The sequence below is a fragment of the Carcharhinus amblyrhynchos genome, chromosome 32 (assembly GCF_965287045.1).
Source record: "Carcharhinus amblyrhynchos chromosome 32, sCarAmb.v2.hapA, whole genome shotgun sequence".
NCBI classification, from domain to species: domain Eukaryota; kingdom Metazoa; phylum Chordata; class Chondrichthyes; order Carcharhiniformes; family Carcharhinidae; genus Carcharhinus; species Carcharhinus amblyrhynchos.
Genome location: NC_137355.1, coordinates 19,441,704 through 19,502,651, shown reverse-complemented (window position 1 = coordinate 19,502,651; position 60,948 = coordinate 19,441,704). Strand labels below are relative to the sequence as shown.

Sequence of the window (60,948 nt, the reverse complement as noted above, 5' to 3'; positions counted from 1 at the left end):
CTTCCATTAACACTGCAACAAAGTTACTGTGAAATTCCCCTAGTCACTGCAGTATGGCACCAGTTCAGGTCAATGCACCTAACCAACACGGTTTTTGGACTCTAGGAGGAAACTGGAGCACCCGGAGGAAACCCACACAGACACGGGGAGAACGTGCAGACTCCACACAGACAGTGACCCAAGCCGGGAATCGAACCCGGGCCTCTGGCAGCAGTGCTAACCACTGTGCCACCATACCATCCATTTGGCATGTATTAAATGAACTGAATCTTACTCACAGAATCATCGAATCCTGACAGTACAGAAAAAGGCCATTCGGCCCATCGAGTTTGCACCGACCATAATCCCACCCAGGCCAGATTTCCACAATATTCTAGTCCCCCGGGGCAACTTGGCATGGCCAACCAACCTAACCAGCACGTCTTTCAGACTGTGGGAGAAAACCGGAGCATCTGGAGGAAACCCACACAGACACAGGGAGAACGTGCAGACTCCACACAGACAGTGACCTGAGCCAGGAATCGAACATGCGTCCCTGTCGCAGTGAGGCAACAGTGCTAAGGCCTATGCCACCATGCTCCCCAAACATCAGGCTATGGGGATAGAGCCTGGGTAGGATTGTGGTCGGTGCAGACATGATGGGCTGAATAGCCTCATTCTGCACTGTAGGGATTCTATGATTCTATGAAAGAATAAAATCTTTATAACTGGGAATCGAATGGAATTGTTCGCAGTTGGTCATGACTCGATAATACATTTTCCGACAACAATATTGCTTTCTATTTTTTTTTAATTTTTTTATGTTAAGAGGACAGAAACTATTATATTGAATATTAAATTTATCTAATATTATTTTAGTGCTCAAGATTTGGTTTGGAGAGAGATTTTTCTGACTTCTGAACGAACTTGCATTGAAGTTTGCTCCGGCAGCAGGCGGAACTTTCCAGAGCTTCAGAAGGCTTTGCCACCTCATTCCAGATTCCTAATTTTGTTTCTAACAGGAAGGCGCTTTTATTCACGGAGTATTCTTTGACGTTCCCATCGTCTGTGGTCGAAGTCCCTCCGCAGACAAACACCAGGTCTCTGATCAGGCACATGGCGTGGCAAACCTCCAGTTTGGTGAAGTTGGGCAGCAAGGGGATCCGCTTGGATGTCTTGGTAGCCTTGAAGTTCTGCAAGTTCACCTCGATGGTGTGCTTGTGGCTTTGCACGCTGAGCACTCTGTCCCCTTGGAAGGAAACGACCGGCCTGTGTTTGAACTCAATGGGGAAAGTCAAACTTTGCTTCACCTCCCCCGTCACGGTGTCGAAACAGTCCACCACCCCCACCCTGGAAATGCGGTCGTTGATCATGCACCGCCCGGTGGCGATGTAGATGTACCTGTCCCCTTTGCTCACCACCTCCGCGCAGTCCATGGGAACGCTCATCCTTCCCGCCGAGGTCCACTTCTCCTTCTTCTCGTCGTACCTGTAAATGGTGGAGATGTACTTCCTGGGCGCCACGCTCCCCCCCACCGTGTACACTATCCCGTTGCAGGCTATCATGGAATGGAAGACCAGCCCCAGCGGGAGGTCCGGCAGCTTGCTCCAGGTGTTCTTGTCCAGGTCGTACCTCCACGCCGCCTTCAGGCTGGCGTTCTGCTCATTGGTGCCCCCTGTCACGTACAGGTACTTGCGCGTGCAGATGGCACCCAGAGCCGCAGCCCGATACGGCATGTAGGCAACTTTGATCCATTTGTCTTCGTCCACGACGTAGGCGTAGATTGAGTTGCGGAAGGAGCCGTCGGAGCTCTGACCCCCGAGGACAAGAACAACGTCCAGCAGAGCCCCTTTCCGCTGGAAGTAAGCGAGGCTGGTTAGATTTTCCTGCTTGCGATGGCTCAACACGTCTACGATAGCGCACACACAGGTGGTGTTGCTCTTGATTAGCGGCTCTGAGCTGCTGATCTCTGACAGAACCTCGTCAGACACTCCATTCAGATAAACGTAAGAGAACAGTTTGGGGAAGTAGCCCTTCCTGTCTTCTAAATTGTGGTTAGTCCACCTCAGTATGGTCTGCAGGACCTGATTTTCACTGGCTGCATGAAGGTCTTCATCTTTGACGAGCTTCAGTAAAATGTGGTATGGACAATCCACAAATTCCTTTGTCTCACTCAGGAGGAAGAAGCAGTCTTTAAGGTAAGAGTACACAGTGGCAGCCAGATCCGGTAAGTCATAGGTCTCTGCTAACATGAGGGTGTACATGTAGTTTTGTCTGTCGAGCACAAGCTCCAAGTACTCTACACAATGGGATTTGAGTCTCTTTATCATGAAGTACTTGGCGCCCTTCAACAAATCCTCCACATTTTTGTCGGCGATGATAACCTTGCCGGTGTAAAAGTATTCCAACAGCTGTTCCACTGACACCGGGCTCATGTAATCAATGTCAATAGTGACAGAGAGCTCATCCGAGGGCTGGATATTGCAGCTATGGATCAGATCCTTGACGTAGGGACTGACGGCCGTTAGGATGTTCTGGTGGGCGGAGAATGAATGGGAGCCCACGTTGATCACCACGTCACAGCATTCCTTCTTCTGCCGCTGGGTATTCAGGGATTGCAATATGTAGGTGCTGTGCTTGTGGTCGTCAAATTCCAGCTTCATTCTCGGAGAGGCCCAAACCAGGTTCTGAGGCTTCCCTGGAGGAACCTCTCAAAATGGGGCTTTGTTGTAACCAGGAAGTGACTTCACAAGAAGAAGAGTTCTGACCTCACAATACACGACTGACTTCTTACAGTCCTTATTATAGAACCTGGGTGTCCTTGTGCATGAATCACAAAAGGTTGGTTTGTAGGTGCAGCAGGTAATTAAGAAGGCAAATGGAATTTTGTAATTTGCTTTGACAAAGGGTCATCTGGACCCGAAACGTCAGCTCTTTTCCCTCCTTATAGATGCTTCCAGACCTGCTGAGATTTTCCAGCGTTTTCTCTTTTAGGGTCTGAATTTTGCCCTTCGTTGCTAGAGGGATGGAGTTTAAAAACAGCGAGGTTATGTTGCAGCTGTATAAGGTGCTGGTGAGGCCACACCTGGAGGACTGTGTACAGTTTTGGTCTCCTTACTTGAGAAAAGATATACTGGCACTGGACCGGGTACAGAGGAGATTCACTAGATTGATTCTGGAGTTGAGAGGGTTGGCTTATGAGGAGAGGCTGACTAAAGTGGGACTATACTCATTGGAATTCAGAAGAATGAGGGGGGAGATCTCATAGAAACATATAAGATTATGAAGGGAATAGGTACGATAGAAACAGGGAGGTTGTTTCCACTGGCAGGTGAAACTAAAACTAGGGGGAATGACCTCAATATAAGGGGAAGCAGATTTAGGACTGAGTTGAGGAGGAATGCAAGAGGAATTCAGGGAGAATGCAAGATTTAGTGAGAGGGAAGAACTGAGGGAGATCAATATTAGTAGAGAAATAGAAAATTGATGGGATTGAAAGCGGATAAATCCCCAGGCCCTGATAATCTACATCCCAGAGTACTTAAGGAAGTGGCTCTAGAAATAATGGATGCATTGGTGGTCACCTCCCAGGATTCTATAGACTCTAGAACAATCCCTACAGATTGGAGGGTAGCAAATGTCACGCCAATGTTCAAAAATGGAGGTAGAGAGAAAACAGGGAGTTATAGACCAGTAAGCTTAACATCGGTAGTAGGGAAAATTCTCAAATCCATTATCAAGGACTTTACGTGGAGCATTTAGAAAGCAGTGGCAGGATCAGACAGAGTCAGCATGGATTTATGAAGGGGAAATCATGTTTGACAAATCTGTTGGAATTCTTTGAAGATGTGACTAGTAGATTGACAAGGGGAAGCCAGTCGATGTGATGTATTTGGACTTTCAGTAAGCACTTGACAAAGTCCCGCACAAGAGATTATCGTGCAAGATTAAAGCACATGGGATTGAGATGGATAGAAAACTGGTTGGCAGAGAGGAAACAAAGAGTAGGAATTAATGGGTGCTTTTCAAATTGGCCGGCAGTAACTAGTGCTGGGACCCCAGCTATTCACAATATATATTAATGATTTGGATGAGGGAATAAAATGTAACATCTTAAAGTTTGCAAATGATACCAAGTTGGGTGGGAGGGTCATCCTCCTGTGACGAGGATGCAGAGATCCTTCAGCATGATCTGGACAGGTTGGGTGAGTGGGCTAATCAATGGCAGATGCAGTATAATGTGGGTAAATGTGAGGTTATTCACTTTGGAAGTAAAAACAAGGTGGCAGATTACTACCTGAATGGCTATAAATTGGGAGAGGGGAGTGTGCAGCGGGACCTGGGTGTCCTTGTGTACCAGTCACTGAAGGAAGTGTGCAGGTGTAGAAGGCAGTAAAGGCAGCAAATGGTATTTTGGCCTTCATCTTGAGAGATTTTGAGTACAGGAGCAGGGATGTGTTGTTGCAATTATCCAGGGCCTTGGTGAGGCCACACCTAGAGTATTGTGTACAATTTTGGTCTCCTTTTCTGAGGAAGGATGTTCTTGCTCTCGAGGGAGTGCAGTGAAGGTTTATCAGGCTGATTCCGGGGATGGCGGGACTGATGTATAAGGAGAGATTGACTAGGTTAAGATTGTTTTCACTGGAATCCATAAAAATGAGGGGGGATCTCATAGAGACTTACACAATTCCAACAGGATTAGACAGCATAGATGCAGAGAGGATGTTCCCGATGGTGGGGGATCCAGAACCAGGAGTCACAGTCTGAGGATTCAGGATTGACCGTTCAGGATGGAGATGAGGAGACATTTCTTCACCCAGAGAGTGGTAAGCCTGTGGAATTCATTCCCACAGGAGGTAGTTGATGCCAAAACATTGAATGTATTCAAGAGGTGGCTGGATATAGCACTTGGGGTGAATGGGATCAAAGGTTACTGGGAGAAAGCAGGATTAGGCTATTGAGTTGGACGATCAGCCATGATTGTGATGAATGGTGGAGCAGGCTCGAAGGGCCAGATGGCCTCCTCCTGCTCCTACCTTCTATGTTTCTATACTTCTATGAACTTCTGCACCCAAATGGTTGTGAATCTGTGGAATTCCCTGCTCAGTGAAGCAGCTGAGGCTACCTCATTGAATGGTTTTAAGGCAAGGATAGATAAATTTTTGAACAGAAAAGGAATTAAGGGTTATGGTGAGCGGGCGGGTAAGTGGAACTGAGTCCATGACAAGATCTGCCATGATCTTATTGAATGGCGGAGCAGGCTCGAGGGGCCAGATTACCTCGTTCTGCTCCTAGTTCTTATGTTCTTTTGTGATCTTGGTGATAGACACAGCGGACGACTGAGTAAATTCATAATCTGTGTCTGGATTGTCATCTCTGCTGTTGTATTCTCACTGGAAGGGGGAAGTGGTGGTGTTTCTCTCTTCCTGAATGGCCATTCCATTTCTCTGCAGTAATGTTCATTTCATTGGCTTCCCATCATGTCACAATGTTTTCAGGTTCACTGAATGTGTTTCAAACAGAAACTTAGGACCAAGTTGCTGGTGTCTTATACTCATGTGGTTGAGGTCTGGAATGCGCTGTCCGAGGCTGTGGGGGAGGCAGGTTCAACCGAGGCATTCAAGAGGGAATTAAATGATTATTCAAAAAGAATTATTCCGCAGGGTCACGGAGAGAAGGCAAGAGAATGGCATTGGGTGTGAGACACTCTTATGGAGGGCTGAAAGACCTTCTTCTACACTGTGACAATTCTGTGATTCTGTGTCTTGTTGGGCTGCCGTCGAACGTCAACATCTCGCAGCTTTCAAGATGGGCAACTCAACAATTTTTGCTTTCACTTTTTGCAATGCATTCTAGGAATCTCATTGAAGAACAAAGTCACTAATGTGGCAAATCTCAAAGGCAAAATCTCCCAAGTATGTTGGCAGAGATATCACTTTTTACAGAGGTACCATAGAAAGCACTCTTTCTGGATGTATCACAGCTTGGTATGGTTCCAGGCTCTAATCAAGACTGCAAGAAGCTACAAAGGCTTGTGAATGTAGCCCAGTGCATTACTCAAACCAGCTTCCCATCCATTGAATCTGTCTACATTCCTGCTGCCTCAGCAAAGCAGCTAGCATAATCAAAGACTCCACGCATCTTGGACATACTGTCTTCCGCCTTCTTCCGTCGGGAATAAGATACCAAAGTCTGAGAACATGTGCCAACCGTCTCAAGAACAGTTTCTTCCCTGCTGCCATCAGACTTTTGAATGGAACTACCTCGCATTAAGTTGATCTTTCTCTATACTCTAGCTATGACTATAACATCTCCTTTCCTTCTCCCCTATGTACTCTATGAACAATATGCTTTGTTTCTACATAGCGCACAAGAAACAATACTTTTCATTGTATCCCAATACATGCAACAATAATAAAACAAATCAAGCAGAGGTGACTTCACTGGCCTGGGCACATTCACAGGATGGAGGATGGATTTTCTATGTACAAGGGAACCAGAGCCAGATGACCAGAAGGACAGACAAAGCTCTGCTCCAAAGATGCTTGGAATGTGTCCTGGAGCATCTATTCTCCAACCCAGGATGCACCAGCTTCAACAGAGGAAAATGGTGAAATCGCCTGTGGGCTGCCACGGTGCCTAGTGGCTACAACGGTTTGGCAAGGGACGCCAACACTGAAACAACAGCTCATATGAGACCTGACAACCATCTACCTGCCCCTCACTGATTGGGCTCTTCAGCCCAACAGTTAAAGTGAACTACCTGTAGATACCCCATCTCCATTGCTGTATGTCAGTCATCTGACATCTAATTAACCTGTATAGTGTATAAAATACTCAGGATATCAAATACTAAAAGGGATTGTTTAAAGTAAATGTAGACCAAACATTTTCCCTTGTGGGGCAATCTCGACCGTGAGGTCACAGGTATAGGGTGAGAGGCGGTAGATTTAAAGCTGAGATGAGGAGGGACTACTTCTCGCAGAGGGGGGTGAATTTGTGGAACTCGCTGCCCCACAGCGCGGTGGAGTCTGAATCATTGAATGGTTCCAAGAAGGAGATAGATATATTTCTGATAAAAAAGGGATGGGTTAAAGGGATTTGGGGAACAGGTGGGGAGGTGGATTTGAGGGAGAGATCAGCAATGATTTGTTTAAACATAGAAACTAAGAGCAGGAATCAGCCATTTGGCCCCTTCAAGCCTGTTCGGCCATTCATTATGATCATTGAATTCAATATCCTGATTCCGTCTTCCTCCCATATCCCTTGATCCTATTACCCTCAAGAGCTAGATCTAATTTCTTCTTGAAATCAGACAATGTTTGGCCTCAGTTACTTTCTGTGGGGGTGAATTCCACACATTCACCACCCTCTGGGTGAAGAAATTTCTTCTCACCTCAGTTCCAAAAGGTTTACCTCTTATCGTCAAACTATGACCCCTAGTTCTGGACTCCCCCACCATCGGGAACCTTCTTTCTGAATCTACCCTGTCTGAGTGGCGGAGCAGGCTCGAAGGGCTGAATTGCCTACTTCTGCTCCTAATTCCTGTGTACATGGAAGATGTCCAACACTTACACTCAGTGAGAACCCGGGGGTAAGGAATTGGCTGTTGCTGCAAGGTTCCAACACAGCAGATAAATTCCCAAGGACAAATAGAAAGTCTCACCATCTCTGCTGAAGAATGGTAAAGAAAAAGAACTGGGAACATTCATTAGCAGCTTACAATGTCCCTTTCGCAAGGCAAGGTCTATCCCTAGTTGCCTTGAACGGCATATCCTGCAAGGACATTAAGTGGATTGCATTTTCCCTTCATGAGGAGGCCAAAAAATTCCCCCCTGGAGGTTGGGTAGATGATTAATCAAATTTGAGCGGCATGGTGACACGGTGGTTAGCACTGCTGCCTCACAGCACCAGGGACCCAGATTCAGTTCCGGCCTCACTGTCTGTGTGGAATCTATATGTTCTCCCTGCATCTGCGTGGATTTCCTCCGGGCGTTCTGAATTCCTCCCACCATCCAAAGATGTGTATGTTAGGTTGATTGGCCATGTTAAGTTGATGCTAGTGTCAGGAGGATTAGTGGGGTAAATGTGTGCGGTTATTGCAATGGGGCCTGGGTGGGATTGTGGTTGGTTAAGACTCAATGGGCTGAATGGCCTGGTATGGTATGGAATGGTACTGTAGGGATTTTATGATTCTAACATGTCAGCGGCAGTTAACCACATTGCTGTGGGTCTGGAGTCACATGTAGGCCAGACTGGGTAAGGATTTCCTTCCCTAAAGGACATTAGTGAACCAGATGGGTTTTCCCCGAAAATCGACAGTCAGTAGATCCTTTATTCCAAATTTTTTTTAAAATCAAATTCAAATTCCACCATCTGCCGTGGCGGGATTCGAACCCCAGGTCCTCCAGAACATTAGATGAGTTTCCGGATTAATAGTCTAACGATAATACCACTAGGCCATCATCGCCTCCTCTCTTCCATTTAGAAGAATGAGAATTAATCTCATTAAAAAAACAATAAAATCCTTTGAGGATTCGACAGGCTGTGTGCAGAGAGAAAATTAAAAAAAAACAGAAAACACTGGAAATACTGAGTGGATCTGGCAGCATCTGTGCAGAGAGAAACAGAGTTAATGTTTCAGGCCTACGTCCTTTCATTTTAAAGTTCATAAGATATAGGAGCAGAATTAGGCCATTCAGCCCATTGAGTCCGCTCTGCCATTCGATCATGGCTGATATAATCCCTATCCCCATTTTCCTGCCTTCCCCCCATAGCCCTTCAACCCCATTACCAATTAAAAATCTGTCTAACTCCTCCTTAAATTTACTCACTGTCCCGGCATCCACCGCACTTTGGGGCAGCGAATTCCACAGATTCAGAAGTAGTTTCTCCTCAACTCTGTTTTAAATTTGCTACACCTTATCCTAAGACTGTGACCTCTCGTCCCACAAGAGGAAGCATCCACTCCACGTCTCTGAATAGGTGCACTGACCCCCTGACCAGACGCCAGAGTGTGGTGACTAGAGGATTTTCACAGTAACTTCATTGCAGTGTTAATGTAAGCCTTACTTATGACTAATAAATAAACTGTATTTTTACTTTATTTTTTACTTTAGCTATACCTTTTGTAGACCGCAATTTGATCTCTCCTCATTCTTCTAAATTCCAGACACTAAAGGGCTAAACTGTTCAATCTTTCTTCATACAGCAAACCCCTCATCTCATTTGAACACTAGAATTGGATGTGAGCCAGTGAGGGGGGGAGAGAATGGTGAGAGGAACAGAAGAGAAAGACTGTGAAAGGGTGACGGGCTGAAGAGATTTTACGGTATAGAAGGGAGTGAGAATAGGACGGCAACGGAAGCAAAGGATATGCTGGGCCATTTTCCCCTGGATGGAGAGTCTGTACGATGAAGCAGGGCACACAGTCTCAGGGTTGGACATTGAAGGCTGGGATGAGAAACATCTTCAATCAGAGGGTTGTGAACCTTTGGCATTTTCTACCCCAGACAATTCTCAGCCAATGATTATATTCAAAAGTGAGACACACAAACTCTTGGACACTGAGGGAATCAAGTGAGCAGGGAGGAAAGTGAGGCTGGGACTTTACACTGGTGGGATTTCCCCACTCCTGTCGAAGCCAGTGGACCTTTGAATGGTTCGCTGTATTTTCCTTTCATGACGGAGCCAAAAAACTCCTCCCTGGAGGTCAGATTAACCAAGATTCATGTAGCCTGGTGGCACAGTGGTCAGCATTGCTGCCTCACAGCACCAGCCTCCCGGGTTTGATTCTAGCCTTGGGTCACTGTTTATGTGGAGTCTGCACGTTCTCCCCGTGTCAGGGGGACTAGCTAGGGTAAATGCATGGGGATACGGGGATAGGGCCTGGGTGGGATTGTGGTTGGCACAGACTCGATGGGCCGAATGTTCTCCTTCTGCACTGTAGTATTCTATGATTCTACGGTCTTTGATCTCTCACCCTCTCTCTTGTCCGGTCTGCTACCTGTCGGTGATTATTTCTTCCGTTCTTTTCTCTGTCTCTCCTTTCTTCCCGTTCTGTGTGTCTGTTATTCATTATGTATGTCTCTCACGTAGGTCTTTTTTACCGTTAGACTCAATCTTGTGCAGTTTGTATTGAAGTCTCAGGGCATTCATCTAATTTGAAATCTGAGGTGGATAATAGAGTTGAAGTGAGGTAAGGTTGCTAAGGTTACCGCACCTCTGTTTGTTTTTCTAGAGGGAGATTACCAGGGCAAATAAGCCCAGTATAACCAGCTTGTAGGTAGATCATCAGACCAAAATGTAGAGGAGCAGAATTAGACCGTTCGGCCCATCACGTCATGACATTTACCTCACTAACCTCTCTAACCTACACATCCTGGAAAACAAAGGGGCAACTTAGCCTGGCCAGTGCACCTGACCTACACATCTTTGGACTGTGGGAGGAAACCGGAGCACTCGGAGGAAACCCACACAGACACGGGGAGAATGTGCGGACTCCACACAGACAGAGAGGCTTGTATCAGCAGAGGAAGACACAATGAGAGGAATCAGTTGAGCTGGGCGGAAGGGGAGATTCCATTTCACAAAGAAAGTTTGCGACACAGTTTTTATTTTATTTTTACCTGCGGAGGGGGTGGAAGTAACTGCGCTCCATCTTTAGGCGATTAGCTATGGTATTCTGCTCTTGCCACTTTCAGCGTTGGACATTTACATTTCATTTTAAGAGCCCCTTCTGGTGCTATATAAATGCATCATTAACGCGGGTCTTGGCTGTATGTGCTTGCGGGGTCTTAGCAAGAAGCAGGCCGGGGAAAGTGTGGACAGAATCAGGAATTTTCTATGTTGACCCCATGTCCATTTTAGCCACTGGGGCCAGTGATTTGGTGAATGACCAGATAAATCCGGCCAACAAGTTTTATGTGAAGAGCCAGGAAGACCCAGGCAGTCTGCAAGTTACCATGCTGCAGAATCTCAGCTACAAACCAAGACAGTAACACTAAAGCCTTTTTAAACTTGGGGGCTCCTGTATCTTTGAAAATCTCTTATCCTTAGAGTCATGCAATCATCCAGTACACCCCATCATCCCACTGAATGCACACTGACAAAACTACACCAAATCTCCACTCACCTGCACTTGGCCCGTAGCCTTGACTGTTTTGACATTTCAAGTGCTCACCCCCATGTTTTTTCAAAGATTGTACATTTCCCTGCCCCCACAACCACCACCACCAACCTAAACCACACCCCACCCCACCCCCAACCCCGACCCGCCCAGGCAATGAGTCACAGACTCCCATCATCCTCTGGGTAAAATGTTTTCAACAAATCCCCTCCTAGCCCTCATAAAATTACTTCCCCTCTTAGAAACTAGAAGCAGGAGGAGGCCATTCAGCCCCTCGAGCCTGCCCCACTATTCTTTTTGATCATCGAATTCAATATCCTGATCCCGCCCTCCCTCCCTTATCACTTGATCCCTTTAGCCCCAGGAGCTATTATGGAAACCCTACAGTACAGAGGGAGGCTGTTCGACCTATTGAACCTGCACTGCACACATTTACCTTACTAATCCCTCTAACCTACACATCCTGGGACACGAAGGGGCCATGACCAGTCGATCTAACCCAACACATTTTTGGAGTTGGGAGGAAACCGGAGCACCTAGAAGAAACCCACGCAGATGCGGGGAGAATGTGCAGACTCCACAAAGACAGTAACCCAAGCTGGGAATCGAACCCAGGCTCCTGGAGCAATAAGGCAGCAGTGCTAACCACTGTGCCACCATGCCGCCCCACATATCTAATTCCTATATCTAATTTCTTCTTGAAATCACACAACATTTTGGCCTCAACTACTTTCTGTGGGAATGAATGCTACACATTCACCACCCTCTGGGTGAAGAAATTTCTCCTCACCTCAGTTCTAAAGGGTTTACCCCTTATCCTCAAACTATGACCCCTAGTTCTAGACTCCCTCACTATCGGGAACATTCTTCTGAAGCTAGCCTGTCTAACCCTGTTAGAATTTTATAAGTTTCTATGAGATCCCATCTCACTCTTCTAAACTCCAGTGAATATAATCCCTCGTTATTGACTCTTCAACTGAGGGGAACAGCTGCTTCCTATCCACCCTGTCCGTGCCCCTCATAATCTTGTACATCTCAATCAGGTCGCCCCCTCAGCCTTCTCTGCTCCAATGAAAACAACCCAAGCCTATCCAGCCCCTCTTCACAGCTCAGATGTTCCATCCCAGGCAGAATCCTGGTGAATCTCCTCTGCACCCCCTTCAGTGCAATCACATCCTTTCTATCGTGAGGTGACCAGAACTGCACACAGTGCTCCAGCTGTGGCCTAACTGGAGCATTTTATACATCTCCAACATAATCTACCTGCTGATAAAAACAAAGTGTCCCATATGCCTTCTGAAATACCCTATTCTCCTGTCCTTCCACCTTCAGGGATTTGTGGACAAGTACCCCAAAATCCCCCTGTTGCTCTGAGCTCCCTGGTTTCCTGCCATCCAAAGTGTATCTCCTTGCTCTTAGAGTCATAGAGGTTTACAGCATGGAAACAGGCCCTTCGGCCCAACTTGTCCATGCTGCACTTCTTTTAAAATGGCTGAGCTAGTCCCAGTTGCCTCCATTTGGCCCGTATCCCTCTATACCCATCTTACCGTGTAACTGTCTCAATGTTTTTTAGAAGTCAAAATTGTACCCACCTCTCCTAATACCTCTGACAGTTTGTTCCAGGCACTCACCACCCTCTGTGTGAAAAAAAATGCCCCTCTGGATCCTTTTGTATCCCCCCCCTCACCTTAAACCTCTGCCCTCTAGTTTTAGACTCCCCTACCTTTTGGAAAAAATGTTGACCATCTAACTGATCTATGCCTCTCATTATTTTATAGATCACCCATCAGCCTCCTACACTCCGGAGAGAAAAGTCCCAGTCTATCCAGCCTCTCCTTATAACTCAAACCATCAAGTCCCGGCAGCATCCTAGTAAATCTTCTTTGCACTCTTTCTAGTTTAATAATATCCTTTCTATAATAGAGTGACCAGAACTGCACACAGTATTCCAAGTGTGACCTTACATAGGTCTTGTACAACTTCAACAAAGCTCCTGTATTCAATGTTCTGACCATTGAAACCAAGCATGCCAAATGCCTTCTTCACCATTCTGTCCACCTGGGATTCCACTTCCAAGGAGCTACAAACCTAGATCTCTTTGTTCTATAACTCTCCCCAGTGCCCTTCTCACTGTAGGTTGGGCACTGGGGAGAGCTATAGAACAAAGAGATCCAGGGGTACAGGTTTTCAGGGTTAAATTCCATGTGCCACTGATCTGCCCATTTGACTAATCCATCTATATCTTCCTGCAACCTGAGACTTTCTTCCTCACTATTACCTACACTGGCAATCTTCATGTCATCGGCAAACATACTTATCATCCTTCCCCTCAACATTCTCAGCCTGATTCTTAAACCCAAGAATACCTGTAAAGAAATTTGAGCTCCTGGTACTGTCACTTACTGAGCATTCATCTTTCCGAGGGAATCCAGCAACAATTCTGATGTCTGCCTTCAACTATTTGAATCTTCTAAACTACAATAGGGAAGAGGAAACGGCTTCGCATGTTTAATGGACCCACAATGTTTATTCTCCTACAATAAACCAAACATGTGAACTATGGAACCAAAAGAGAAAATACTGGAAAATCTCAGCAGGTCTGGCAGCATCTTTAAGGAGAGAAAAGAGCTGACGTTTCGAGTCCAGATGACTGTTTGTCAAAGCTGAAAGGCGCAGAAAGTGGGAGATATTTGTACTGCGGGCTGAGGGAATGAAAGATGAGCCATATCCACAGAAACAAGGGGAACGATTGCTAATGGCAGCCCACAGAGAGAGTAGAGGGTGTGAATGGCCAAACGGCAGAGAAGCTGATATCAGAGGATAAAGTGTGACAGATGAAGATGTGGGGGGAACGGGGAGAAGATGGGTGGGAGAGAGATAAAATTGAGATAAACAGGGAAAGGGGGGCTATGAATTATTCTTTTGTTTACAACTTGTAAAAGTACACTATCCTCTTTAACTGTATCTCTTCTCAAGCATGTGGTGAGTGTGTGTGTGTGTGTGTGTGTGTCTGTCTGTCTGTCTGTGTGTCTGTGTGTGTGTGTCTGTGTGTGTGTCTGTGTGTCTGGCTCTGTCAGCTCCCTGTTGCTGAGCTGGAAGCACTGCTGCCTCACAGTCCCAGGGACCCGGGCTCAATTCCCAGCTTGGGTCACTGTCTGTGTGGAGTCTGCATGTTCTCCCTGTGTCTGCGTGGGTTCCCTCCGGGTGCTCTGGTTTCCTCCCACAGTCCGAAAGACGTGCTGGTTAATTCCCCATTTCATCATTAGGCACTTTTATTGTGACAGTAGTGAACTGGCGGGCTGGTTGCCCATGAAAGGCATCGTAGTCAAAACTGAGCCTACTTTTTCTCAATGCCCATAGAATCATAGAATCCCTACAGTCAAGAAGGAGGCCATTCAGCCCATTACAGCTGCACTGACAGCAATCCTATCCCCGTAACCCTACATATTTATCCTGTTAATCCTCTGACACTAAGAGGCAATTTACCGTGACCAATTCACCCAACCTGCACATCTTTGGACGCTAAGGGTCAGTTTAGCATAGCCAATCCCACCTAACCTACACATCTTTGGAGCGTGAGAGGAAACTGGCGCGTCCGGAGGAAACCCAAGCAGACACGGAGAGAATGTGCAAACCTCACACAGACAGTGACCTGAGGTTGGAATTGAACCCTATTCCCTGGCGCTGTGAGGCAACAGTGCTAAGCACTGTGCCGCCGTGTCGCCCATAAGCAAGTTACAGCAAAGTTTACTGAATAGCAATTTAAGTGGAGAGAGTAATTTATAATTGGAAACGCACACAACAGGAAATAAGACTTTGTAAGTAGCGTGTGTGCGTAGATATAAAAATTTCAATATATATTTAAATGATGCAGATTAGTATGTGGATCCTGAAATAGTCTCAATATGAAGTGCAGAAGCCAGAAGATATATATCAACCGTGTGGGAAAGGAGCCAAATAACTTTCTAATACCTGAACAAATATCAGCAACGATCTAACGTCCTCCTCCAATAATACTTTGATATACATATCGACAGAAGAGAAAGATCTTCAGGGAGTTGAATGATGTCAATGCTCTGTGAATTATCTCGAAAGGAATGCCAGTATGGGCAGTTTGTTGTCAGCAGGGTATTGCAGAAATCCCATCATTTTTCACTGGCTCCTGATCCTGGTTCTAAGCAACATAGGACACGAAACACCACAGCACAAACAGGCCCTTCGGCCCACAAGTTGCGCCGATCATATCCCTACCTCCCAGGCCTATCTATAACTCTCAATCCCATTAAATCCCATGTACTCATCCAGAAGTCTTGTAAAAGACCCCAACGAGTTCGCCTCTACCACCACTGACGGCAGCCGATTCCACTCACTCACCACCCTCTGAGTGAAAAACTTACCCCTGACATCTCCTCTGTACCTGCTCCCCAGCACCTTAAACCTGTGTCCTCTCGTAGCGACCATTTCAGCTCCGGGAAATAGCCTCCGAGAATCCACCCTATCTATACCTCTCAACATCTTATAAACCTCTATCAGGTCACCTCTCATCCTTCGTCTCTCCAGGGAGAAAAGGCCGAGCTCCCTCAACCTATCCTCATAAGGCATGCCACCCAATCCAGGCAACATCCTTGTAAATCTCCTCTGCACCATCTCAATAGCTTCCACATCCTTTGGTGGATATTATATTTGGTGGCACAGTGGTTAGCACTGTTACCTCACAGCGCCAGGGACCCGGGTTCAATTCCAGCCTCGGGTCACTGTCTGTGGGGAGTTTGCACATTCTCCCCATGTCCGCGTGGGTTCATAAGATATAACGTGGAGATGCCGGTGTTGGACTGGGGTGGGCACAGTGGGAAGTCTCACAACACCAGGTTTATTTGGAACCACGAGCTTTTGGAACACCACCCCTTCATCAGGTGAGCGGAGAGTAGGTTTCACAAACAGGGCATATGTAAGCAAAGACACAACTGCAAGATAATGGTTGGAATGTGAGTCTTAACAGGTAATCAAGTCTTTACAGGTACAGACAGTGCAAGGGATAACCACAGGTCAGTGTGAGTGGATAGAGGGAGAATCACAGGTTAAAGAGGTGTGAATTGTCTCAAGCCAGGACAGTCAGTAGGATTTTGCAAGCCCCCGAGCAGAAACTGTTGGCCAAGTTCTGCGCGCGTGAGGACGGCCTCATCCGGGATCTTGGATTCGTGTCACACTACATGCAACCCTCACCATTTGGCCTGGGCTTGGGAAATCCTACAAGTGGACTTCTCAGGCCTGGATGGTGCCAATCCTTTTGAGTGTTGTTAGAGCTACTCACCCAGGCAAAGAACGATCACGGTGGGTCACGTTTAAGTACATTGACGATAAGTAAAATAATATGGCTGTGGGTAATAACTGAAACTGACATATTACATCACAAGCTAGATTCTAAACTCCTGCAGTTTTAAGTGGAAGGGTCTCCTTAGCTTCACTGAATCCTGGAAGGGTCTCCTTAGCTTCACTGAATCCTGGGAAAGGGGGTTAGTGTTGACATTTAGCCATTACCAGAATGGGCTTTGGTGCAACAGTAACCCATTTGGAACTGCACACAACTTTCCTTTCCATAATGCTTGGATTCCACCCTTACTTTATCTCTTGCAGGGTACAAGCAAACAGGGGGATGTCAGCAACAACAGCTTGCATTCACATTGCACCTTTAACATGTTCTGAGATGCTTCAGAGGAGCAGCTTTTGACACTGGGCTGCACAGGGAGATATTAGAACAGCTACCCACAAGCTTGGTAAAAGAAAACAGGCGGCACAGTGGTTAGAACTGCTGCCTCCCAGCGTCAGGAACTGCTGCCTCACAGCCTCAGGAACCTGTGTTCCATTCCTGGCTTGAGTCACTGTCTATGAGGCATTCTCCCTGTGCCTGCGTGAGTTTCCTCTGGGTTCTCTGGCTTCCTCCCATAGTCTGAGAGACATGCTAGTTAGGTGCATTGACCTTGCTAAATTCTCCCTCAGTGAACCCAAACAGGCATCGGAGTGTGGCGACTAGGGGATTTCCACAGTAACTTCATTGAAGTGTTAATGTAAGCCAACTTGTGACAGTTGTGACTTGTGAGGCACAGCGGCACAGTTGTTAACACTGCTGCCTCACAATGCCAGGGACCCGGGTTTGATTCCCAGCTTGGGTCTGTGCTGAGTTTGCACGTTCTCCCCGTGTCTGCGTGGGTTTTGTCCAGGTTCTCTAGTTTCCTCCCACAGTCTGAAAGACGTGCTGGTTAGGTTAGGCGCATTGACCTGACCAGGCGCTGGAGTGTGGCGCCTAGGGCAATTTCACAGTAACTTCATTGCAGTGTTAATGTAAATCTTACTTGTGAGTAATAAATAAACGTTACTTTCAATAAAAAAAACCTTTAAATAGGTTACAAGGACCATCTTAGTGGAGAGGGATAGAGGTAAAAATGTTTAGAGAGAGAATTCCAGAGTTAGGGCCCAGATCCTTGAAGATATGGACACTATTGATGGAGTAATTAAAATCGGGATGATGTAAGAGGCCAGAGTTAGAGGAGTGTGGAGATCTTGAGGGGTTGTAGAGTTGAAGGAGAGAGCAGAGGTCATGGGGAGATTTCAGCTGGAGCTAATGGATTGAATATGTCAGTGGATAAGGACACTGCCCAATAGAGAGGTTAAAGACTGAATCCCCCGTTGTGTTACATCAACACATCTTAGCGAGTGCGGCAGCAGGGGAATCACATTTGACTCCAGTTTTATTTTTAGCAGGTTGTTGATGAATAACCAATCTTTATGTTGCTTCTATAGTCTGTGTTGATAGCTTGTGCCTTCACTCCATCAATCATCTGTACATTTATTAACCTATGGAGATACGGAAACCACATTAACACATTTCTCGTTGGTCACTAATACCAAGAATCTAATCAGCATGGAGTTAAAATGGAATTTTGCCACAGAAGGATTTATTATTTTGATATCACAGAGCATGGCTGGATTCCAGGCAAATCTATCAGTTTTAGAAAAATCAACAGTCTCTTTATGGAGCATATGTCATAGATAGATGAAAAGATGAAATAGGTAGGAAAATCCAAAACCAATAACACAATTTATTGAAATGAAGACTTATCCCCTACTCCAACTTGTTTGGGTGAATCTCTCTTTCCAGTACAACTTTGCATATCTTTATCTCCACTCAGAGGGAGTACAGCAAAAGTTTACCAGGATGGCAGGTCTGTCAGGACAAACCAAATCGGTTAGGATTACTTTGATTGGAGTTTAGAAGAGCGAAAGGTGATCTCATAGAAAGTTATAAAATTCCAACGGTAGATTCAGAAGGAATATTCCTGATGGTGGGGGTGTCCAGAACTAGGGGTCATAGTTTGAGGATAAGAGGTAAACCTTTCAGGACTGAGGTGAGGAGAAATTTCTTCACCCAGTTGGTGGTGAATGTGTGGAATTCACTCCCACAGAAAGTAGTTGAGGCCAAAATGTTGTCTGATTTCAAGAAGAAATTCAATATCGCTCTTGGCGGCTAAAGGGATTGAGGGGGAGAAGGCAGGATCAAGATATTGAACTTGATGGTCAAAATGAATGGCAGAACAGGCTCAAAGGGCTGAATGGCCTACTCCTGCTTCTAGTTTCCACGTTTCTATGTCTCCCATGTCAATTGCTACTCTAAACTTTCTTTATTTGTCCCTCATTAGTTGTACACTTAGCATCCTTCGTGTTCCTGCCCTGACTCCTTGCTGTTGGAAATTGAGATGGATTGTACATCTCCAACTCTAATTTACTCTCGTGTATACCTCAAAACTGTGGATCTCCTCATCTCCCTCAGGTCTTCTTTCTTTCGCCACTCACAAACTTCTAAAATGCAATCCTAGTGTTGTCTAATTACTGTTTCTGAATTTCTTTCAACTCTGTCCCCAGTCTTTTCAACCCTGATGCCGTTGTCTAATGCAGATTGCAAACTTTCATTAAACTTTTCCAGACTCTAAAAATGAAGACCCAATCATTTTATCTTCAATACGCAGAGTGGTGTAAGTGACATGGCAGTGCATTGGTGCATTATTAATAAGGCTCCTTTAGTGAAATGAAAGAGCATCATTCACTATCTCTTCCATTATGTAACTCAGCTCAAGCCACCTAGCTACTTACAGGCATAAAAACAGAAAATGCTGGAAAATCTCAGTAGATCCAATAGGTACCTAGCACAATGGTTAGTGCTGTGGATGGAAGGGGAATAAAATGTAGTTTTGTGATGAACACATCTACTGAGTAGCTTTATAGAACATAGAACATTACAGCGCAGTACAGGCCCTTCAGCCCCTGATGTTGCACTGAGCTGTGAGACCAATCTAAAGCCCATCTAATCTACACTATTCCAATATCATCCATATGTTTATCCAATGACCATTTAAATGCCCTTAATGTTGGCAAACAGGGAGAGTAGATAGGCGGCACCGTGACACCATGGGTTAGCACTGCTGCCTCACAATCCAAGGACCCGGGTTTTATTTCCAGCTTAAGTCTCTGTGTGGAGTTTGCACGTTCTCCCCATGCCTGTGTGAGTTTCCTCTGGGCACTCATTTCCTCCCACAGTCTGAAAGACATGCTGGTTAGGATACATTGGCCGTGCTAAATTCTCCCTCACTGTGCCCAAACAGGTGCCAAAGTGTGGCGATTAGGGGATTTTCACAGTAACTTCATTGCAGTGTTAATGAAGGCCTACTTGTGACACTAATCTATAAATTTTAAACCAAGCTAATGTTTTGAGTCTGGGTGCAGACTTGACACATTGGCTCCATTCTTTCTCCACAGAGACTGTCAGACCTGCTGAGATTTTCCAGCATTTTCTGTTATTGATTCAAGTTCCAGCGTCCGCAGTATTTTGTTTTTAGCTTTTAATGTATTCATGAGACATGGACGTCATTGGCTGGGCCAGCATTTATTGCCCATCTCTAGTTGTCCTTGGAGGGCAAGTTGAGAGTCAACCACGTTGCTGTGGCTCTGGATTCGCAAGCAGGCCAGACCAGATAAGGACGGCAGATTTCCTTCCCGAAAAGACAGTAATGAACCAGACAGATTTTTCTGACAATTGTTTCATGGTCATCAGTGGGTTCTTAATTCCAGATATGTTTTATTGAATTCAAATTCCGCCATCTGCCGTGGCGGGATTCGAACCCGGGTCCCCAGAACATTAGCTGAGTTACTAGTCTAGTGATAATGCCACTAGGCCATCACCTCCCCCTTATCTCAGTAGACAATTACAGGCTTACCTCAGCTCAGATTGGAAAGACGCCCGGCCTTGTGGGGTTGTGTCTAACTGGGAAATGATGACACTGAACCGGGAGCTTCTTGTTAGAATCTAGCTCCGCAGAAGTGCGGAGATGTTGCCCGGAGGAACACCAATGTCCAGCGCCATCATACAAGAAGATATCGATTTCACTGCCCTGACCTCCCAATCTCAGATAAACTTTTGTGGGAGTTGCCAAAGAGGGGCCCGAAATCTCCAACAAGGGATGGGGAATGCCACAGATACACACTTGGGAAGTGCTTGAATCCAGCCAAATAGTGATTGCCCCAGAGCGGGCTACACTCCCAGATACTTAATCCCCAGGCTGAGAGCGATTAGCAGAATAGATGGCGAGGTACTGTTAGCTGCAAGCTGGAGATGCTGGAACCAAGGGTCATTGAATCATACAATCCCTACAGTGCAGAAGGAGGCCATTCAGCCCATTGAGTCTGCACCGACTACAATCCCAGCAGGCCTTCTTCCCAAAACCCCATACATTTACCCTAGCTAGGGCCAACACAATGGTACAGTGGTTAGCACTGCTGCCTCACAGCACCAGGGATTGAGTTCGATTCCCAGCTCAATGTTGTGCCAAGCTATGTCCAATCCCAAGATCAATATGGTTGACTCTTGTCTCTCTTGTGAAGCGGTCTAACAAGCCCAAATTGAATTACAGCATCTAAAGGTGGGCAACAGGTGCCAGCAGTGCCTACCCTAGAGATTTAATATGTTTAAAAACCATGGTCCCTCTTGCTATATTAGTTGTGAGCTGAGATAACATTTAAAAATGTGGCAGATGTGTTTGGATAAAAGACATCCCTGACATTTAACAGAAAGACCACTTTATTTCGAGGCAGACAATGCTACAACCAGTAATACTCCTCCAAAACTGGTTATTCTTGTACCAAAACATGGAAATCTAGAGACCAGGCAGACTACTTTAAGAAAACCAGGATAACATATTTAATAATAGATTCAGTCATTCCAAAGGACACTGAAACACAGACAGAACCAGGCAAATGTACATACAGTTCTATGTACTATGACAGTATGCGAAGCACTAACAATTGTATGCAAAATATGTCCAGCAGATGTCTTCATTTTCTCCTTCTTTCTATTGTAAATAGAAGTGATTTTATTAAATCTCTTGGGTTCTCTACAAGCATTTGAGCAGGAAGAAGTTACAGCCAGAACTCCTGGGGCAGTCACAGAGTTTCCCAATCCTGGCTCCTTTTCTCACAGCACATTGTTCCCCAACGTCACACTGGAAATAGACAAAGACAAGCATTTAATGGTTAAAGGCTTCAATGTGGAGTCATCTGCTACATTTATTTAGACACACACACACATAGGATGTGATCAATTAGAATTAATGGTCATTTGATCCCTCCAGGATACTATTGTTTCAACATTAAAATGTTTGTTCATGTATTCCAACAACAGCTCAATTCTCCATGCTAAATTGCCCCTCAGTGTCCAAAGATGTGCAGGTTAGGTGAATTGGCCATGCTAAATTGTCCCTTAGTGTCCAAAGATGTGTACGTTAGGTGGATTGGCCATGCTAAATTGCCTCTTAGTGTCCAGGCTGCGTAGTTTAGGTGAATTTGTCTTGCTAAATGGGTTACAGGGATAAAGTTGGGGAAAAGGCCAGGATAAGGTGCCCTGCCCCTAAATGTCCAAGGATGTGCAGGTTAGGTGAATTAGCCATGCTAAATTGCTCCTTAGTGTCCAAAGATATACAGTTTAGGTGGATTAGCCATGCTAAATTGCATCTAAATATGTAATTTAGACGGATTGGCCATGCTAACTTGCCCCTTAGTGTCCAAAGATGTGTAAGTTACATGGATTGGTCATGCTAACTGGGTTACGGGGATAGGGTTGGGGAAAGGGCCAGGGTAAGATACACTGTCAGAGTGAGTTGGTGCAGGCTCAATGGGCCGAATGGCTCCTTCTGCAGGGATTCTATGATTCAAGAAATCAGATTAATTTCAACAAATTGGAATTCATTTCCAATAAGGTCCAGTTTGAAGCTCTGTATGTTTGAACAGTCACAAGGCAATAATAATTGCAAGTTTACAAGATGACTTGCATTCATATAGCACCTTAATGCCCTAAGGCACTTCACAGGAGCAATATCTGACAAGATTTGGCCATAAAAGGATACTAGCACCAAGATCATAGTCAAAGAGTTGTTTTTTTTTAAGCAGTGATCTTAAAAAAGAGAGAGATGGATTTATGAGCTTCTGAAACTGGAGACAAAGTATGTTATTGCGGGAGAGAAATTACATTTACAAAGTGATTCTTATCAAGGAAAGTTTAACACTGTAGATGGATGTGAAATTGTTCAGAACACTGCCATTCTTCAGCTAGTAAACTTTAAATTGTAGGACAAAAATTCCTCAATGATAACTCAGAGGGTACAGAAGAGGTTTACCAGGATATTGCCTGGTTTGGAGGGCATTAGCCTTGAGGAGACATTGGATAAACTCAGTTTGTTCTCACTGGAACGATAGAGGTTGAGGGGTGACCCAATAGAGGTTTACAAGATTATGAGTGGCATGGACAGAGTGGATAGTCAGGTGTTCTTTCCTAGGGTAGAAAAGTCAAGTACTCAAGGACATAGATTTAACATGCATGGGGAAAAGTTTAGAGGGGATGTTCAATGTGAGAATAAAAGATACTCTTGTTTATAATCATCTCAGTACATGCTGGAGTGTCCATGGGCTATAGTTTGATGCTTAAATCCACACGAAATGTTGAATAATTTTGGACACTAGCTGACTATCAGGCCATTGCTCAGTTTTTTTATATTACCGACATTTTATAAGTTCTTTTCTAAAAGAAAAACCAGGATAATTTAATCATACCTGTGCTCGTGGGACTGTGGATTTTTCAAAGCTGTGGCAGGATACTGTGCTGTAACCATTGCCTAAGGCTATTCATGTACTAATCTGGTTCATTGTTCTCACCCAGACTCTATCCCCATAACTCCATGTATTTACCCTGCTAATCCCCTGAAAATAAGCAGCAATTTAGCGTAGCCAATCAGTCTAACTCACATCTTTGGAATGTGGGAGGAAACTGGAGCACCCGGAGGAGACCCACGCAGATCATACAATCCTACAGTGCAGCAGGAGACCATTCGGCCCATCAAGTCCCACCCAGGCTCCATCCCCAAAACCCCATGCATTTACCCTAGCTAGTCCCCCTGACACTGAGTGGTAACTTAGCCTGGCCAATCCACCTAACTCGCACATTTTTGGAGTATGGGAGGGAACCAGAGCACCCAAAGGAAACCCATGCAGACACGGGGAGAATGCCCAGACTCCAGAGAGACAGTGACCCAAGCCAGGAATCAAAGCTGGGTCCCTGGTGCTATAACGCAGCAATGCTAACCACCGTGCCACCGTGCCAATTCATGTGCTTAACCTTCATCCCAGGGAGGTTGAATACAAGGCTAAGGACTGAGTGTCACAAATGGCCCAGCAATTTGTGGGGATCTATAATTCAGTGGCCACCAGTTGCTGGGTGATTTGCACATGAACATAATTCACACGCTATTATTGCCTGCCAATTTGGGAGGGTGAAGGGCCCACATTTGATTCCTGGTCTGGATTCAGTGGGATGATGACAGAGACTCAATAGCTGTCCCAAAACCAACCCATCATTGGTTCCATGATGAAAAACAGGGTGGGGAGGAAGTCAAGGGCTGAGGAGAGAAGGAAAGGTCGGGAGGATTACAAGGAATGGTAGGGGTGGGGAATTGAGGGTTTCAAGGATTGGCAGGATTGGAGAGGGGCAGAAAAGTGATTTGGTCACAATTAACCCCCAATGCAATCAGCCATGATCTTATTGAATGGCGGAGCAGGCTCGAGGGGTCTACTCTTGTTTATAATCATCTCAGTACATGCCGGAGATTAGGTTTGGATTCAGGTATGATCCATCAGAGAGTTAAATCTCCTGACTTTTCTCCATGAGGACTGAGAGCAAAGTAAAATTCTCCAAATTTGTTCTGTTGCCAATTTCTATTTTAATTTTTAAGTTTGTTCTGCCCACAAACCTTGGACACAAATGACGACAAGTCCTTTCAACTGAATAACAACACCGACTGATACCAGTTCATCAGCAATTTCTTCAGATCTTTATAATAATAAACGCAAATCAATATTTAAGAATAAATTAAGTTGTACCAAACGTGGTATCTGCTTTCTGTCTGCTAGAATGAAATATTATTCAATTATGTGTATGGCTATGTCCCTATAATAAGATAGATGCAGAGAGAGCAATTTAAAACAGGGCCTCATTTGTTTGAAAGAAGAGTTTTTGGGAGGCAAAGCAAGTACTTTGTTTTATTTAATGTTTGTTCTTTATTTAGCCATGCCATCATTTTTTGAAGCAAACTTCTAGCAGGATTTATATTCAATTCTTGCACTTAAATCTAAAGTTTAAAGTTTATTTATTAGTGTCACCAGTAGGCTTACATTAACACTGCAATGAAGTTACTGTGAAAATTCCCCAATCGTCACAGTCCAGAGCCTGTTCGGGTACACTGAGGGAGAATTTAGCGTGGTCATTGCACCCTAACCTTTGGACTGTGAGTGGAAACCCACGCAGGCGCGATGAGAATGTACAGACTCTGCACAGACAGTGACCCAAGCCAGGAATCGAACCCGAGTCCCTGGAGAGAGGGTGTTAATATCAGGTTATGTTGAAATGAGAAAGCTTTCTGCATGCAAGGCCCCCTTTATCAACCATGGTTTTACCAGAACAAAGAGTTCCAATTCCTTTACGAAATTTCCTGTGTTAAGGATAATGCAAAAGAAGGCTTTTTGTCCAAGGTATGTCTCCTCTCTAACAGTCTGAGGGGAAAATATTCTGCGGAGGGCATTCTACAAGAATCAACCACCAGAGGTTTTAATTTCCTCTCTGGATGGTTTTTTCTCTTCACCAGTTTTCTTGGTGCTCTTCTGAAGACCTTGTTCATTATCTGCCTGAGTCTTAGAAGGAACCTCAACAGAGATGGGCCCTGCCCTCATCCAAACTCCATCTCAGTGGATTTGGAGCAGGAACACTGACTACATTTCCTTTAGCAACACAGGGGTTAAATGTAACACTCCAGATAACAGAAACCATCCAATGTTTCCCTAAAAATGTGAAGTAATATGTTCCATAAGGAGGGTGATTACTGGAAAAATATTATTCAATGGTTGGAAACTCAGACAGATCATTTTTTTTTATTCATTCATTGGCCATGGGCTTTGCTGGTTGGTCAGCATTTATTGCCCATCCCAAGTTGCCCTTGAGGGTCAGTTGAAAACAGCAATAGGGAGAAACTGGCACTGAGATAGCTACACGGATCAGATACAAAGGTGCCTTTACCAGAGGGACCTGACCAAACTTCTTTTCCCAGGCTGGAAGTCGCTTACTCTGCAGTTTCTCCAAGACTTCTTGCAGTGCTCCGAGCTGTGGGTTAGAACAGTTCTGGATCAGAAAGAGTTTGCCAGGAACATAAACACACAGGCACACCCAGACACAGACACACACACACACACACACCCAGACACACACTCCTTGCAAACAGGTAAAACATTTAAATTGAAATAATTGGGATCAGGAAATGGAATAAATCGTCCCAGAATCATTTGGAATGCGGGGTTGTAATCAAACCATTGACCCAAAGGGGATAGTCACTGGAACCTCTTACCCCGCCCACTCCCCATTCACCATCCCAATCTGCCCCCAAAGTTGCTTATATAGAATAGAATCCCTACAGTGCAGAAGGAAGCCATTCGGCTCATCGAGTCTGACAGAGCGTCTTACCCTGGCCCTATCTCCATAACACCACGTAGTTATTCTTCTAATCCCCCTATACACATCTTTGGATACTAAGGGGCAATTTAGCATGGGCAATCCACCTAACCAGCACATCTTTGGACACTAAGGGGCAATTTAGCATGGGCAATCCACCTAACCTACACATCTTTGAAACTAAGGGGCAATTTAGCATGGGCAATCCACCTAACTCACACATCTTTGGACTGCATGAGGAAACTGGAGCACCCAGAGGAAACCAATGCAGTCATGAGGAAGAATGTGCAAACTCCACAGTCACCCAAGCTGGGAATTGAACCCAGGTCCCTGGCACTGTGAGGCAGCAGTGCCAACCACTGTGCCACTCAGACCAGAATTCATTATAAGAATGGGGGTGGGAGTTAGGTTTAGCTCCTTGAGCCTTGAGAGTGTGCTCTCTCTCTTAGCATGAAGCATATTGTTCCATTTAATAAGACATACAAGCAGAAGGAGACCATTCAGCCCATTAAGTCTGCTTCTCCATTCAGTGAGACTATGACTGACCTGATATGATAATCCTCAACTCCACTTTCCTGCCTTATCACCATTAACCCTCAATTCCCTTACTGACTAAAAACCTCTCACAGCCTTGGATATACTTAACGATCCAGTGTCTACAGTCCTCTGTGGTAAAGAATTTCACACATTTACCATCCTCTGAGTGAAGAAGTTTCTCCTCCGTTCTATCCGAAATGGACCATCTCTTTGTTGCTCCATCAAAACTGCCCCTCATCTGACATGTTGGGAGTATCATAGTTTCATTCTTAAACCTTTTAATTCGGCACCTGTTTATTCACATTTAATAGTTCCTTTGCTTTAATTTGTAGATGTTTATATAAAGAAAGGAACAATCATATCAACAGTAGGCAGCACAGTGGTTAGCACTGCTGCCTCAGTGCCAGGGACCCAGGTTCAATTCCCAACTTTGGATATAGAATCCTACAGTTCTGAAGGAGGCCATTCAGCCCATCAAGTTGTGGTCTGATCACAATCCCACCCAGGCCCTATTCCCATAACCCCATGCATTTACCCTAGCTAGTCCCCCTGACACTAAGGGGCAATTTTGGCACAGCCAATCCACCTAACCCACACATCTTTAGGAGGAAACCAGAGCATCTGGAGGAAACCCACTCAGAGACAGGAAGAACGTGCAGACAGTGACCCAAGCCAGGAATCAAACCCAGATCACTGGCACTGTGAGGCAGCCGTGCTAACTGCTGTGCCACCATGACTTGGGTCACTGTCTGTGTGGAGTTTGCACGTTCTCCCATGTCTGCCTGGGTTTCCTCCAGGTGCTCTGGTTTCCTCCCACCGTCTAAAGATGTGTGAGTTGGGGGGAATTGGCCATGCTAAATTGCCCCTTAGTGTCCCAAGGTGTGTAGGTTAATGGAATTGGCCATGTTAAATTGCCCCTTGTGCCCCAAGGTGTGCAGATTAGGGGGATTAGTGGGGTAAATACCTGGGGTTACAGGAATAGGGCCTGGATAAGATACTTTGTCGGTGCAGACTCGATGGGCCGAATGCACTGTTACGGATTCTACGATAAGAACTTACACAAACTTTGGGGAGTGCCCAATAAACGCCTATGTGCGGAAGGGCCACAGATCTGAAAACATGAACTGCCAGACCTGCTGAGACATCCCAGCACTGTCTACTTTTAATTCCGATCTCAAACCGTCGCTCAATCAATCCCTTCTATAAATCTCGCTCAGAAAAACAGAATAATAATACAACAAGAAGATTTTTAAAAAACTGACCAGTTCCTTTTCGCTGGAAGGATAAAGATCCTTTGGGTAGAAATCTCTCAGGGCTCTGGTCTCCAGATCCGAGCTCTCGGTGCCACTGGCCAGAGACAGGAGGATAGAGAGACAGACAGCGGCGAGTAGTCGGTCGCTCTCCATGGTGCTGAATCCCACTGAAAGTCACACTCAAGCAGACTGGGGAATCTTACAGCGGTTTAGCTGTTCCGGTCAGGAGCCCATGCTTTTATAGGAGAGAGTTACTGATGTGTAAACATTGACTAGCTCCTCCCAGCTAAAGAGCCCTGGCGATTGGTACATTGCAGTCTAATTTAAAGTACATCAAAAAAGGCATTCACTCTCTCAGCACTAGCCACACTGCTCCGTCTTTGGCACCACTCAGAACAACATCTATAAGATATTCAGACAGATATCACACTGATCGAGAGTGATATCTCTACACTACAGAAAGCAGCATGATCCAGAGTAGAAAATAACTAGCCTTGTAAACTTGAAATCTTTCTCTCTCTCTATATGTATATATACATACATATATTTATACAAGGGTTCGTAAATGGCCAGAAAAGCAGACAATAATATAATAGCACTAATTTTTTAAAAAAAATTAAAAGCCATTCTGCTATTAAGCAGTGGAATTGTGTATCTGATATTTATTACACAGCCCCAGACAGCAGTGTGGATCTGATAGTGATGACGAGACACCATCAGAGTTCCATGTAACACTTTAAAATCAGCTGCTATGGTAATCGGTTTGGATCTAAACCATTCATTCTTTTTGAATGGGGCTGGCTCCCAGGATGGACAATATCTTGTTCTTCACAGCCATTCCCCACTCCAATGAGAGCAAGGCTTTACAAAATGTTCTTTGTTAAAGAAAGAAACTGCATTTTTAAAGCATCTTTAATATTCTTGGGATATTCCAGAGGGATTCACAGCCAATGAATGATTTTGGAAGTGTGAATCATAGAATTCCTACAGTGCAGAAGGGGGGCCATTCTGCCCATTAATCCTGTACTGACAACAATTCCACCCAGGCTTAACCCCACCTGTTTACCATGGCAAATCTATCTGGCAAGGGAGGGGAAGGTGATGGTCTAGTGGTATTATCACTAGACTATTTATCCAGAAACTCAGATAATGTTCTGGGGACCTGGGTTCAAATCCTGCCACGGCAGATGATGGAATTTGCATTCAATAAAAAATATCTGGAATTAAGGATCTACTGATGACCATGAAACCCATCTGGTTCACTAATGTCCTTTAGGGAAGGAAATCTGCCATTCTTACCTGGTTTGGTCTACATGTGACTCCAGCGCCACAGCGGTGTGGTTGATTCTGAACTGCCCTCCAAGGGCAATTAGGGATGGGCAATAAATGCTGGCCAGCCAGCAACACCCATGTCCCATGAATTAATAAAAAAAAGAAATATCCTACACATCTTGAGACACTATAGGGCAATTTAGCATTGTCAATCCACCTAGCCTGCACACCTGTGGAGGAAACCGGAGCACCCAGAAGAAACCCACACAGACACGGGAAGAATGCACAGATTCCACACAGATAGTGACCCAAGCTGGGAACTGAACTCGGGTCCCTGGCGCTGTGAGGCAGCAGTGCTAACCACTGTGCCACCATATCATTAAACAATTGCCCACCTCCAGTAGGACGTCTCCAACTCTCTCAGCCCTGCACTGAAGAATTTGCCTTCACTTTGTATCAAGTCCCTGGATTGATGCTTAAACCAATGATTTAGAAGCAGTAGCTTGTAGCAGCTCAGATCTGTCGCTGCATTATATATTATGTTGGCTCATACAGCAAGATTGTTAAATATAGATAAACTGCAGAACATTCATGTTATACATCTTTGATAAGTGCAAGTGAAGGGAGGTTTTCTCCTGAGTATTGATGAAGGTTTGGAGACTGACGTTCGTCACTGCTCTGTGGTTTGTGTTAGTTGCGTTTTATGGAACATTGCAGTTCAAAAGTAAAATATTTTGTCGTGAAATGATATAAAAGTTTAGTTCAGTACCAAGAAGTGAATAAGTAATGACTGTCTTGAATTGTAAATGCTTTACTGAGACTTGCTGTTACTTTCTCCTGAAAGTCATGGTTCATAATCAGACACACTTTTTGAAACAAACAGCTTTTTAAACAGCTGATTCTCATGCACTGGGCTGGAAATGAGAGCTCCAGCTGTGAGCAGGAATCAGCCAATTCTGATCTTGCTCTATACATCCACACACATGCACATACACACATCAAATCACACACACCAGTACACACTCAAACATATACCAGCACGCACACAAACACACATAGACAATAAACAAACATAGAAACACACACACACATTCACACATACGCCAGCATGCACATAGATACATACATTGGCACACACACAGGCACACATAGTCATACAAGTACACACACACAGAAACATGCACACAGACAGACATACACACATATACACATACGTGCACCAGCACACACATAACACACATAGCCATACAAATACAGACAAACAGAAACATGCACACACACACACACACATATACCAGCACACATACAAACACACAAAGACAAATAAACATACATGGAAACACATACAAACACACACACTCACAAATACATCAGCATGCACATGGATACATACATTGGCACACAGGTAAACACACATAGTCATACAAACATGCACAGAAACATGCACACACAGATACAAACACACACACACATACATACATACACCAGCACACACATAGATACACGTAAACACAGGACACACATAGACACATGTAAGCATGCAAACACATTGGCATTTAATACACACAGTTGCAGTGGGGATCATTCAGTGGTGACTAGCTTGAGGAACACTGGCTGCCTTTCAGCCCCTGGATGTAAGGACTTTTGTGCAAAGCACAGATGCCTGAGAGTTTCACATTCTGAGCTCTGCTGACAGAGTGCAATCCAGACAGGAAACTGGAATTCAGTGTGCTCTGTATCACACAGTGTACACACCAGCAGAAAAGGGGAATTCAGCACTAAACATTCATTCAGTGATCTGTCACTGGGCAAATTGCCTGTGGCTTCCTGGCAAGCTTGCGGAGGGTGTTCACTTGGTTGGTTTTTCAGCAGTTTGTTGGAGGTGATGATTTGCGGAGGAGATAAGGATCAGTCCGAAAGGGTAGAAATTGGCTCACACTTCTCCTTCACACAAGGTGACATAGTGTGCCTTGCGATTTTCAAGGTGGGTTGTACAGACAACAGGCTTGGTTGGGTTTAGCTGCAGTCTTCACTTTAGAAATATTCAACCATGGCTCCTGCTCTGCCCAAGACCACAAGGAGCTACAAAGGGCTGTGAATGAAGCCCAATCCAACAGGCAAACCAGCCTCCCAACCATTGACTCTGTCTACACTTCCCGCTGCCTCAGAAATTCAGTCAGCATAATTAAGGACACCACGCACCCCGGACATTCTCTCTTCCACCTTCTTCCATCAGGAAAAAGATACAAAACTCTGAGATCACGTACCAACTGACTCAAGAACAGCTTCTTCCCTGCTACCATCAGACTTTTGAATGGACCTACCTCGCATTAAGTTGATCTTTCTCTACACCTTAGCTATGACTGTAAAACCACATTCTGCACGCTGTCCTTTCCTTCTCAATGAACGGTATGCTTTGTCTGCATAGTGCGCAAGAAACAATACGTTTCACTGTATACAGCATTTCACTGTACACACGTACAAATCAAAACAAATCAAAATTTTTGACAGGTCAGAGTTTAGCGTGCCTTCTGTATGTTGGAACGATTCTGCAAGAGTTGGCAAACCAATATCATTGGCATAAATAAACGTCCACAATGATACAGTGGGCTTGTTGCTAATGTAGACGCAGAAGTGTTGGTACCAGGGCACTGTCCATCAGAGATTGTTGCTTAGTGCTCTTAAGATGCTGATTGTGCCTTGTAGATAGACCTTCAGCTGGCAGTGCTGGAGTTATACTGCAGGCTGCACATTCCAGACAAGAAAAGAAATAAAAACTTGCACTTATGTCATGGTTTTCATGGCCATTGGATGTCTTAAAACATTTTACAACCAATGAAGTATTTTTGGAAGTGTAGACATTGCTGTTATCTAGAACTATGACAGAAGCTTACAGATGCAGATGGAGTTTAATTTAGACAAGTGTGAGGTGATGCATTTTGCTAGATTGAACCAGGGCAGGACTTGCTCAGTTAGTGGTAGAGCGTTGGGGAGATCTAGGAGTACATCTTCATAGCTCCTTGAAAGTGAACTCACAGGTGGACAGGGTGGTGAAGAAGGCATTCGGCATGCTTGGTTTCATTGGTCAGAACATTGAATACAGGAGTTGGGACGTCTTGTTGAAGTTGTACAAGACATTGGTAAGGCCACACATGGAATACTGTGTGCAATTCTGGCCACCTTATTATAGAAAGGATATTATTAAACTTGAAAGACGGCAGGAAAGATTTACTAGGATGCTACCAGAACTTGATGGTTTGAGTTATGAGGAGAGGCTGGATAGACTGGGTCCTTTTTCTCTGGAGCGTAGAAGGCTGAGGGGCGATCTTATAGAGGTCTATAAAATAATGAGGGGTACAGATCAGTTAGACAGTCAATATCTTTTCCCAAAGGTAGGGGAGTCTAAAACAAGAGGGCATAGGTTTAAGGTGAGAGGGGAGAGATACAAAAGTGTCCAGTGAGGCAATTGTTTCACACAGTGGGTGGTGAGTGTCTGGAACAAGTTGCCAGAGGAAGTAATAGAGGTGGGTACAATTTTGTCTTTTAAAAAGCATTTAGATAGTTACACGGGTACGATGGGTGTAGAGGGATGTGGCCCAAATGCGGGCAATTGGGATTAGCTTCGGGTTTAAAAAAAGAAAAGGCAACATGGACAAGTTGAGCCGAATGGACTTTTCAAATGCTGTAAACCTCCATGACTCTATGACTCTATAAATCCAGTTTTCCTCTCCCCTGGTCATTTTTTAATGTCTTGAGTACAGGTTTCAGCTCTTAAAATATATTTTTAAGATTAATTCCTCCAACAAATCCTTTCAGCACTTTCATCTTGATGGGTGGCACAGTGGTTATTATTGCTGTCTCACAGCGCCAGGGAACCAGGCTCAATTTCTGGCTTGGGTCACTGTCTGTGTGGAGTTTGCACATTCTCCCCCATGTCTGTGTGGGTTTCCTCCGGGTGCCCCAGTTTCCTCACACAGTCCAAAGATTTGCTCATCACATCTCTCAAAGATTTTCTCTCTTCATGGTTAATACCCTCTAAACCAGGCAACATCCTAGTAAACCTTTTCTGTACTCTCTCCAAAGCCTCCAATTCCTTCTGCCAGAACTGCACGCAATATTCCAAATGTGGCTTAACTAAAGTGGCATGCCTTTCCAGATAGATTTGCCATGGTAAATAAGTGGGGTAAAGTGGATAGAGACTGGGTGGGATTGTTGTCAGTGCAGATTGGATGGGCCAAATGGCCTCCTGCACTGTAAGGATTCACACTTCCAAAATCATTCTTTGGCTGCGAATTCCTCTGGAATATCCTGAGGGTATGAAAGATCAACTGGCCGTGCTAAATTTCTCCTTAGTGTGTCGGGGGATTTGCAGGGGAAATACATGGGGTTACGGAGATAGGGCCTGGGTGGGACTGTGGTCAGTGCAAGCTTGATGGGCTGAATGGCCTCCTTCTGCACTGTGATGATTCTATTGATTCTATGAGTCTGCCATCCTGGAGTTATACTCTGGGTGGCGAAACACCCAGGTGGAATGAGATAGCCTCCCATTTTTGAGTCTGATCAGGCCCTGCCTCAGTCTGGAGCTCTCAGGGTCAATTCTCCAAACCTGTTCCCACCCACATTGACCTTTACCACTTGGACTCCGGACAATGGGGAAACCATAGGCTCACAACTTTCCATTTATTCCTTTGGAACATTGGCCCATCCCCTTGTCCTGCAGTTTAATTTCAATCCTTCTTAGTTGTCTGAGAAAATCATTACATTCGGAGATCTTGATAGACGTGCCACAAATTTATTTAAATATTGCATAGATGAATAATTCAGATTGTGAATTAGATCATTAATTCACAGAAGTTCAATGCTTCCTACACAAATGAGTGGATATTAATTTCAGAAGTTGGTTATCTACATAAAGTTCTTTGGCATAGATGGTTCTTCCATTATTTGCTCTGTCAATATCACTTGCTTATTTCAACACATTAACACGTGAAAAGGAAAATAATTAACTTGACATTTTGCTCTCAGGTTCAATACTTTTCTCCTTATTTGCGTGAGCCAATACAATCTGCTTTTTAATCTAAAAAGTAGGATGAAGATCTTTATAGACCTCCTACACAAGGCCCAACACAGCATCATCAGAAAATATTCTCCAAGCCTTGATGGTGGGAGTAAATGCCCTCTAACTTTCACATCACCATTGAAATAATACTTTAAAAGGCAATAAAATCTGCAGGTTAATATAGGAAGGGAGGTCGGTGGACTTGTGTGTTTAATTTGATAGCTCTTTCAAAGGGCTAGCAGAAGTGCCGGGGCTGAATGGCTTCCTTTTCTACCTTTCATGTGGAACTCATAATGGTTTGGCGGGCTGGTTGACCGTGGGAGGCGTCACAGTCAAAAGTGAGCTGACTGGCTGCATGTGGTGTAGGTACACTCACAATTTAAATTAAAAGTTTATTTATTAGTGTCACAAGTAGGCTTACATTAACACTGCAATGAAGTTACTGTGAAGACCCCCTAGTCTCCACACTCCGGCGTCTGTTCGGGTACACTGAAGGAGAATTTAGCAAGGCCAATGCACCCTAACCAGCATGTCTTTCAGACTGTGGGAGGAAACTGGAGCACCCGGAGGAAACCCATGCAGACACGGGGAGAATGTACAGACTCCGCACAGACAGTAACCAAGCCAGGAATTGAACCCGGGTCCCTGATGCTGTGAGGCAGCAGCACTAACCACTGTGCCACTGTGCCACTGTGCCGCCAGTGGCCAGTCCAGTTTCTGGCAAGTGGAAACCCCTAGGATGTTTATGGTGCAGAATTTGGCAATGGCAAAGCCATTGAAAGGGGAGGTGGTTAGGTTCTCTCCAGTTGGAGACGGTCCTTTCCTAGTTCTTGTGCAATGCCAATGTCGCGGTATAATTGATCAACACAATTCTAAGCTTGTACAAAACAATAAAGTCTAAGTTGACTGATTTTCATGTTGGTCCCTAATTATCTGACAGAAATGTAAATTCAGCTTTGTCTTTGGTTTTGCAGATCTGACTGCATTTTTAATAATTAAGTGTTGTTTGCCAAAAGGCACACTCAGGCCAAGGCTACAAAATCATGAGTTATGAATAGATTAAATACTAGGTATGGTTCTGTACCCAGAGAACGGTGGACCAGTTCAAAAGGCTGCACCTTGTGCATTCAAAGCTGACTCACTAAATTGTTTCAAGTGCGGGAGGGACTTGCTTCTGCTGCTGGTGTGTGTGTGTGTGTGTGTGTGTGTGTGTGTGGTCAGAGGATGGAATCACTCTGTCGCTGGACTAGTAATTCAGAGAGCCAGGGTAATTCTCCAGGTTTGGATCCCAGCATGGCAAGTGTGCTGGAGGCAGGTTCGATTGAGGCATTCAGGAGAGCATTAGATCATTATTTGAATGTTCAGGGAGACAGGGGAAAGGCAGGCGCTATACCTGGTGCAAAATACGAGGCATGTATACTAGCTATGGCTATAACTAAAAGTAAAGTTTATTTATTAGTCACAAGTTGCCTTACATTAACACTGCAATGAAGTTACTGTGAAAATCCCCCAGTCGCCACACTCTGGCACCTGTTCGGGTACACTGAGAGAGAATTCAGCAAGGTCAATGCATCTAACCAGCATGTCTTTCGGACTGTGGGAGGGAACCCAGACACAGAGAGAGAACATACAGACTCCACACAGACAGTGACCCAAGCCAGGAATCAAACCCAGGTCCCTAGCACTATGAGACAGCAGTGCTAACCACTGTGCCACCAGGAATACTAGCTATGACTGTAACACTACATTCTGCAGTCCCTCTTTTTCTTCTCTATGAACAGTATGCTTTGTTTCTTACGAGCTAAAAAGACAATACTTTTCACTGTATGCTAATACATGGGACAATAATAAATCAAATCAAATTAAAAGGAGCCAAATAGCCTCTTTCTGCGCAGTAACAATTCTGTATTGGCAAAAACATTTTGTGCCTGTATATGACCAGATGTAGAAATGTGGATTTAGCTAGCTTTGGGAGAAATATCCGTGACAGATGTTAGCTTCATTCCACATCTGTCACAGTTTTGCTCTTCTTCATTATGAGAACAAGTACCTCAGTCGGTTGAATATTATCTAAAGGGTTTGAATCTTGGGAAGAGTCGTTGCTGCCTCTCATCTTTCTCTCGTACTGGGATGAAAGGGGTGCAGAAAAGGGTCGCACTTAGAGAACTGAACACACCCATTAGCACAGGGCATGTCTGGCTCCTGAGGAATGTACAGGCATCTGCGGTAGATACCTAAAACAGGCACTAGGCCCCCTCAGTAAGCTAATAGTAATTGTCTCAATGCAAAAGACCAAGCGGTTGAACATATCGTAGCCTTGTTTCACTATCCAGATCCTAAATATATCTAATGGGAGGTTAGACATGTTTATGAGAAGATAATTTCACCAATGGGGAGGGACTACTTTCTATTTGCAGGATGGAAGCAGGCCATTCAGTCCATCAAATCCATTCAGGTATACTTACATGACATAAACCTTGTTCCACCCGCTTCCTCCAGCTTTATCAGCATATCCTTCTATTCCTTCTCCCCACTCCTCCATATCATTCTCTAGCTTTCCCTTGAATGTCTTTGTGCTTTTTTCCTAAATCTATAGGAGCAATTTCCTATGTCTTATGGTCTCCCACAGTCCAAAGATGTGCAGGTTAGGTGATTGGCCATTCTAAATTTCTCCTTAGTGTCCAAAGATGTGTAGGTTAGATGGATTGGCCATGCTAAATTGCCCCTTAGTGTTAGGGGGGATTAGCTAGGGTAAAATGCATGGGGTTATGGGAATAGGGCCTGGGTGAGGTTGTGGTCAGTGCAGACTCAATGGGCTGAATGGCCTCCTTCTGCACTGTAGGGATTCTATAATTTATTGTCCATCCTTAATTGCCCTTGGAGGGCAATAGAGAGTCAACCACATTGCTGTGGCTCTGGAGTCACTGTAGGCCAGACTGGGGAAGGACAGCAGATTTCCTTTCCTAAAGGATATTAGTGAACCAGTTGGGTTTTTCTGACAGTTGACAATGGCTTCAAGGCCATCAGCAGATTCTTAATTCCAGATTTTTTTTATTGAGTTCAATTTCCACCATCTGCCGTGGCGGGATTCGAACCCGGGTCCCCAGAACGTTAGCTGGCTTTCTGGATTAATAAGCTGTCAATAATACCACTGGGCCATCACCTTCCTGCATACAGTTACAATCCCTCACTCTGGTATTAGCCTGATGAATTCTCCTTGAACAGAACAGCGTGTGGTACTCCCAAGTGTGCTGTAACCAGTGTTTGATATAAACGTAACACAATTTCTCTGCTTTTCGATTCAGTTGCTCAAGAAAGAAATGGTAATAATTGCTTTGCTTTCTTTCAACATCCTTATTAACCTGCCTTGTTACTTTCAATGATTTGTGTACCTTGTAATAATATGGTGGGCGATAATTGCTGGGCTGCCCAAGTCCCAAAGGGAAACTCAAGACAAGCCACTACAATGATTAGTGTTTTGTAGCTTATAATGAAAAGTTACCTGCACTGGAATCAGGAGCAATAATCTCAAACCATTCCTGGAGATTATAAATATTAAATTTAAACATACTTTTTTTTCCTTCCAGAAAAGAAAACTTGAACACAGCAGATTACACCTACAAAGTTAATAGTAGTTTTACAAACTTTTCCCAGAAGATTTCCGCTCAGAGAAAACAGTCCTCATAGTTTTTCGCTATAGAAGTCCCAGTAAGATTATCACAAACATCCACAACTGCTGACATGTGGGTTTGGGCGTATTGGCCATGCTAAATCCTCCCTCAGTGTACCCGAACAGACACCGGACTGTGGCAACTCGGGGATTTTCACGATAACTTCATTGCAATGTTGGAGCAGTGCTCTGAAAGCTCGTGATACCAAATAAACTTGTAGAACTTTAAACTGATGTTGTGAGACTTCTAACTGTGCCCAGTCCAACGCCGGCATCTCCATACTATTAAATTAACTTAAACTTCCCTTTCCAGAATATAAAGATATTTTATGTTATATTATGATTACTACCTTTGGGTACAAAAAACTTAATACCGTGTCTTATTCATTTATGACCTTCACGAATTGTACATTTTCCTTTCGATATATGATAGTTAATTTTCAATCCCTCCTTATTTTCCTAATGCAAATTTCCATCCATGCACTCCTTTGTCGCATCTTAACCCAACTCAACTCCACTACAAAATATTAGCTTCACACCTCATCCCTTTTGATATTTTCAGTCTTTGTATTCTAATAGCCTTCAGTCTAATTAAATTAGCCACACCAGTATAAACACACACACAAGTCTGTTTTACACATAGCTACAGAGATATTGTGAAAATATTGACAAATATGATATTTTTGTCACAGATCCCTCTTCCTTTATCCTGTCTAAATTATTATTTTCCAAGGTGACTATGACCTCCTTTTTCTTCTATAAAAATGTACCACTTCACACCTCTCCACATTGACCTTCATCTACCAATTCCTCAGCAATTCAGCAAGCATATTGCCGCTTTCTTTTTTTTTTGCATTCCTCTTCTGTGTTAACTACATCCCTATTTTAGATAAAAGCTAAGAGAGCGCCGACTCTTTTACTGCTAATAACACATTCCGCTACTTTGCTTTCAGACAGTGCTGACCTTTATTCCGCTATTAATTTTTTTACAGGTGCATCACAGAATGCATCCTTTCCAGATGTATCACAGCTTGGTATGGGCCCCTGCTCTGAACAAGACTGCAAGAAACTACAAAAGGTTGTGAATGCAGCCCAATCCATCACACAAACCAGCCTCCCATCCATTGATTCCATCTACACTTCCCGCTGCCTCAGGGAAGCAATCAGCATAATCAAGGACCCCACGCACCCCGGACATTCTCCCTTCCACCTTCTTCAGTCAGGAAAAGGATAAAAAGTCTGAGGTCACGCACCAACCGACTCAAGGACAGCTTCTTCCCTGCTGCTATCAAACCCTTGAATGGACCTACCTTATATTAAGTTGATCTTTGCTGCCAGACCTGCTGAATTTTTCGAGCATTTTCTATTTTGATTTTCCTCCATTTGGAGTCTTACACAAATTCTGAAATCATACTTCCGATTCCCGAGTTCAAATCAGTGTGAAGAGGTGTTGGGGTGAAAAGTTTGTATGGAATTTTTTTTTTTTTTAAATTCATTCTTGGGATACGGGTATCGCTGGCTGGGCCAGCATTTATTGCCCATCCCTAGTTGCCTGAGGGCAGTTGAGAGTCAACCACATTGCTGTGGCTCTGGAGTCACATGTAGGCCAGACTGGGTAAGGATGGCAGATTTCCTTCCCTAAAGGGACATTAGTGAACCAGATGGGTTTTTCCAACAATTGACAATAGAAACATAGAAACTAAAAGCAGGAGGAGGCCATTCAGCCCTTCGAGCCTGCTCCAACATTCATTATCATCATGGCTGATCATCAAATTCAATATCCTGATTCCCCCTCCCATTCCCCCCAATATCACTTCATCCTTTTAGCCCCAAGAGGTATATCTAATTTCTTCTTGAAATCACACAATGTTTTGTCCTCTGGACGAGGTGATAACCACAGTAAAAAGTCTGACAACACCAGGTTAAAGTCCAACCGATTTATTTGATAGCAAACTCACAAGCTTTCGAGATTTCCCCGTTCGTCAGGTGACGAAGCTTGTGAGTTTACTATCAAATAAACCGGTTGGACTTTAACCTGGTGTTGCCAGACTTCTTACTGTGTTTACCCCAGTCCAACGCCGTCATCTCCACATCGCGACTACTATCGAGGTGCTAAAGGCAGCCAGGCTCACTAATGACATGTAAATGCTTATTTAAATAAGTTTCAATAAATCAACCTGCCTCTCACTCATTTCCAGCGACAGGCTGACTGCGTCAGAAAGCCAGAGCTTGTAAAATGGCACTGGTCACGAAAACAGGAGCCAATCACACTTTATACCCAACGTAACAACTGGCACAACGTGATGGTAAAATCCCAGCCCACATGTTTCTATGAGGTCCCCTCTCACTCTTCTAAACTCCAATGAATACGATCATGTACTTACTAATCAAGAACCTATCTATCTCTGTCTTAAATACACTCAATGACCTGGCCTCCACAGCCTTCTGCAGCAAAGAGTTCCACAGGTTCCCCACTCTCTGGCTGAAGAAATTCCTCCTCATCTCTGTTTTAAAGGATCGTCCCTTTAGCCTGAGGTTGTGCCCTCTGGTTCTAGTTTTTCCTACTGGTGGAAACTTCCTCTCCACGTCCACTCTATCCAGGCCTCACATTATCCTGTAAGTTTTAATAAGATCCCCCCTCATCCTTCTAAACTCCAATGAATACAATCCTAAGTGATGGTTTCATGGTCATCAGTACGCTATTAATTCCACCAATTTTTTAATTGAATTCTGTCGCGGCGGGATTCGAAACTGGGTTCCCAGAACATTAGGGGAGATGTAGAGCATTTGAGAGCCTTCTGAGCTACAGATTGGGTGTAATTCTATGTAAACATGATGGCAAACTGCCAACGTACATGGACATCCAGGGTTTAAAACTGCAATTAGTCCTGAAGAAAAAACATATTTTGACTAATTAAGATACACAGTGTAGGTGTTTTTCTGTTATTTGTAGTGTATACTCAAGTAAAGAGAGAAATTCAAACGCCTGTGGTTTAGTTGTGATCCATAAGTGTCACTGCACCCACTAAAAAAGCCACATTTAAAAAAATACACTTTTTAACTGAAATTAACTACAAGTGGGTTGGAGCAAAATAATTACTACGTGTGGGCATCTCTTTTTAAAAATAAGTAGGAAATAGTGGAAGTGAACAGGGGGTCAAGCAGCGTTTGACACAGAGAAAGAGGTTAATGTTTCGGGTATGACTCTTTCAGCAGAATGCCACTTGCTGGAACTGAGCAGATACTGAGTGACTTGTTCTGTGTTCATTAAACCATTCAATCCCTAGAGTGTAGAAGGAGGCCATTCAGCCCATTGTGTCTGCACCAACTCTCTTACCTCTCCCCCGCCCAATCCACATAATCCTGCACATTTCACCATGGCTAATCCATCTAACCTACACATCTCTTGACACTAAGGGGCAATTTATCATGGCCAGTCCACCTAACCTAAACATCTTTGGGCACTAAAGGGCATGGCCAATCCACCTAATTTGCACATCCTTGGACATTAAGGGGTAATTTACCATGGCCAATCCACCTAACCTAGCAGATCTTTGGACACCCAGGCCAGACAGTGCCACCTCTCCATCAGTCACAGTTGGGAACTCGGAATGGGCAGCAGAGACAAAGCCACGGTTATTCCCCTGCCACCCGAGGAAGGGAGCAAACCACAACTCTGGCCCTCGCTTGTTCGATACACCCCCACCCCACATCGTACCCCGAGTTGGAGGATCTGGACCCAGTGCTGAAACATCGCAAGAGACCCATGAGGCACGCCAAGGTTCATCCCCAGTATTAGAGGGGTAGGAATGCAATGATTTCAATGAGGGACAACTCTTGGAGTATGAGCTCCCTAACTGAGGTTGTACTAGCTGACCCAATCAGGGAGCCTCACCTGTATATAAGTATGGGAGTGTTGGGTTTATTTACCCTCCGGATTCTGACTTTGCATGGGAAGCAGTCTTAGGAGTGAAATTGAGTTTGTAAATAAAGGGAATCTGGTGTAATGACACTGGCCTATGAGGAGTTAACTCAGATTGCGACTATTCTGAGAATCTCTTTGCCAATTTGCCACATTTCCCACCAACACTGTACTGGCACAAGGAGTCGGTTAGCTCAGGGGGCTGGAAGGCTGGTCAGTAATGCAGAGCGATGCCATCAGCGTGGGTTCAATTCCTGTACGAGCTGAGGTTACTTATCAAACCCCCACCTTCTCAACTTCACCTGAGGTGTGACGACCCTCAGGTTAAATCACCACCAGTCAGTTTTCCCCCTCAAAGGAGAGAGCAGCCAATGGTCATCTGGGACTGTAGCAACTTCACTGTAATTGGCACATGGACAAGATGTTCTAATCACCTTTGAATGTTCAATTGATTTGTTTGCATGCTCCTTAAATGGAAAATGACAGTTTGTTTCAGTCAATGTGAAATCAGATTAGAGTCCGAGTAAATGAATTAATTCCCAGACTGGAACAATAAAGTCACACCAGTAACATGTTTGCTTTTGTTTTTAATGATCACTAAGTTGGTCAGTAAGTGTCCAGTCTGCAACTGCTGTGATGCCTTTTAACCAAATAAAAATGCATTTGCAATCCGGCACAGTGGCACAGTGGTTCGTGCTGCTGCCTCTCAGCGCCGGGATCCAGGTTCGATTCCCAGCTTGGGTCACTGTCTGTGCAGAGACTGCATGTTCTCCCCATGCCTGCGTGGGTTTCCTCCAGGTGCTCCCTTTTCCTCCCAAGCTCCAAAGATGTGCAGGTTAGGTGGATTGGCCATGCTAAATTTCCCCTTAGTATTCAAGTTAGCTGGATTGGCCATGCTAAATTGCCCCTTAGTATCCAAAGATATGCAGGTTATGTGGATTGGCTAAATTGCCCCTTAGTGTCACGGAGATTAGCAGGGTAATTACGTGGGGTTACAGGACCTGAGCGGGATTGCTGTTGGTGCAGGCTCATGGGCTGAATAGCTTCCCTCTGCACCGTAGAGATTCTATGAATTGGAGCAAGGAAGAACATACATTTTTCTAGCTTCCGTTAAAACTCAGGACACGAGTCAAAGGCCACTCCCACAACCCACCTCCATCTTCCCACGAAACTCACTCTGTGTCCCTGGTACAATATCTGTTTACCATGCTCTCAGCACACCCTGACAGGAGTAATAACATTACGTCACGGTTTCTAAAGAGGATTACTTCACGATTGTCAAAAGCACCTTGTAAGCAAAGTTACCCCTGGCATTCTCTGACTGTCAGTCCTAATAACAGTCTGTAAAGGTTAAAGCTCTGTATAAATTACACCAGGGGAGGATGCGTGTCTCTAACCCGCTGTGCTCTTCAAGATGAAAGTCCAGGTACCAACACAGATGGTGCAGATGGAAAGCTTTTAGATTACATAGCAATTAATTGACAGGATCGAGCTGCTCTTTCTCCTTTCTGCACCCTCCTTGTGTTGTATTCACATGGTTGGGATGTAGCCATTCACACCTCATCTGGACATGACCTTTTGTCCCTTTTCTATGCGAGATACCAAACCCTTTAGCTCTTTTAACCCCTCCTGTTCCCTGTACCCTATCTCAGATGTAATAACTCAGGAGCTAGCTGTAAAGGGTTTATTTCACAAAGTAAAAGGGAAACTCCAAGCCTGTGGTGAATGTATTCAGGCCCCATCCGGGACGATGGAATAATGGACCCGCTTTATAAAGGGCTCAGGATACGAGTTCCACCTTTTTAGGTCATTACCTACCACCAACGGGATTCTACGAGTCCCACTGGGGGGGTCGATCAGGAATTCCCCAGGCAAATCCTGGGGTTTATCACAATCTCCTCTCCCCCAACCTCAATAAAACCTCTCACTTTTCTTCTCAAAAACCTCATCTAAACATGAACTCTGTTTCTCTCCACAGGTGTTTCAAGGCTTATTTATCAGTGTCAAAAGTAAGGCTTACATTAACACTGCAATGAAGTTACTATGAATATCCCCAAGTCGCTACACTCTGGCGCCTGTTTGGGTACACTGAGGGAGAATTTAGCACGGCCAATGCACCCTAACCAGCATGTCTTTCGGATTGTCGGGGGGGGAAAATCAGAGCACCCGGAGGAAACTCACACAGACACGGGGAGAACATGCAGACGCCCCACAGACAGTGACCCAAGGCGTGAATCGAACCCGGGTCCCCGGTGCTGACAGGCAGCAGTGCTAACCACTGGGCCAGCATGTGTTGAGTGCTTGTAGCATTTTCTGGACTTGGGGTGACCCTGAAATCCCACCCTATAACTCTAAGGGCCTCTGGGCTGTATAGTCCAGTACAGCAATAATAACACACTATTTATTCATTTCCTGGATGTGGACAAGACAGGTGAGGCCAGCATTTATTGCCCGCCTCTAATAGCCCTTGAGAAGATGGTGGTGAGCCGCCTTCTTGAACTGTTGCAGTCCGTGTGGCGTTAGGAAGGGAGTTCCAGGATTATGAACCAGCGATGATAAAGGAAAGACCAAAGTCATTCCAAGTCAGGATGATGTTTGCGCGTGTGGCTTGGAGGGAGATCTTGAACCTGGGTGATATTCCCCTGTGCCTGCTGCCCTTGTCCTTCTAGTTGGTGGAGGGTGAGAGGATGGGTGGTCTGGTCCAATAAGCCATTAAAATGAGCAGCCACTTAAATGAACATTCATGTGACTTCCTCATATAATTGCTGATAAGACAGGCCCCTCCTCCCCGAAGCAGGTCAAAACAAGGTTATCAGAGGGTCAGCGAAGTATGAGGGCACAGAAGGAGGCCATGTAGCCCATTGAGTCTGTTCCAATCATTATCACAGATAGTTGCCTTGGAGAGTTCCTCCTCATAGGATTGAATCCCTACAGTGCAGAAGGAGGCCATTCGGCCCATCGAGCTTGCACCTACCACAATCCCACCCAGGCCCTATCCCTGCAGCTCAACATATCTACTCCGCCGATCTCTCTGACACTAAGGGGCAATTTAGCATGTCCAATCTAACCAATCCACACATCTTTGGAGTGTGGGAGGAAACCAGAGCACCCGCAGGAAACCCACGCAGACACAGGGAGAATGTGCAAACTCCACACAGACAGTGACCCAAGCCTGGAATCGAACTCTGGTCCCTGGCGCTGTGAGGCAGCAGTGCTAACCACTGTGCTACCATCAGACCAGTTCATCTGCAACCAAGGGAATTGGACACCTCCGTTGCAATGAAATTGACACAGCGTTTTACTGAACAATGCCCGTTGGGGTGGCACAGTGCCACAGTAATTAACACTGCTGCCTCACAGCGCCCGGGTTCGATTCCTGGCTTGGGTCACTGTCTTTGTGCACGTTCTCCCCGTGTCTGCATGTGTTTCCTCCGGGTGCTCCAGTTTCCTCCCACAGTCCAAAAGACACGCTGGTTAGGGTGCATTGACCCAAACAGGCACCACAGTGTGGCGACTAGGGGAATTTCGCAGTAACTTCATTGCAGTGTTAATGTAAGCCTCAATTGTGACTAATAAATAAACTTTAAAATTTTCCGTTCTCTGGCCTCGGAATCTTTTATACGACAGTGCGAATAAGAGCAGAGATTCCCGAGGCAGGAATCCGATGCTAAGGATTATGACAATCTGAGCAAAGTATGTAAACAACAAGCTTTATTTGCTTTTTGGTACCGCAGATCTCAGCCAGACGGAAGACGCATGCATCGGTGATAATGCGATGTGTGACAGAAAAATAATGAGGTTTATTCAGTAAAAATCTGACATTCGGTTAATTTGAATTTCTCAAGAAGGCAATAAATAGCGTCATACACACCTCGGCGCAAATACCAATTAAAGAGGATGAAATGGTTTATTTTTGTTATAAAATTGACATCGACTGAAATGTATAAGGCGCGTCATACATAACAAAACATCTGAAGGCGCTGTGAGGAACAGGGGAAGGATGTGGAGTCACACTGTACTCAGCCTAAAGTAGGGAGACAAGCTGGGAGAGACAGCTGATAGGAGAGTTAGCAAAGGTGACCTTTGAGGGTGAATGGGGGGGAGGGTAGAAAGGCTTAGGGAGAGCCACTGGTATCCCGTGCAAGAGACAGAGACGGGGGCGTGGAGGAGGGGGAGGGTGCATGGTCAGTTTGCAGGGGGCAGAGGGACAGAGTTCAGGGAGGAAGGGGCAGAGTGTAGCGATGAAGGACTGGGTCAATGGGCTTGGTGGAAAGTCAGAGGAGGAGGCAGGGTGGAGAATCGGGGTAAAGTATGGGAAGGGGGGCAGGGTGTACTGGGGAGATATTGTAACAGAACTGTCCTGTCTTCAGCGGGAATCTTAGCCAGCGAGACTTGGACCATTCAATGGTTTGTTGACCTCGGGTGCAATTTTCCAGTTTTGGCAAACACGGCTGGAAAATTCTGCCCAGGGTCTACAGGCACGACGGGAGAGTCAGTGCAGGACAGAGGGCAGAGAGTCAGTGTAGAGAGGTAAAGTGCTGGGGTGAGAGGGCAGAAGGTCAGGGTAGTGGGATAAAGTGCCGGAATGAGGGGGTAGAGTGTCAGGAAGAACACTGACTGCCTTCTGATCTTCTACCGAGCCCATTGACCTGGTTCTTCATTGCTACACTCTGCCCCTTTCTCCCTGAACTCTGTCCCGCTGCCATTGACCGGAAAGAGAGACCGGGCAGAGGGGAAAGGTCCTGGAGCAGGGTGAAGACAGAATGGAGTGTGTAGGAACGTGGTGACGGAACATGTGGAAAATATACCTCACACAGTCAACTGGTAAAAACTCAATGTGAAGCTGAGATAGCAAAATTATTATTTATTTATTAGTGTCACAAGTAAGGACTTACATTAACACTGCAATGAAGTTACTGTGAAAATCCCCTAGTCGCCACACTCTGGCACTGTTCGGGTACACTGAGGGAGAATTTAGCACGGCCAATCCACCCTAACCTGCACGTCTTTCGGACTGTGGAAAGAAACCGGAGCACCCGGAGGAAACGCACGCAGACACGGGGAGAATGTGCAGACTCCGCACAGACAGTGATCCAAGCTAGGAATCGAACCTGGGTCCCTGGCGCTGTGAGGCAGCAGTGCTGACCACTGTGCCAACGTGAAAAGATTGCATTTTTGGTTCGTACAAGGCCTTGACTTAGCTGGTCATAAGTTAAGCAGACAGACAGGCAGAACCAGAGGCCTTGAGAGGGAGTGGGGTGAGGGGGGAGGGAGGTGGGGGGGGGGGGCGGGTATGATGAGGGTGAGGGTTTTGGCAATGGTAGTGGGGGGGTTGGTGGTGGTGGGTGGAAGGGAGGGAGTAGGGGGCAATGGGGTGGGGATGTCTTGGTGGGGGGGGGTGCGATGGGGGTGGGGGAGTGATGGGGGTGGGGAATGTGATTTGAGCTGAGCGTTGTGAGACGCTGAGGTCGGACGTTGAATGAGGACAACATCAGGTTTCTTTGTGTGAGGCTCTTCATAGTCAAATAGCCAGTCTCTACCTCCACAGAGTGGAAGGTGCCCATTGGTATTCGGCTCTGGTTGAAGAGGGATCCGGCTTGATTCAGGAAAAGAGAGAGGGAAAATTCCAGGATTCATGTCAGGTGAACTTGAGATCTGATTGGTTTGCTTAACACAAGTGGGTGAAAGTGGAAGGTTCGAAGTCTACTCTGTAGCGTCTCATCGTCTCTGACTCACATCACTGCGACGCAATTGCAGCTCCCTGCTCAATAAGGACATCAATAATATTTACACAGAAATCCAATTGCTTCAACTCACTCAGAAATTCAATGGATTAATCTGTGCCACATTCGACCTGCTGCAGATCGCTGTCCTGGGTGGCAAAAATATTCTAACTTGGAGAATGCGGTTTATGGACCTGCCTCAGCTGTGAAACATCGTGTGGTGGAATGGCCTCGTAACTCTCACAGTCCAGGCTCAAACCTTGTTGATGGAGTTAATGACGTAGATTTTTATGACTCCAAATAGTCATCATTTATCACAAAAAAAGTAATTATAAAGAATTCACATCACACGATAGATCACTCAGTTCAACTGGTCCATTCCGGTTTTTAGGATTCTCTCGGGTCTCCTTCTATCCTACCTCAATCCACCCTATCAGCAAATCTTTCTGTTCCTTTCTCCCTCCTGAATTTACCACCTTAAATGTGTCTATCCTTTTTTATATTGATACCTTTGAGTATTTATTTTCCAATCAAAAAGCCAGTTTGAATTCGATCATAGTTCCCCCATGAGGAACACACCAGATCCAAGCTGCCAAGACAAGACATCCTTGGCTCGATCAAGATCTAAGCTGATAGGATGAGACATTGCATTCCCTCCCGGGCTGGATCTAATGCTTCATCTTATTCAAAAGGGGAGTGGGGGGCACAGTTTTAGCACTGATGCCTCACAGCGCCAAGAAGTTGGGTTCGAATCCCAGCTTGGGTCACTGTCTGTGTGGAGTCTGCACGTTCTCCCTGTGTCTGCGTGGGTTTCCTCCCACAGTCCAGAAGATGTGCAGGTTTGGTGGATTGGCCATACTAAATTGCCCCTTAGTGTCAGGGGGACTAGCAAGGGTAAATGCATGGGATTATGGGGATAGGGCATGGATGGGATTGTGGCTGGTACAGATTTGATGGGCCGAATGGCCTCCTTCTGCACTGTAGGGTTCTACAATTCAATGAGTGCTAAAAGGCCAACATGGCTTAAAAAAATTGCACCAGGTAAAACCTCGGTGTTATCTCATTGGCCACCCTGATCCCTTACTCTACCCTAATTTAAGCAAATCACGGTTGTGTCGTCAGCACAGCCCCAGTGCAATGGGCTAGTCTCGCCCCTGTCTGATCATTGACTCTCTCCTGCCAGGGAAGTACATTCTATTTGTTTCAACTGCACCCAGTAATAAGAGTTTCCTCACCACTCTTTGGGTTCAACGGTTCTGCCTGAATTTCCTGATTGGGTTTACAAGTGACTATCTTACATTTCTGAACAGTAGCTTTCTGATTAATTAAACCCAAATGTTGAAAAAGGCAAAGGGGAATATCACCCAGACCATAGAACCATAGAACCCTACAGTGCAGAAGGAGACCATTTGACCCATCGAGTCTGCACTGACCACAGTCCCACATGGGCCCTATCCCCATAACCCCATGTATTTACCCTAGCTAATCCCCCTAACCAATCCATCACACAATCCATTATTCCTTAACCAATCCATCACACAAACCAGCCTCCCATCCACTGACTCTGTCTACACTTCCCGCTGCCTCGGCAAATCAGCCAGTGTAATTAAGGACCCCACGCACGCTGGACATTCTCTCTTTCACCTCCGTCCCTCGAGAAAAAGATACAAAGTCTGAGGTCACATACCAGTCGACTCAAGAACAGCTTCTTCCCCGCTGCTGTCAGACTTTTGAATGGACCTACCTCGCATTAAGTTGATCTTTCACTACACCCTAGCTATGACTGTAACACTACGTTCTGCACTCTGTTTCCTTCTCTATGAACAGTATGCTTTGTCTGTATAGTGCGCAAGAAACAATACTTTTCACTGTATACTAATACATGCGACAATAATAAATCAAATCAAGGGGTAATTTAGCATGGCCAATCCACCTAACACACACATCTTTGGGCACCAAGGGAGAACTTAGCATGACCAATACATCTAACCAGCACATCTTTCGGACAGTGGGAGGAAACCGGTGCACCTGGAGGAAACCCACACAGACATGAGGAGAATGTGCAAACTCTGCACAGACAGTGACCCAAGTTGGGAGTGGAACCGGGGTCCCTGGTGCTGTGAAGCAGCAGTGCTAACCACTGTGCCACCCCATGAGGACTGTGAGGAACACTAACAAAATTGGACTTGTTGGAAGACTGATGGAGGGAGAAACTTTTGTAAAATGAATTGGATACATCAAACTGTGATTTTTAATGATCTCAGTAATGTAAAAACTGTCTCATCTGATAGAGACTTTCGCGACCTCTTCTAAGACAAGTTTATATGTCCTGCCCTACTAGGATGCAGCCTGCTTCTATCGAGAAACATTTTAATATGAATGAATAATAGAACTATTTCTCTAATAACGTCCTGCCAGTGTCACTCATTAATATTCCTGCAAGTTCTTCCTGTGTTTCTGTACAATATGTTTCTGCCTGTTTCCAAGTTGAGTCATTCCACAAGACCCCAAGGCTTCAGCTGATGTGAGTAACACTGCAGTCTCTGACCCTCTGGGCTAGGAGTGTAATACTGGGTCTGATCAAAGGTAAGGAACCTCAAACATTGACCAAATTTTTCCGGCTGTTCCCACCAGTGGGATTTTCCAGTCGCCCCGACGGTGACCCCCCCACTGATGATTTGTGACAAGGGAGGGTGTAAGCAGCAGCCAAATCTTCATCAATTGGGCCAGTGGGCTGACAAATGGCAGATGGAGTTTAATTTAGATAAATGTGAGGTGATGATTTTGGTCGATTGAACCAGGGCAGGACTTACTCAGTTAATGGTAGGGCACTGGGGATAGTTACAGAACAAAGAGATCTAGGGGTACGTGTTCATCGCTCCTTGAAAGTGTAGCCACAAGTGGACAGAGTGGTGAAGAAGGCATTCGGCATGCTTGGTTTCATTGGTCAGAACATTGAATACAGGAGTTGGGACGTCTTGTTGAAGTTGTACAAGACATTGGCAAGGCCACACTTGGAATATTGTGTGCAGTTCTGGTCACCCTATTATAGAAAGGATATTATTAAACTAGAAAGAGTTCTGAAAAGATTTACTAGGATGCTATTGGGACTTCTTGGTTTGAGTTATAAGGAGACACTGGATCAACTGGGACTTTGTTCTCTGGAGCGTTGGGGGCTTACAGGTGATCTTATAGAGGTCTACAAAATAATGAGGGGCGTAAATCAGGTAGGGGAGTCTAAAATTAGAGGGCATAGGTTTAAGGTGAGAGGGGAGAGATACAAAAGGGTTAAGGGGAGCAATTTTTTCACACAGAAGGTGGTGAGTGTCTGGAACAAGCTGCCAGAGGTAGTAGCAGAGGCGGGTGCTATTTTATCTTTTAAAAAGCATTTAGACAGTTACATGGCTAAGATGGGTAGAGGGATATGGGCCAAATGCGGGAAATTAATCATAGAATCAATTCTCAACAGCAAGGATTCAAGACAAGAACACGAAGGATGCTGAGTGTACAACTAATGAGAGATAAATAAGGAAAGTCTACAGCAGCAGTTAACACGGGAAACATAGAAATTTGAGGAGGCCATTTGGCCCTTTGAGCCTGCCCCGTCATTCATTATAATCATGGCTGATCATCAAATCCAATATCCTGATTCCACCCCCCCCGTTCTCACCATATCCTTCGATACCTTTAGCCCCAGTATCTAATTTCTTCTTGAAATCACACAATGTTTTGGCCACAATTACTTTCTGTGGGAGTGAATTCCACACATTCACCACCCTCTGGGTGAAGACATTTCTCCTCACCTCAGTTCTAAAAGGTTTACCCCTTATCCTCAAACTATCACCCCCTAGTCCTGGATTCCCCCACCATCGGGAACATTCTTTCTGAATCTACCTGGTCCAACCCTGTTAGAATTTTATAAGTTTCTGTGATATCCCCTCCCTTTCTTCTAAACTCCAGTGAATATAATCCTAACCGACTTAGTCTCTCCTCAGACCTGCCATCCCAGCAATCAACCTGGTAAACCTTTGCTGTACTCCCTCTAGTGTATTGACCCACAAGATAGTTTTTACTAAAACAAACTTTATTTATGAATACAATTAGAATATAACAAAAATTATTAACAAAATATTTACCAGTTAAAATACTTAAACATGACAAAGTATAATTCTTAACAGCTATCTATCCCTATAGTTCCAATTTAAGCAATATCCCCAAAGGTATAAATCCTCTTTCAGAACCAAATAACAACATTAACAGATCTGTTCATGAGGATGCTACATTTCCAGTCTCTGGATTGATACAGAAAGACACCTGCTTTCAGACTCCCATATAGCAGTCTCCAGAGAAAGATCTACCTTTAAGCAGCAGAACTTCAGATAAAGAGGCTTATTTTCTGGCAGGTCCCAGTTTCCAAATCCAGAGACTCAGAGCTATTTCTTCTGTCTACAACTCCAAACAGCAACTGAGCTGGGGCTGTCTCCATGAGCCTAGTCCTGCTCAGTTACACAACTTTTCCCATATCAAGCCCCAAGGGAAACCACTAAAATAACAAACTTGCATTGGTTCAGATTAAAACAAACATTTTAGCAGTTGAGATCAATTATGCTGCTGCAGTAACAACAGGGAATGCCAGCTACAGACAAAAGTGCACCGATAATAAAACAAACAAGGCCTGCACAAGAAACATGACCCAAATGCATTTCTCAAGGGCACAGTATCATCACACTATTGAATGGTAGGGCAGGTTTGAGGGGCTGAATGGCCTGCTCCTGTGTCCCTACTTTTACATGCCAGTGAATAGTGTCATTGTTGGGGTTTTTGTAGCTCCGTAAACTGGGAACAGCTTATAATAACATTAGCTACGTGATTATAAATTGCGTAGTCAGGTCTACTTCTAGTTACATGTTAATGGATTAGCCATGGAGCAGAATTACTATTTATTCCAGGTGTCAACTCTGAATATTGAATCCAAAACATTTAATTAATCTCATACTGCTTTAAAAAAAATAGATGAATCATGCTGGAGTTAGGGACTGGGACATGATAATAGTGGAGGCAGAATTAGAAGATGTGCATTAATAAAGGACATTTTCATCATAAAATTATTTTACAGCTAATGAAGTGTTGTAATTCAATGCCCCAATGCAGTAAGTACTGAGGGAGTGCTGCACTGTCAGAGGTGTCACATTTCACCCGTCTTAATCATAGCACTGTAGCCCCGAACTCAGAGACTCAGGGCTCTTGCTCGAGTGTTAGTATAAATTGCTGTGCTTAAGTTTCTGGAGTGGGATTTGACCGCTCAGCCTTCAAGCTCAGAGGGGGATGTGCTGCCCCATAAGTCATGACTGGCGCATGGTGGTCATCTCTGGCCAGTCCCTAAGTTCAAAAAATGGCACTCTTTTGATGGTATTGTCACTGGCTAGTAATCAGAGATCCCAGGTAAGATCTGGGGACACAGGTTCGAATCCCATCACGGCAGAGGGTGAAATTTGAACTCAATAAAATCCTGGAATTAAAAAAGATCTAATGATGACCATGAACCCATTGCCGATTGTCGGAAAAACCCATCTGGTTCACTAATGTCCTTTAGAGAAGGAAATAAAGAACAAAGAAGCCCGGGAAACAGGCCCTTCAGCCCAACGGGCCCACACCACCATTTTAACATTAGAGTCCCCCCTCCACCCATGACCCTTGTCTATGCTTATGGCATTCCACATCGAGGGAAAACTAATTTAGAGACAATTTGTTATACCAATCAGCCTAATAGCACACCTTTGGGGTGTGGGAGGAAACCGGAGCACCCGGAGAAAATCCTCGCAAGCACGGGGAGAATGCGCAAACTCCTACAGACACCGGCCCAAATCCATGTGTCTGCACAGCAATCAGTGATAGTCACTGAGCTGTCGTGTTGTCTGTCCTCACTCTGGCCTACATGTGGTGGCCATCTCTGGCCAATCCCTATGTTCAAAAGGTGGTATTCCTTTAATGGTATGGTCACTGGGCTGGTAATCCAGAGACCCAGGGCAAGATCTGGGGACACAGGATCGTATCCCACCGTGGCAGAGGGTGAAACTTGGTCCCGTCTGCCAAGATTCCCAACGACAAAATTTCACCCACAGAGCCTGAAGCTTTAAAACAGCGCATAGGGTCAACTCCAGTTCAGTGGGAAGGGGGGGGAGGAAAGGGGTGGGAAGGGGGGGGGGGAGGAAAGGGGTGGGAAGGGGGGGGAGGAAAGGGGTGGGAAGGGGGGGGAGGAAAGGGGTGGGAAGGGGGGGGAGGAAGAGGGGTGGGGGGGGAGGAAGAGGGGTGGGGGGGAGGAAGAAGGGGTGGGGGGGAGGAAGAGGGGTGGGGGGGAGGAGGAGGGGAGAGGGGGAGAAGGGGCAAGGGGAGGAGGAAGATGGGACAAAAGGGAGGGAGTATGAGGGGGAAGGGGAGGAGGAAGAGGGGGAAGAGGGGAGTGGGAAGGGAATGAGGGGGAAGGGGAGAAGTGGAGGGGAGAAGAGGAGAGGGGTAGGAGGGGAGGAGGGGGAGGGGGAGAAGGGGAGGAATGGGGGAGAGAAGGGGAGAGTGGAGGGAGGGCGGGAAGAAGGGAAGAGTGGGAGGAGGGAAGGAGGGGGAGAAGGGGGAGTGGGAGGAGGGGGGTGAGGGAGAGGAGCTGGCTAAGCCCAGCATTCATTGCCCATCCCTAATTGCCCTTGAGAAAGTGTTGGTGAGTTTGGCCTTCCTGGAATCGTTGCTGTCCCAGCTGGGACTGGGAGGCGGTTCCAGGTTTTTGTCCCAGTGAGAATGAAGGGACAGTGATCTAATTCCAGGTCAGGGTGGGGATGATGGTGTTTCCACGTGTCTGCTGCCCCCGTCCTCCAGGCTGTGGGTTTGGGAGGTGCTGTGGTTGGAGAGTTGCTGAACTGTAGCAATTATCTCCCTTCCCATTACAAAATAATCAAACACCTTCGAAAGAGTCTCGGTCTCGCAATCCTTCATTCCCAAGCTGTACGTTTGGATGGAATCAAATTTTAGCCTGCAGTAAAATCATTTGGTTTAAAAAAAGCAAGTGACACGGAGCTGAGGAGCACTGGGCTTAATGCAGACGCAGGAGGCAGCTCTGACAGACACAGTAATTCTCTGGAAAGCTTGTGGGGGGAGGTCTGAAATAACCCACCCTGCGGTTCCGGGGTAGAACGAGTGGGCGCTGTGTGCGTCAGAAGGAACTCCTTTGAGCTAATGTGCCGAGGATAGAGTTTGACTTACTTTGATGAAGGTTTAATTCAATTTAAAATGATTTCATAACTCATCAATAATCCAAAGCCAAGCTCGGCTTGTTATGGTTCAGGTCAGAAACTCCGCAGTGTTTTATGGAGACCACCTGGATCATAAGTTTTGAATTTGGCTAGGGTAAGCATGATAGGGCAGCACAGTGGTTAGCGCTGCTGCTTCACAGCTCTAGGGACCCGGGTTTGAATCCTGGCTTGGGTCACTGTCTGTGTGGAGTTTGCACGTTCTCCCCGTGTCTGCATGGGTTTCCTCCCACAGTCTGAAAGACCATGCTGGTTCGGGTGCATTGACTCCAAACAGGCACCGGAGTGTGGCGACTAGAGGAATTTCACAGTAACTTCATTGCAGTGTTAATGTAAGCCTTACTTGTGACACCAATAAGTCAGTTTTACTTTACTTTAGGTTTCAGATATGATTGAAATAAAGAAGGTTTAAAGACTGAAAGAGAAAATGCTGGAAAATCTCAGCAGGTCTGGCACATCTACAAGGACAGAAAGGAGGTGGCGTCTCGAGTCCAGACGACCCTTTGTCAGCTTTGACAAAGAATCTCAGACTTGCTGAGATTTTCCAGCATTTTCTCTTTTGGTTTCAGATTGCAGCATTATAAGAGAGTTAAAGAGATTATTTATTAGTCACAAGTAAGGCTTACATTAACACTGCAATGAAATTATTGTGCAATTCTCCTAGTTGCCACACTCCAGTGCCTGTTTGGGTCAATGCACCTAACCAGCATGCCTTTCAGAACGGGGTAGGAAACCAGAGCCGCCGGAGGAATCCCACACAGACACGGGGAGAATGTGCAGACTCCGCATAGACAGTGACCTAAGCCAGGAATTGAACCTGGGTCCTTGGCACTGTGAGGCAGCAGTGCTAACCCACTGTGCCACCGTACTGTCCCACTAGGGAGTTTTTGTCAAACAAAGTTTATTTAAGAATATAGTTAACATGTATGGAAAGATAATTGGCAATAACTTCTATCAATTACAAACAAAAACAAAACAACCATGTATAATCCTTAACAAAGATATCTAAGATGTTCTAATCAAACCAATCCCATAAACAAAAACCCTTCCACAGGGTTAACATGGCAAAGACTAATGCTCACGTGATACTGGAACTGTGTCCTTTGGATGAATGCTGCAGTTCTCTTGATACACTCAGGAACAGTTTGAAGTCAGAACAGCTTCCCAGACCAGGGAGGCACTCTGGTCAAGCCACAACAGAAAATGTTCTATTGCAGGAAGACAAGAAGCCTTGCTTTCAGCTAACCAGCAGAACTTCTAAAACCAGGGAGAAAGAGAGAGAGACACTTCTTTCCAGCTTGATGTCCCTTCTAAAACTAAAACCTGCAGCTCAGAACTGAAAATTAAAGCGCTCGTGTCATCTGACCTGTAAACGTACTTCCTCCTGACAATGCAGGGTCATAAAACTAATTCCCAAAATAAAAATAAACTGCCCCTCTTTAAGCCACTTAGGGGTCAATAGAAGGAGTCTTCCTAATAGCTCAGCAACAATGACGTCATCTAAGGCTGTGAGCTGCAGAGAGCATGATATTAAAAAAAATCTCTTAAAGATACACTAACTCACAGGCTAGAACCACACTGTTCTTTTGACACTACTTACCCCAGTGCAGGGCTGACTCTCCAGCCTGAGGTCATGTACCGATTGTCTCAAGAACAGTTTCTTTCCTGTTGCCATCAGACTTTTGAATGGACCTAGTCTGCATTAAGTTGATCTTGCTCTGGACCCTAGCTATGGCTGCAACACTACATTCTGCACCCTCTCCTTTCCTTCTGTGTGGACGGTATGCTTTGTCCGTAAAGGGCACAAGAAACAATACTTTTCACTGTATACTGACACATAAAACAATAATAAATCAATCAGTCAATACTTCTACTCCCCAGTCTCCTTTTTGAAATCACCCACAACTGTTGATTCATCTACATTTTCCTTTGCACAGATGGTGAGTTGTTTGTGTCAGCTATACAAGGCATTGGTGGGCCACGCCTGGAGTACTGTGCACAGTTTTGATTCCCTTATTTGAGGGAAGATGTAGTGGCATTGGAGGCAGTTCAGAGGAGGTTCATTCGATTGATTCCAGAGATGAGGGGTTTGTCGTATGGAGAGAGATTGGACAGTTTAGGCCAATACTGTCTGGGATTGAGAAGAATGAGGGGGGATCAAACTGAGGTCTACAAGATGATAAAAGGTTTGGATAAAGTAGGTGTGGAGCGGGTACTTCCTCTTGTGGGACATTCTAGGACGAGAGATCACAGTCTGAGGATAAGGGGCAGCAAATTTAAAATAGAGTTGAGAAGAAACTACTTCTCCCAAAGGGTTGTGGAATTCGCTGCCTCAATGCGGTGGATGCTGGAACAGTGAGTACATTTAAGGAGGAGTTAGACAGATTTTTAATTGGTATTGGGGTTGAAGGGTTATGGGGAGAAGGCAGGAAAATTGGGATGAGGAGCATGTCAGCCATGATCGAATGGCAGAGTAGACTCGTTAGGCCGAATGGCCTAGTTCTGCTCTTATATCTCATGAACTTATGACAATCCTGCAATTTATTTTCAAGTAATTTCAACAACTCAGGCAGGGGTTTCAGGTCAGTCTACATGTCTTGTGTCTGTCTCCCGCACCTGCTCACTTTCCTTACTCACACCATTGTCTAGTAACTGGTTCCCCTTCTCTGCCTTCATCAGTTTTACACGTCTGATCGAGACTTCCTGCTGCTGCAGCTGGAACTGAGTAAACATCAGCTTCTCCTTCTGAAACTGTGCCACCCTGAGAGGATTAAATATCGCTCACTTTGGAACAGCGTTTCCCACAACTACCTCATGCGCAATTATTTTCCCAGCATTTTCCCATGTGTCCCTCCATCTGATTGTAATAACTCTTTCAGGAAGCTAGCTCTATAATTTATGCTGATAAGTTCCTCATTTGGATCATCTGGATTTCACTCTGAATTGTAACCACTAACACATCCTTCCTCTGCTTTCCTTCCCTAACAAAATACCTTTTCAGCCTATTCACATGACGCACTCTACATGTTAGCTTTCTATCTTGCGTTCGTATCAAATAAATCACCTCACTCCATTTCCTTTCAATTTGATAAGGCTCACTAAATGTTGCTTTTAAAGGTTTACCTACCACTGGTAGTAATACTACTATTTTTGATTTTTTTATCCCCTTCCCCGTTTCGTTACATGCTGTGCTACTTTTAAATGCTGTCTAGCCAACTCATTCCCTCTAGTTAATCTCCCCCCAAAACCTGACACATAGTCCAATAATGTAGTCTCAGAACGCGGACTCACCAATTTCTCATTGATGTAAAATTTGACCCTTGATGTGATTGTATTTCTGTGTCTAGCCTGTATCAGATAGAACATGCAAATAACACCTCTACAATGCACAATGGAATGGCCTCTGGAAATCTGGTAGACGCATCCATTATTGTCAATAGTATTAATTCCCACTTTTTGTTCTGGAGGATTCTATGCAATCGATTAACACCCTTGTGAATGGTTCCTCAAACGCTGGTATGGGTATTAAGGATGCTGATTTTCTCGCCATTTGAGATTTCCCTATTACTGACATGTGTGACATGTCCAGCCAAATTTAATGTCATCTTAATGCAGTCCAGGCCAATTTTAGCCTGAGTTTTCCTTACTCCCAAATGACCTCCCATTGGTACGTCATGTGCTATCCTCCTTTCTAAACCCTACCAGCAATAGCACTTGATGAACTCCTCCTATTTTTCGTCTGCCTGAATATGTAAGGATTTCCATTTCCTCATTAAGACATCATTTCTGACATTCTGGTATACACTCAGATTCCTCTTCCGTGTATGCTTTCTGATACAACTGTTTCATTTCTAGATCCATCTGTTGTAACTTTCCTGAACTAAAAATATCCACCTCACCCTCCAACAGCTCTTGTTCTTTCTCAACCATCTGATCAAAAATTGTTTCTGCTAATGAACTTCAACTTTCTTATCTTCACACTTTGACTTCTCCTCTTGTCTTAACCGATGGCTTTGTGACTTTGTTACTACATAATCAGGAAAGTTCCCTGGATATGTTTCCTGTAACAATTCAGTTGTTTGATATTCAACTGGCTTTTCAATCACAGTAAGCATCACTCCCACGTGCGATCCAGCTATATCATTACCGAAGATAAACTGTATTCCTGGACAAGATAATTTCTCTATCATGCCTATTACCACTTCACATTGAAAAATGGAACACGACACTTCTCACCCTGAATTCCACATATTATCACCTTTTCTGGCAATATTCATCCAAAACTACACAATTCCTCATCTCTCACCATTAAATATTGATGAGTTCTTGTACCTCTTAAAATTTTAACTTCTTCATCAACTCCCCCTGGTACACATGAGTAAACCTTACCCACACAAGTAAGTTCTTTAAAGAGATCTGGCACTTTCTAACCTCCCCAACACCAAGGGGCAATTTAGCATGGCCAATCTTCCTAATTTGCACACCTTTGGACATTAAGGGGCAATTTAGCATGGCCAATTCACCTAACCTACACATCTTTGGGCACTAAGTGGCAATTTAGGTATGGCCAATCCATCTAACCTGCACATCTTTTGGACACTCAGGGGCAATTTAGCATGGCCAATACACCTAATCTACATACCTTTGGACATTAAGGGGCAATTTAGCACATCCCTACAATTCACTTGCACCCACCCGTACACCAGCCTCACTGACCACTGTCCCCACCTCCTCCCCCCTCACTGCTCCCAGTCACCGCCCCTCCCCCAGGCTTCACTTCGAACACTTTGATCCCACTGCACCTTTCCCAGGTATGAAGTGTGAAGATCTCTAAGGCTGAAGAATAACGAGAAGGATCTGAGCCGGTCTTGCGTCAATCCCGGCCAGAAAACATCTCTCCAATCAGCAGCAAGCCTCGATAAGCTGTGCAGAACCAGGAACACAACATTTGATGCAGATATCGCTCTGTTGCCACGGCAACCCTCAGAGTCGGCTGTACAGCGCTGCATTGTGAAATACATCTCATTCTTGGTATAATTACCATTTTGCATTTTAATGTGTGGATTGACTTGTACTGATCGTTAATGTAGAGTTCTGCTTCTACAGACTCCACCTGTATTTCCGAGAACACATTGCATTAACTTCAACTACAGAGAAATGGGCTGAATGGCCTTCTTTTTTTAATTAGTGGGACATGGGTGTCACTGGCTGGGCCACCAGTTATTACCCATCCCTAGTTGCCCTTGGAGAGCAGTTGAGAGTCAGCCACATTGCTGTGGCTCTGGAGTCACAGGTAGGCCAGACCGGGTAAGGACGGCAGATTTCCTTCCCTAAAGGGCATTAGTGAACCAGGTAAGTTTTTCTGACAATCGACAATGGTTCCATGGTCATCAGTAGAGTCTTAATTCCAGATATTTTTTATTGAATTCAAATTCCACCATCTGCCATGGTGGGATTCGAACCCGGGTCCCCAGAACATTAGTTGAGTTTCTGGATTAATAGTCTAGCGATAATACCACTATGCCACTGCCTTCTGCACTGCAAGAGTCTACAAATTTTTACTCCATTCTGTATAACTCTTTTCTTTCATCCAATTCTCCCTCCTCATGAATTTTAGTCGTGCAAGTTTTTTTGCAAAAGCATATCTTCACACTTTTCTTTCCCTTTTGGGGAACAGTGAGGGGTGGATTCCCCAAACTGACTTTAAGATCATTGAACCACATTATGAATGCTCCTTCTGAGGCGTTAAGTCTTGAAGTCAGAACTTCTAGTCCAGAGGTAAGGACGCTACTCACTGAGTCACAAGACCTCCTATAAGCCCGTAACGAAGGCCTCCCTTCCTGTCCCCCCTTTCCATCTCCAAATAGCAGGCAGTATGGTGGTTCAGTCATCAGCACTGAAGTCGATGACAATCTCCTTTGTTTTGTTGACATTAGGGAGAGATTATTGTCATCGCACCAGTTCACCAGATTCTCTATCTCATTCCTGTACTCTGTCTCGTCATTGTTTGAGATCC

General features: G+C 45.0%; 2 protein-coding genes across 2 annotated transcripts; both read right to left on the bottom strand.

The window, feature by feature from the left end:
- Positions 1–854: 854 nt before the first annotated feature.
- LOC145360667 (calicin-like) lies at positions 855–2,642 on the bottom strand. Its single transcript, XM_080216016.1, has one exon. The coding sequence runs from the start codon at positions 2,640–2,642 to the stop codon at positions 855–857; it is 1,788 nt and encodes a 595-aa protein (XP_080072142.1).
- Positions 2,643–21,234: 18,592 nt separating this feature from the next.
- Positions 21,235–28,210, bottom strand: LOC145360641 (cocaine- and amphetamine-regulated transcript protein-like). The gene is made up of 3 exons (XM_080215988.1): positions 27,998–28,210; positions 25,770–25,853; positions 21,235–21,654 (listed from the first exon to the last, which is right to left on the bottom strand). Exons 1-3 carry the CDS (start codon positions 28,139–28,141, stop codon positions 21,547–21,549), a joined length of 336 nt encoding a protein of 111 aa, XP_080072114.1. The 5' UTR covers positions 28,142–28,210; the 3' UTR covers positions 21,235–21,546.
- Between the last annotated feature and the right edge of the window lie 32,738 nt (positions 28,211–60,948).

What these genes read in the sequence shown, in the direction of transcription:
- LOC145360641 (XM_080215988.1), bottom strand. Translation starts at nt 28,141, where the DNA reads ATGGAGAGCGACCGACTACTCGCCGCTGTCTGTCTCTCTATCCTCCTG. An exon ending in CTTCCAGCGAAAAGGAACTG is followed by an intron (nt 25,854 to 27,997) that starts GTCAGTTTTTTA and finishes TCTAACCCACAG; the next exon opens with CTCGGAGCACTGCAAGAAGT. An exon ending in AGTTTGGTCAGGTCCCTCTG is followed by an intron (nt 21,655 to 25,769) that starts GTAAAGGCACCT and finishes GTCTATTTCCAG; the next exon opens with TGTGACGTTGGGGAACAATG.
- LOC145360667 (XM_080216016.1), bottom strand. Translation starts at nt 2,642, where the DNA reads ATGAAGCTGGAATTTGACGACCACAAGCACAGCACCTACATATTGCAA.